General features: G+C 35.2%; 1 protein-coding gene across 1 annotated transcript; it reads left to right on the forward strand.

The window, feature by feature from the left end:
- Window positions 1-1483: 1483 nt before the first annotated feature.
- LOC115212225 lies at window positions 1484-57260 on the forward strand. Its single transcript, XM_036503143.1, has 9 exons — window positions 1484-1616; window positions 4061-5311; window positions 6598-7886; window positions 24359-24503; window positions 26308-27558; window positions 28845-30133; window positions 49046-49190; window positions 53383-54633; window positions 55921-57260. The coding sequence occupies exons 2-9, from the start codon at window positions 4093-4095 to the stop codon at window positions 57198-57200; spliced, it is 7869 nt and encodes a 2622-aa protein (XP_036359036.1). The 5' UTR covers window positions 1484-1616; window positions 4061-4092; the 3' UTR covers window positions 57201-57260.
- The last annotated feature ends 2588 nt before the right edge of the window (window positions 57261-59848 follow it).

Consider the following 59848-nt stretch of genomic DNA (forward strand, 5'->3'; position numbering starts at 1 on the left):
TAATTGCTTCATAGGGTCTTTCAAGCAATTATTTCAAGCAATTATTCCATCTATTCACCTGATTAAGAACCTTAGACAAAACTGTACTTCAGTGTAACTTAATGAAGATCATTGAGTTGACTTTGCTGACCCCAATGCTGAAGACATTGCTTGACTCCTTGTTGCTGCTTGAATCAGCATCAATTTCATGTACTTTCTCAAATTGTTACCTTGAAGACCAGCAGACAAATGTAACATATCAAAAGCAGGAGACTTATCCATATTATGGGTATAATCATGTGACCTTTTCTGACATGCATCCGCTGCCAGGTTGGGTGGTGCTTGATGCCATGGAATAAAATAAACAAAGTTTAGATCAGTTCAAAAATGTTTGAGGCATAATTAGCCTGTAAGACAGCATTTTCACTGTGATTTGCCATGAGGAGAAATTTTTGCTTTAGGCAGCCCCCCCATATATCTTGTTCCAAACTGGCAGCAGATGCATGAGGTAATATCTGCAGATTTTTAAAAGAAAGTGAAGTCTTCCAATCATTTTGGAGTTGGCTTGCTGGGTATCTTATACTGAAGACAGCTAAGAAGATAGAAATGCATCCATAGGGTTCACTCTGAACTGACTTTGGTGTTTCTAACACCTTTTACCAAAAGTGAGAATTTTTTTCCATGGCAAACCGTATTGAAAATGCCTATTTCTCAAACATATGTGAACTGATCTAAACTTTGTTTATTTTACATCAAGGCTTCAAGCAACACCCATATATAATAAACAATAAGTCAACTGAGATTTAAACTATGCAGTGAAAAGCAGAGCTATAAAGCCAACTGGTGAAAGTGAAGGACATATTTCAGTGTTATTAGACCTCCATAGTAAAGCATATTCTACTCAGTTGACAAGAATAAGTGTAATCTATATATATATATATATATATATGTATATATATATATATATATATATATGCATTCTTAGGCTTCCAACACTAACCATTACACAGTCTTTTCTTTTCAAAGTGCTGATCCCCTCGAATTTCATCCCAAGCTGTCAACTTGAAACTTACTCAAGAGAAACATAAATTTTGCTGACCCTTATTGGTCTTAGAGAGACCTGTGAAAGCTATGACCAGAGCTCCTTCCTCATGAGCATGGAAATAAAAGAGATAAAACAAACAAAAAAGGAGTAAAAAAGGACAGGATGTCTTTCATTTGTTTTATAACAGTATTGTTGCAGGAGTTTTGTTTGACAATGTCATGTGACCGAAGTCAGCAGTCTTGGGTTGAAGAGTATTTAAGGAAGCTGCTGCCTTTTCAGGAAAGTCAAGTTTGCTTTGTTTCAATGACAATGTAATAGTGATGCTACTGGCAGGGTTTTGAGAATTTATACAGTCTGATACAGGTGGAAAAGCCAATACTCTATAAATATTTTCTCAATTTTGTTTTGTAATAAGCTGCAGTAGGCTGTTTAATTATTGCTAATACAAACTGTCAAACTAATTACTATGTTAATTGGTGGAATTATATTCTAATATAATTCACTACTCACAAATGGAATAACATCCTGCAAAGAAACAAGAGGAGTTAAATATTTCCTATTTCTCAGAAACAGCAGAGTGCCAGAATAAACGGTAAGCAGAAGTGTGGCTGACTAAATTCTTTTCACAACCAAGGAATCCTTTTATTTAAAGGTATGATCTACTCAATAAGCTTATTTTGTTAACTAACAACAAACTTGTCTCAGCTCAGTTTCATCGTTTAAGCTGGAAGATATATGAAACTGATTAATTCTACATTTTACACTGCAGCATTGTAAAAGTTTTGAACACATTTCACAGACACTCCCACTCTCCCACCATATTACCTCTGTTTGCCCCCCCCCCCCACTGTATCTGTTAATCCTAAATTAGGAACAGCGGAACAGCTGCTTTACAGTATTAGTCTTGTTTCTCTGTGCTCTGTGTCCAAAACTCACCAGTGCTACTCTTTCACATTCATGTAGTCAAATCCTGTTTCCTTTATCCCCTAAGGTTAATGATGCATCTGTCAACCCCAACTTTTTCAACTAACAATTTTCACAAACCACACATCTCTAGCTTGATTGAATTATTTCTAGTATTCTTCATCTTTACCTTTCAGCTCTGTGTAAAACTTCTTCCAAGTCCTTCTCTTATCCTGTGTAATTGTTTTCTCTATTGGCATCCCTAGAAGAACGTCATCAGTCACTGAGACAGAGAAATTCCTTCCTTGTCTATTGAAACAGGTAGGTTTGTTTTGCTTTCTCTTGATATTTTCATTGCAAAAAATGTTTTTAATGCAGCAAACCTATTAGCCATATACACAACCACCAACCTGAAAGACTATATATTTTATAATCAGATGAAGCTAATTGAGCCAGATTTCTACAGCTGGATGCCTTCCTTGTCACCGACCCTTACCTGCTTCCAAGCAAGATAATGTTTCCCCATAGCCAGTCATGTTTATGCCAAATATTGGGAATGAATGACATCCATTTATAAACCTCACGTGATGTCAAGACAAGGAAACACATCTGCGCTCACACATAGATTTATATATATATATATGTGTTGGAGGAATAAAGGTAGAATGAGGTATTTTTGCCTCTTGACTGAAACAGTTGTAAGTTATTTTCCCAATTTATATTCCTGTATGTTATATTTTAATAATTACTGGTATCTTTATATAATAATATATTTTTATATGTAAAGCATAATATGTTATACATGTATATTCTTGTAATTGTCATTTTAGTAAATAAATAAGTTGACATAATATGTCTAGAAGTTGACGAACCACCTATTGATCCCCTCCATTTTCTTATTGCTCTCTCTCTCTCTCTCTCTATATATATATATATATATATACACACAAACACATACATACACACCCAACACATGATAGGTTTCTTTCAGTTTCTATCTACCAAGAAGCTAGACAGTGGGACTGAACCCAAAACCATGCCTTGCTTGCAGACAAGCTGGTGACACCATTCTTTGTACTTCCTGGAAGGTATCCCACACATACATACAAAATCTACACACACACACACACATCATCAGACCTTGTGCAGCCTCCTGGCTTGCCAGTCCTCAGTCAGAGTGTCTAACCCATGCCAGCATGGAAAATGATCATTAAACATTGATGATGATGATGTATGTATGTATATAAGCAAATCAAAAACAAGTGAAAAAGATGTACGCAGTGAATGTATTAGGCAAAGAATAGTCTGAGAAAAGCATGTGTGTGGTTACATGGCTGAAGTGACGTATGTGCGTGGCTGTATGGTTGAGAAGTTCATTTCCCAGCCATATGGATTTGGGTTCAATCCTACTGCATAGCTCCTTGGTCAAGTGTTTTCTGTTATAGCCCTGAGCCGACCAAAGCCTTGTGAGTGGATTTGGTAAACAGAAACTGAAAGAAACATGTCATCTCTCCATCTGTCTGTCTGTCTGTCTGTCTCTCTCATTGTGTTTTCTTGTCTTGACATCATGTGATTGTTGTAAATGGATGTCATTCATTTCCAATATTCTGCAAAAACATGCTTGACCATAGAGATATATTATTGCCAATAATATGCATTCCTAATATCTAGGCATAAAAATCTGAATAAAAAAACAATGTATATCGTACATGAATAAATATGGTATACTTGCATCTCAGTAACCCAATCAGTTATATTGCTTGGACACACTGTAAAAACAATTATAACTAATCTCTAAATTAAGTAGAAGGCTACACATTTGAGAGATGGATAAAGACAATCAAATAGACTCACCTCTCCCTCGGTACTCTCCCAGTATTTATTTTATCAATACTGGAAGGATGAAAGGACAAAACAACTATAGCAGTATTTGAACTCAGAACATAAAGATATGCAACTGAACGCTGCAAGGCATTTTGTACAATACTGTAACTATTCATTCCAACTAGCACTCTGTAGGGACACTGTATAATTGGTGGGGGTTTGTATTAATTTTATTTATGCTTCTTAATTTTAAAAATCATTGAATTAAAATAATTAAAAGATTACCATTTCCTATGTTTGTCTTTGCAGAAACAAACATCAAAATAAAGAACATTGTAACCATGAAGCTTTTACTGATAGTTTTTATATGCATTATGTCAATATGCATCGTTAATACTACTTGTCCGGAATCATGCCAGTGCAACAAAGAACAAACAGAAGTTTCATGTGAGAGACAATCTCTAACATCAGTCCCTAAATCATTGCCGACAACTACAGAATCTCTCAAATTGGCTTATAATTTACTACGAGAAATTACAGCAGAGTCTTTCAAAAATTTAGTTAAACTGAAAAAACTGGTTTTAACATCAAACAAAATTTCAGTTATCAGAAAAAATAGTTTTAAATACCAATCCAAACTGGTCTCTCTTTACTTGATCAACAATATCATCCATACCATTGAAAATGGTTCTTTTGTTGGGGCCATTTCTTTAGCTAGTATTTATCTGAGTTCAAATCAACTAAAAGATGTTCCATGTCTTTATGGTTTAATCTCATTGAAACATCTACTCATAAATACCAATCAAATTTCAGAAGTATTCTTTCCTGCTGAATATAGGCAAATAAAAAATCTCACTTATATAAATCTTTCTAATAACAAAATAAACCGTCTTACTGTTAATTCTCTTATAAATTTAAATGAGTCAAATATAAAGAGGATCTCATTTTCAAGAAATCAAATCACAAATATTGAACCAGAAACATTTCGTGTCCTAAGTAACATAAATTCTTTGAATCTTGCAGAAAACCCTTTCACAGCAGATGTCCTTAAAAACTCTCTCTATGCAATGAGAAATTTTAACCTTCGCTCTTTGGATCTTTCTGGATTAAAAAAGATAAATGTTCTTGCAGATAACATATTTGAAGCATTACAAAATACTTCCCTTCAAACACTAATCTTAAGTCATAGTAACATCTCACGTGTCAGCAGCAACACATTCAAACTATTAGATTCTCTTGAAGTTCTGAAGCTAGATTTTTGTCAAATTGCCAGTTTAGAAGAATCTACATTCACAAATTTGACTCATTTAAGAAGGCTCTTTCTGAATGGCAATTACATATCTAAGCTAACAGCAGTTTTCCCATCGAAACTACTTTATTTGTACCTGAACAGTAATAAGATTCAGAAAGTCCCAAGCAAAGTTTTTGATGAGCTGTTTCATTTGATAGAACTTCACCTACAGTACAATAAAATTGTACAGTTCGACAAAGACGCATTTATAGGCCTGGAGAATCTCAAGACTTTGAAGTTACAACACAATCATATTAATGTTATTCCAGGTGAGTAATAAAAGTTATCTTTTAAAGCAGACAAATAGCATTATGCTTTATTGAGTCTCAAGAAAGAGACACAGTTGATTTTGATGGTGGTGTGCCACCCTCCTGGCTGAGGAGTAAAAACAAAATGCCTCAGTAGATATAGTGCTGAACAACTAATCCTTATGTTAAAGTATTCTTCAAGCACTTGTGTATTTAGATACAATGCTTGTTTATTTAGGGAGTGCATTTATGTATTTAGGGAATTATACTTGTCTATTTAGGGATTTTCTTGTCAATTTAGCACTTAATTTTATATGCCTCGGTATTCAGTATCGTCTGAGAATGCTACTTATCAGAAACTATCTTTTCATCTACTTGGGGCCTGAAATATGGAGGGCTGCACCATTTAAGCTCTATGAACAGGCTGTATCAAAGGCATACTGCTATAAAAAGTGACAAGAGTAAGAAAGTTAGATGATTTCCTATAAAAACTTTAATTAGAGGTATTAGTTAGAGTTTGTGAGGAGAGACTACTGCAATGGGTGTAATTTTCTAGATGAAGAAAAACCCTGTTATTTAATATTATAGCATCAGGTCAGTCATGACTGAGCAGAACAATGACTGTTGATGTTCCAGCTTTGAGCAACCTTTCCTTTTAGTGGATATTTCTAGTGCTACATTTGCCAATGCTTCCTTCTTTTTTAAGACTGGGGGCTTGGAATTTTGAGGAAAGTATCATGGTTTGTGAATACATTATACATGAGGGAGTAAAAGAAAGTAGTAAAGTTCCTTCCTGAATCATATAGACTCATAGGGATAGTTTCCATGGCATGAATATATTCCCCACCTAGACAGGACACTAGTCTGTTGCAGGATTACTCATTTTTACCAGCCGAGTGGACTGGAGCAAAATGAAATGAAGTGTTTTGCTCAAGAACACAACGTGTGAGTTGGTCCAGATATCAAAACCACGATTTTACAATTATGAGTCCAACACCCTAACCACTATGCCACATGCCTCCACTATGCATGAGGGAAGTAGAACTAAAATCAAGATAAAATAAGTTATTGAAGGGTAAGATACATATGTTTTGGGTTTATAGAACAACTTATTCTTACATCAATGCATAATTGATATATGAAAGAAGTAAGGTGTGAGGAAAAGGTGCCGCCATCGGTCAAGGCTGCTGCACAACTAATGTGCAATGCCTGGAACTGGGTATGAGGATAATGAAAACATGTACCTGACATTATGATTATAGAACGTTGTGATGTATGATGCAATGTTTATCTATTATTTCTTGCAGGTGGTTTATTTTCTACATTGGCTGGTCTGTCAGATTTACAACTTGGTTCCAATGACATAACTACTATACCTGAAGAAATTTTCATCAGACTAAAATCCCTGAGTTTTCTGGATCTATCCAATAATCATATTTCCAAGATGCCCAAAAGTTTTTCAAAAGAGTTAACTCGAATAAGAAAATTATATTTAGATTCTAACAAACTTGGGAAATTCTTATCTACTGACAAAAAGGGCTTCCTGCTGAGTGGTCTTAAAAATTTGGAAAGAATTGATTTATCTTATAATGAAATTCAAGGCCATTTGTCTAAGAAAATCTTTCAAAACAATAAACATCTGAAATATATCTATTTCAGGGGAAATAAAATTACTGGATGGGAAAACAACACATTTGAGGTAACAAATTTAACACTGATGGAACTTGATGTCAGTAATAACTTCATAATTACTTTTGATAGTGATTCTTTAAAGTATATAAACAGGAAGAAAAAGTTCAACATTACTTTGAACCCATTTGCATGTGACTGCAATCTTCGTTGGTTCAGGGACTGGTTAAATACTACAACAGTAGATATTGTAGACAAAAACGACTTGATGTGCAACAGTCCTCCAGATTGGCAGGGCAAGAAATTACTTGATTTCAGTCGGTCAAAGATAGATTGTACTGACTATACGCTTTACTATATCTTAGCTGGTGGAGGTGGAGGTTTTCTCTTAACTGTTGTCATAGTTATATTTGCATACACTAAACGTTGGTACATCAAATTTAAGATGTTTAAACTTTATCAGTATGTACAGAAATCAGGCAATGAAAAAGAGTATGAAGCTATACCTGGAGATGACATGTATTTCGATGGGTACATCAGTTACTCTGACAAAGATAGTGAATGGGTTGAAAAGTATTTGATGCACACGTTTGATAATGGAGAAAATGGAGAAAATAAGAACAATGGAAACTTTAAACTTTGCTTTCGAAACAGGGACTTTGCTTATGGAAAATATATTATTGGAATGATAGAAAGTTCTCTGGCTGTGAGTAAGAAAATGATAGTGGTTCTAACACCATATTATAAAAAGGACAAGAGATGTGAATTTGAATTGCAACTTGGTATTATGAAGCTTAATATAAGGAATGTGATGCCTATTGTGCTCAAAAACTTACAACCAAATCAGATTCCCAATAGTCTGAAAGAAATCTTTGAAACAAATAAATTTATTGAATGGGACAATAATGAGTATGCTACAAATTTTATAAAACGTAAACTGGAAAATTTCCTTAATGAACAGAACCTCTAAATATATATAGTTCATAACTATTAAGTATGTATGTATATATATATATATATATACTCTTTAAGGGTCAGCTTGTAAATTCATGATGCAATGTAAGCCAGTCACTTCTGTGGTATAAAGACAAATCAAAAGATAACTTAGAGTGAAAACTTTGAAAATCTTGCTGGAAAGAGTGCATTTTTCCAGTTTCCAAATTTCAAATCTCAAAAGGTACTTCATCCAGAGTAGTTACTGGAAAAGAGGAAAAGAATCAAGAAAACAAAAGTCTTCCTGCAAAGCATCATTGTTCACATTGTAATTTTCCATTTGCTGTCTTTTTATTTAATCCTGAAAATATTTTATATGTAAAGCATGTACTCATTAATTTTTTACCCATATACATACATATATATATATATATATATATATATATATATATATATATATATATATATATATATATATGTATATATATATATATATGTATATCTATAGTTCATAGATGAGAATCAGATATTCCCCATATAGAATACACTTAGTAGTGCTCGAGATTTAAACTTGAGCATGTATAGAAGTAAATGTAGAGAGAAGCGAGTTCGACAGATCAATATATAAAGTATATCAAATACATGAAATACAAAAAAATGTTTATATATGTTTACATACAAAAAGGTCCTACTTACAGAGAATACGAATAACATAGAGAATTAAAGGTGTTGAAGAAAACTAATACAAATCCAACAGCTGTTTCTGGGGGCTCAGTGGTTCAAAATAATGTTTGTAGATTAATTCCATTGTAGAATGAGACAAGCCTCCATCTTCAGGGAAGAGATCTTATGTTTGAGGTGTTGGAGGAAAGAAGTTCAAAGATGGAATGATTTTTGTGGAGAGTTAAGTGTATCAGCAGGGAATTGGGGAGGTATTCAGAGAAAGAATAGTAGAAGGAGAAAATAAATTTCATGTAAACATATGTACATTTTGTATTTCATGTATTTAATATACTTTATATATTCATCTGTCTAACTTATCCCTCCATTTACTTCTATATCTGCTCAAGTTTAAATCTTTTGAGTTCTACTAAGTGTATTCTATATGGGACTATCTGATACTCATCTATGAACTGTATATATATATATTTAATTATATATATATATACTCTCTCTCTTTCTCTCTGTACATATATATATATCAACAAGCACATTTCAACTGTTGCATACAGCAAACACACACACATTAGCCTCACATATACACATGTCCATACACATACTCAGACATCCATACACACACACAGTTGCCCACACATACATACTCACAAACTAGCCCCTATTCTACATACACATTCACCCACACCATTATGAGATATACACACGTGCTAGCGCACCTTAGTTTGTTGTGGTCACCATTACTGCTGTTGTTCTTGTTGTTATCATCGTTATCATCATCATCATCATCATCATCATCATCATCATCATCATCATCATCACCATCATCATCATCATCTTCTCCATTCATTCAGTCTCTTTTTTCCAGTTATCTGGAACACACACATGCACACACACACATATATATACACATTTAATGTCTTATTTCCATTCTGATATGGGTTGGATGGTTTGACAGGTGGTGGCTAGGCTTCATATCTGTTTTGACATAGTTTCTAGGCTAGATGCCCATCGTAATGCCAACTACTTTCTAAAGTGTACTGCTTCCATACCTGAAATTTCTTCTCTAGTTCTGCTAGTGATTCAGCAAGGTCATCAGTGTAGATAAGTTCGCAAAGGCAGCCAGTCATAAATTCCTCTGTTATAGCCTGGAGGACTATGATAATCAAGAAGGGACTGAGAACCAATCCCTAGTGAAATCCTACTTGCACTCTAAATTCTTTGCTATACTCATTGGCAACTTTCACTTTTCTGACAAGGTCTCTGTACATGGCTTTTACAGCTCTCACCAACCATTTATCTATCCCTAGCTTCCACATTGCCCTTCGGATAAGAGAACGGGGTACCCTGTCAAAAGCTTCCTCCACGTCAACAAAAGCCAGATACAGAGGTTTATTTTTGGCCAAGTACTCCTGCTATTACCTCACCAGGAAGATGACAGTAGTGCTTCTTCCTGACACAAAACCAAACTGTCTCTTTTAGGCTAACTCTCTTCCTATTAATTGAGCTGTGGTCCACCAGGTCCAGCAATTTGATGCCTCTGTAATATACATACTTGTGTGTATGTGTGTATATATATATTTATATATATATATATTAGGTCTCACCAAGGAAATGACTAGAGACCGAGACCTATGGAAGTATGCTGTGCGTGAGAAGACCCGGCAAGACTAGTGAGGCCATAACCCGTGGCCTCTACCTGGGACGTAGTCAGTCCACCTGTGCATACCTTCCTTCTTGTGACACTTGTGAAGACCTGTTGAGGCAAGTGAAAATCAAACCAAATCAAAATAGATGAACATCAATGGAATTTGTATCTTTGTGGTACCAGTGCCGGTGGCACATAAGAAAACCATCCGAACGTGGCCATAGCCAGTACCGCATTGACTGGCCTCCGTGCTGTTGGCACGTAACAAACACCATCCGATCGTGGCCGTTCGCCAGCCTCGTCTGGCACCTGTGTCGGTGGCACATAAAAAACACCATCCGAGCGTGGCTGTCTGCCAGCCTCGTCTGGCACCTGTGTCGGTGGCACATAAAAACACCCACTACACTCTCGGAGTGGTTGGTGTTAGGAAGGGCATCCAGCTGTAGAAACACTGCCAGATCTGACTGGCCTGGTGCAGCCTTCGGGCTCCCCAGACCCCAGTTGAACCGTCCAACCCATGCTAGCATGGAAAGCGGACGTTAAACGATGATGATGATGATGATGATGATATATATATATATATATATATATATATTTTTGTCTTCAAAGCAAAACTGGATCTCTTCTTGTCAAGGATTCTGGATGAGCCTATCTCATGGCAGAATACACAGATGAGGTCAGAATCGTAAGACTCCCTCCTTCACTAAATGCCTCATATCAAAGGGGGTTTCAAATAGTGAAAATGTTGTAAAACTCGTGGTGGTGTCCCAGCATGACCACAGTTTTTGAGCTGAAATTAGTTAAAGATTTAAAGAGTATATATATATATATATATATATATATATACTCTTTAAATCTTTAACTTTTGCTTTCAACATGTGATCTCTTAAGCACCACCAGCTCAAATATTTTCTCCTCTGTCTTCCCTCCTTGGGATCTTTCCTTCTCCTTGTTTCCGACGAAGAGCTCCGCTCGAAACGTTAAACCCTCCTTCCCTTCTTTCCTGAGCGTCAATAATACTTTAATTGTTCCACGTCCTGCGTTGCTGTGTTTTTTTCTCTTTTTTTTCTCTTTTTTTCTGTGTTTTCTTGTTTGGATTAACTTTATATATATATATATATATATATATATATAGTCTACAGTGTGTTTGGTGTTAGAAGGGGGCATCCAGCCATAAAAACCCTGCCAAAACAGATACTGGAGCCTGGTGCAGTCTTCTGCCTAGCCATCTCCTGTCAAATCATCCAACCCACGTTAGCATGGAAAGCAGATGTTAAGCAAATTTGTTCATGTGTGATGAACCAGTTACAAACACTAATGTCTTTTACTGTCCTCTTGTTAACTTCAGCTATACTGTCCCATTTTTTTTAATTGAATTCCTCCCTTCCTCTAGTTTTTCTGCTCCTTTCTCTTCCAAATCTTTACCTCTTCCTCTTTCTTCTTTATCCTTCTCCCTTATACTGATGCTTATCTTCATTTCCTGCCCCCATACTTGTACTATTCCTTCAGTGTTTTGCCTATCAATGGGCCTAATGAGAAAGCCTATCAATAACGAACCTACTAATGGCTACTGGAAACAGCTGTAAATCAAATTTACTACAATAAAGAAAAATATGTAATGACCATTATTTATGCCTTGTCTTTTATATCATTCTGTGTAAAATCAGTATAACTGGAGCACAAACATGGATTTACAATATACAATAGTGATGAACTATAACCTCAGACCCTGCCACATGATCACACAGGGTTCTTTACTAATCTCAGCAATATTGTTAGCTTAATGTACTAACAGAGTTTATAAAGTATTTTGCCCAAAATGATAATCCCCCCACAAACAATATATATATATATTATTTCAGAGGCAAGGAAAAGTAAATGAACAAAAAAAACATTATGCCCCTTGTTCCATTAGTTGGAACCGAACCAGCACTCCAGTTGTTCAGACAATGGTATTTCCTTTGTCCTGTCAAAGACCACGATTATTAATGGTCGAAGGCAGTGAACTATGGCCCCCACACAGTTATGGAAAGTTTTAAAAAATTGAAATGCTGGGACAACGTTATAAATATGGCTAGCATTAAGTTAGCTGGTCAGTCAGCGAGAAACCATGAGAGGGTCAGTGTGAGCGGAGCGGACAAGGGAATGAGCTAGAGATGGTGGAGTCGGTGAGAGGCAGCCACAAAGATGACAGCCAGGGTCTAGAGAGAGACAGACAGTGAGTGGGCAAGAGACAGGACGAGAGGTAGTAAAGAAGATGACAGTGAAGGGGCAGAGAGAGACATAAAGAAGCCGGACTACTATAGTGGGGGTTGTGATGTTCAGGGAGTGTTGCAGGCGTGGAACATGCGGTAATGTTTTTTATTTGTGTTTTGAATTTCGATGTTCAAATAGAGTCGATGTGTTGTTGTTTTTAGAAAAAAGCAGTAGAAACTTTGAGAACTGTCGTGTAAAAAAAAAAAAAAGCGTGTTGTTGGCTGTTTTTAAGAGAAAAGAAAAGAAAGAAAAAAAAGAACTTGGAAATGTTTTAAAAAGGAGAAGGAAACTTTTTGATTGTGAACTTTGTGTTAAATGTAAAATGATGTGTCTTGGAAAAGAAAATCGAACAGTATTGGGTCAAATGTTAAATGATTTGTTTTTCAAACTCTGTCTTACGTTTAAATGCAATTGATTGTTCTTCAAACTCCGTACATGATTTGTCAACCTTTGTTTTGGAATGCTTTGATTTTGTTTTGAAAAAAAAAGCTAAATTACGCAACTTCCGCTGTGTCTCTCTCTTTTGTTGTGGTTGTGTTGGTTCCTGGCTGTGTTTGCCGCCTTCCCCTCCTTTCCGTGGTGGATTTCCGGTTTACTGAGTGTCGCTGTCGCAACTTAGGACCCATGATGGAATCGGAAGGCCTTGGGCCCTGAGTGGCGGCGTAACAATATATATATAGGTGCAACTTTGGCATGTGGTCTACAAGGGAGATTACTTGGGGTTACTTTTAAATTATTTTGTACATACTTGGCATTGTAAATGTATTTAATCAAATTCTTACTATTTTAATAATAAGAAAATCATATAATAATTAAAATAAGTGTGTAAACCACCCACCAAAGTAAATTTGCTCTTGGAGATAACACGGAAAATAGCACTAGCACAAAGTAAACTAAAAAGTAACCTAAAGTAATCTCCCTTTAAATTGTAGATCCCACGCTTTTTTTTTCTTACTAAATGATGTGAATTTAGTGCTGATTTCTTGTAAAAATGCAACTGCTTTCATCTTGCCATTGATCACATTGTAAAAATCTTTTGCCAAGATCTTACAATCAACCTTGTCCCATTGCATAATTTAGGAGGATCTAAATATCTTAGAAGCCTAAATAGGACCCTTACCTTCATAAAAATTCTACATGGAGGAATTCGTAATTCCAGGTGGCTCAGGAGAATCAAGGAACTTTGTTGGGTAATGGACAGCTTGATTTTCATCAAGGACTGAATCAACTGATTTGCACTCTTTAATGATTGTTGGGATCTTATTTGTTAATCCTTGCAACTGTTTCATTTTTTTGAGCAAGAATTGCCCTTTCACACAACCATTTATGAGAACTACAATTATTACTTAAGTCTGGAAATACCCTGTTCTTCAATTCAGCTAGGGAATTCACCATGATAGCAATATGAGCCAAGCTGATATCACCATTCCTATCAAATGGTACTTTCCCATTTCCTAATTGGAGGAGCCAGGTTGAAAATTGTTCTGCACATTGGTCCCCATGTAATAACGCTCACACATTAGTATTGAAGGAGAATTTTTGTATTTTATTCCATAGGTGCAAAGACTTAATGCATGCTTTTATTTCATCAAATCTTTGTCTTGGAATGTCTGGTAATGTCTCTCTGAAGTCTTCTGATGAAACTCATGTAACTCCCTCCATAGATTTATTGTTGCCTCTGATGTCCTGTAAGATCTTACCAAGAGCTTCCACTGCACCTCTATGTGACATGGTGCATTCATTCCAAATGATAAGGTGGCATTGGCACAACACTTTTAGTGAACTGAATCTTTTCTTATGTTACAAAATGGACTGTCATTTGTGACCTGGTTTAACAGTAATTTAGAAGCAGAATGGGCTGTTCGTCCTCCTGAGAGGAATAGTGGGAGAAAAGCCAAACAATCCTACAGCAACTGCAATTCTTTTTTCTTGCCTTACCTTGGAGAGAAGCAATGTTGTTACAAATGTTTTACCTGTGCCATCAGGAGCATCAAAAAGGAAAATTCCTCTGCTTTTTTCTGGTGATTGTGGAACACCGTATGCACACACATAAACACAGACACATATACATACAGTATCAAACATGAGATGAAATGGACATGTGTGTGTGAGTGATAGAGAGCACGAATGAAGGGGTATGTTGTCATGTATACATAAATAAATAAGCATACATCTTTTTTGTATGTATGTGTGCATGTGAGAGAGCGAATGCCACTTAGACATCACTCACTCTCTCTCTCTCTATCTTATGCACACATACATGCAAAAAAGATGTATGCTTATGTATTCATGTAAGTACACATACATGACAACACATCCCTTCACTCTCTCTCTCTCACACACACACATACATAAATGTATACCAACATACATACAAAAACACGTGTGTGTGTGTGTGTGACTGACTACAAATACAAAGAGCTGAACATCACACACAAAAAGTAAATAAATTTTACGGACATTAATGAAGTGTGCAGGTTCAAGTGAAAGAATGCCCATATTTTTTTTTGGGACGACTCGTGTTGAATTGCAAATTTTAATGTGATATTTGTGTAATAACGAAATCAAACTTGGAGTGTGTGTGTGAGTGAGAAAGAGAGGGGGAGAGAACATTGCAAACAATGAATGAAATAAGCATAAAATGAAAAAAATTGTCTCAATAATAATACATTAAACATATCTTGTACAAAATATTTGAATTTGTGAACTTAGTAAATATTTGTTTCAGTAATTTATTGTAGTTGTTTCGAAAGAGTAAATTAAAATGGAAAATTTCACAGTTGCTATGTCAAAACTGATGATCCTATTACGTATCCAAGTTTAAATTATTCATGCATCCCAAGTTTTCTCAGGAAAAGCGAAAATACATACACGTCTTGATTGTTGGCCTATTTTATGTGTGAGGAAGTTTGACAGCACTGCTCTTATCTGTACCATATTGAGCTGTTGGTTTCAGCCGGTATTGTAAAGAGAAGAGTGTCTAGTTGTTTTTTGAACACATCCACATCCACATCATGTAGGGTTCTTAATTTTTGTAGCAGGGCATTGAAGAGCTGTGGGCTTTCAAACCCTAAGCTATTGCAGTGCCTGGTCCTGAATTTAGATGGAGTGGATGGTATCTTTGGTACAGTATAACAGTATCCAGTTCAGGTATTTGTGTAACACTCAATGCCAAAATTAGGTACTAGTCCATCCAGAATTTTTCATATGTAAATTATTACAGATCTGTCATGTCTTTGTCTCAATGAGTAAAGACATAGTTTTTTCGGCCTCTCCCAGTAGCTCATCTGCTGCACTGTTACAATTTTTCTAGTGTAGTAACATTGGACTGCTGCAAGCTCTGCTGTTAGTTTGGCACTAAGTGGTGACCATAACAGAACAGTAATCCAGGTGGCAAAAAACAAAGATCCTCCACAGGGTCAACATAACTTCTTGAAGGACCTTAGTAACCGTCCTGCTAGCTGACTGCACTTTATTGCCATCTTGGTAATGTGCATATGAAATGCTGCATCATTACACATACTGATCCCCAAGTCATTATATCTCTCTATATATAAACGGCAGTTTGTCTGTCTGTGTGTCTGTCAGGTTGTACCCTCACCCTGACCACGGCTTTCAACTGATTCTGATGAAACTTGACACACACATAGCCCAATGTCATAATTCAAAACTAACGCAGCGAAAATTTTGAAAAGTTACCCCAGTTCTGAAAAAAAACGATAAATTCGACATGGGTCGAGAATCTAAGCTTTTTATATGCAACACATTTTCAATAAACTGTCTAGGGGACGCAACTCGACCTTTTTAACTCTCGGAACACGTGGGGTAAGTATCCTAAAATGTATAAAAATGTACAAAAATGGCAAAAAAGCGGGCAGCAATGTGAGTGACAACAACGAAAAAGTCAAAAGTGACCAAACTGAACAAACGAATGGAAAAGGTTTTTTGGTGCACACGACAAAAGCGGTTTATAATAAATTTAAGGTAAAACGTTTGGGGTGGTAGTTATAAAGAAAGTGTAAACAAAAAAAGTATTTGAATAACTTGCGGCTGCAGCAGCTATTAGCAGAAGTTGGGGGTAAAGTCTCGAATGTAATTTCTTCCTGGTAGGAATTGGTTGGGTTGAATTATCGATAGCTGTTTGATAGTTATTTGGGAGTGAAGAGAAGACATTGCAACCTACACATGCGCCTTCGTTCCCTAGAGGGAAAGGACTAGATTGGGATTAGTCGTTGCCTACTAGGGGCTCTTACATACCCGGGCAACGCCGGGCTATGCTGCTAGTATACTATAAAATGATTATATCAGTGGCCTAGGACTGAAAAATGACCATATAGGCAACATTATTTTTTTTTACATATATAATTATAAAGATTAGCAAGGATATCCAGCGTTGCTCAGGATTAAAATGGCATAGTTTGTGTATAATATATTACAGTTATGTTGAAACAGGTGGTATGGGAAAGTGCAGCATTGACAACAAAACATTTAAGGAGTTTCTAAATCTCTCGTAGAGAGGTGTACGGTGGTGGAGCGATATAATGGTTGTATACTGTCAATCTAACAAGAACGTGACAGTAGGGGGTACACCACAGGATAAAATGTGTCGAAGCTGTCAGGAGGCGTTCGATGCCTCCTAGGGCTATATAACGGTGGTGTACCCCCTACTGTCACGTTCTTGTTAGATTGACAGTATACAACCATTATATCGCTCCACCACCGTACACCTCTCTACGAGAGATTTAGAAACTCAATATTTCTTATTTTGATAATCAGTGAATAGACTTCACTGACTATAGATATATACAAATACAAAGTCGAGACAGATATCGCCAGCTGACCGGTGTCTGCTACTCTAGGCCGATGAAGGACAATGATCCTGAAACACGGTGTCCCTAGATGCAGTTCCGGCGGTTGGGGGTGTTTGTCTCCCCTTCGGATGTGTATATAAGGACACAGGATAAAATGTGTCGAAGCTGTCAGGAGGCGTTCGATGCCTCCTAGGGCTATATAACGGTGGTGTACCCCCTACTGTCACGTTCTTGTTAGATTGACAGTATACAACCATTATATCGCTCCACCACCGTACACCTCTCTACGAGAGATTTAGAAACTCAATATTTCTTATTTTGATAATCAGTGAATAGACTTCACTGACTATAGATATATACAAATACGAAGTCGAGACAGATATCGCCAGCTGACCGGTGTCTGCTACTCTAGGCCGATGAAGGACAATGATCCTGAAACACGGTGTCCCTAGATGCAGTTCCGGCGGTTGGGGGTGTTTGTCTCCCCTTCGTATGTGTATATAAGGACACAGGATAAAATGTGTCGAAGCTGTCAGGAGGCGTTCGATGCCTCCTAGGGCTGTATAACGGTGGTGTACCCCCTACTGTCACGTTCTTGTTAGATTGACAGTATACAACCATTATATCGCTCCACCACCATACACCTCTCTACGAGAGATTTAGAAACTCAATATTTCTTATATATATATATATATATATAATGTATGTATATATATATATATATATATATACACACACACACACACACACACACACACACACACACACACACACACACATACATGCATATATCATCATCATTTAGCGTCCGCTTTCCATGCTAGCATGGGTTGGACGGTTCAACTGGGGTCTGGGAAGCCAGAAGGCTGCACCAGGCCCAATCTTATCTGGCAATGTTTCTACGGCTGGATGGCCTTCCTAACGCCAACCACTCTGTGAGTGTAGTGGGTGCTTTTTACATGCTAGACGAGGCTGGCAAACGACCACAATCGGATGGTGCTTTTTACGTGCCACTGGCACAGAGGCCAGTCGAGGCGGCGCTGGCAACGGCCACGTTCGGATGGTTCTCTTACGTGCCACGGGCACTGGTATCACAGCTTGATTTGATTTGATTTTCACTTGCCTCAACAGGTCTTTGCAAGTAGAGTTTTGTGTCCCAAGAAGGAAAGGTATGAATAAGTGGACTGGCTACATCCCAGGTAGAGGCCACGGGTTATGGTGTCACTTGTCCTGCCGGGTCTTCTCACGCACAGCATACTTCCAAAGGTCTCGGTCTCTAGTCATTTCTTCGGTGAGACTTAAAGTTCGAAGGTTGTGCTTATATATATATATTGGGATTTTTTAAATTTAAACTTTTTAAAAGGTTTAATAAAGAAAAAGAAATAACTAATTAATCAATAATATATCCACCCTTGTTGTTTACAACTTCTTCCCAACGTTCAACAAGATTTTCAATACCTCGTTGGTAGAAATCACCTGATTTCGACTCAAAAAATTGATCCAACCAAGCTCTCAATTCTGCATCAGTATTGAACGAAACTCCATTCATAGCATTTGAAAGAGATCAAAAGAGGTTGAAATCCGTTGGTGCCAAATCAGGAGGGTACGGTGGGTGTGGCAGCACTTCCCAGCCATGCGTTTGAATGGCTTCCTTGGTCATATTGGCAATATGAGGGCGGGCATAATCGTGCAGCATAAGAACTCCATGCTGCCGATTAGGTCTTTTCTCTTGAACAGCCATGTTGAGTCATTCCATCTGTTGAACATAGAGTTCCACGTTGACTGTTTGGTTCCGTTCAAGCAATTCGTAATGAATAATCCCTTCCCAGTCCCACCATATGCACAACATCGTTTTATGCGGATGAAGATCTTGTTTCATGCGTGGTGTCGCTTGTTTACTGGGGCTAAGCCATTCCTTATGCTGCTTCATATTGATGTACAGGCACCATTTTTCTTCGCGAGTAATGATTCAGTAAAGAAATCGCTGCTTGTGTCCACGAGTTGAGTGGTGACAAGCAAGCAAACCAGCAGAGATTGTGGCTCATTGATTTTGTTGTTGTCACTTAAAGCATGCGGAAACCCAGCTCCATACTTCTGAACCATCATTGAGTGAAGATGCTTCTCTATAGCAGTGTGGGAGCATTCCATTTTCTATGCCAGTTCCTTTGTCATTTGACGAGAATTTTCATGCAAAAGTTGGTTTAATAGGTCTTCATCAACAACCACTGGACAGCCAGAACGAGGTGCATCTTTGAGGTCAAAATTTCCCTTTTTGAACTTGGCATACCAATTACAAGCAGTTCTTTCAGCTACAACACCCTCTCCATACACAACACAAATGTCACGAGCAGCTTTTGCGGCCTTAGAACCTTGATTAAAAGCAAAAAGAAGGAGGTGTCGAAAATGCTCATTTTTCTTAACTTGACATTCCATTTTAATGATGTGAAAATAAACAAAATTTAACTGAAATTAACTACAAAAAGACAAAATAGATTCCAAAATGATTCAAAAAAGGATTCTCGAAAAAAATAGATTCCAAAATTTAAAAACGCAATAAATTCCAAAATTTTAAAAAACAGTGGGAACTTGGTTGCCAACCCAATATATATTATATAAGAGTCAATGTCTTTATGTGTGTTTGTGTATTGTGTATAGACTCGAAAACTACTAGACCAGTCCTAATGAAATTTGGAATACAAAATCCAAGCCAAGGGAGAAGGGTAATGCTATATGTTTCATACAATTTTGAGGTGACATAAAGGGAGCAGAACCTCCATGAAAATTCATATATTCAGATTCTGATGAAATTTGAACCATAAGTATTAGAAATAAATTTTAAAATATTCTTAAAATTTCCATTTCTTTGGATGATTCTAAGACCTCTTAACTCCCAAATTTTAGTCATTTTTCATGGACCAAAATTGTTGAATGGATCCTTATGATATTTGGAACTTAGATTCAATGCATAAGGGCAGGTATAATGCAGTATGTTTGGTTTGAATTTGAGGAGGCTTAAAGGGAGCAGAACCCCTCATGAAAATTTATAAATTTCCGATGTTGATGGAACTACAACCATGGGTAATTGGCACAAATCAAGAAGTATTCCCAAAGTTTCCACTTCTCATGAGCATTCTAAGACCTCCTAATGGGGGCCTTAACTCCCAAATTTTAGTCATTTTTTATGATCCAAAACGAGGTCAAAAGGACTGAATGGATCTTTATGAAATTTGGAAATTATATTCTATGCATAAGCATGGATGTAATGCAGTATATGTTTGAAAGTGAGGGGGCATAAATGAGGCCATGAAACTTCATATATTTTTGCTGTTGATGAAATTTTAATCATAGATATTAGACACAAATGAAGTAATATTCCTAAAATTTCAACTTCTTAGGAAGTTAGTAAGACCTCTTAATGGGGGCTTAACCCCAACAATTTAGTCATTTTTCCTAAGCCACTGCGAATACAATTGTAGTTTTGGAAGCTGTACAGTCATCTGAGGATACAAGATAAGCATTATTTGTAATTCAATGGTACAACAGTGTAAGAGTTTTCTTTGAGATAGACTGTGATTTCTGCAATGAGGTGTATAAATTGTAAAGAAGAAGTATCTTTGCCTCCACTGATTCAGTTGCAAAGCGTTAATTTGAGTAAAGTTATTTGGTTGCAGACTTCCTTTGAGTCTTTTTATTATCACTGGGTCAGAGATATTTTCTAGATGGTAACATTGATTTCAAGGCCTTTCCAAGAAAACTGTACAGACTTTTGTTTGTATGACTGGATGCATATGATGTCAAATAATTTTCAACATCGAAGCCATAGGGAGTGCTAAAAATAGCTCTGAAGTGGTAGTCCAATACAACAGCTCTACTAAAAACTAGGAGAAATATATATCAAATTTAGGTTTAATCAATTCATGAATATATATCAATGAATTTATTTATTCTTTCCAGTATCTAGTAAAAAAAATTTTTTGTGTGAAACTTCATTTTCTTTTTTATGAATTTTAACTTTGGGGGGGAAATTGCCTTACTTATAATCATCATTAAAATGTTACCTATCTTCTTAAGTCACTCTAACAATAACTTATGATAGATCTCTGAAACATTATCAGAAGCCAATGTATATTGAATGCATTTCTAGCAAAAACAGTTCTCAGAATATTGATCATTGTTTAAACTGCCAGTCATTAAACCTGATGACTTGTGGCCCACTAGAAAATGCATCAACAAAAATATATCACACACCAACATCAAGAATGTAATCCTAAAACCTATGTCTGTGCATATAACGCTGGCTTTTCTTCAATTAATCAAATATGCTCTGTAACATTTGGTATGTGTTTAACCATTTAATATTTTAAACTGGCCATATCCAGTCCAAATATTCTACTTGTTTTATGCTCAATCCAGTCTGATCTAGTCTCTCACACTTACCATTCAATGTCATTCTAAAAACAAACATCACATCATTGAAATCTCAAAGCTATGAGAGAACTCAGATTTATTAATAATCTGTAGGGACACTGTAATTCATTGAGTTTGTGTATGATTAATGGGCTGGATAGGTACTGATGAAGGAGCAAAAACTGAAATATGTAATATATGCCTATTACTGATTTTTCATCTTCAATCTCATTGTTGTTTACATCAGGTGTCTCAGATATGAAAACATCATAACAAAATCAGTGCTGGCTGTGATTTCTATAAAAAATCTGTAGAGATAACCTTGAAGATGTTCAAAACAATGGGAATAAATATGCTTCACATTTGACAGAGTAATCTGAATGCTAAAGGGTTAAAAAGACAGCATTTAGGGCAAATAGAAACATAATTTTCAACATCATTACAATATTCAGACCACCATACTTCTGGCCACTGTATATATTTCTAGTGACTATAGTACCAAAATGTACAGCTTTTATGAAAATTTGTCACAATACCAAATGAACAACAATGTTCCTATTGCAAATAATCATTGTCAACTGTCAGTGAGTCCTGTGTTTAATTGCTTCATAGGGTCTTTCAATTATCAAGCAATTATTCCATCTATTCACCTGATTAACAACCTTAGACAAAACTGTACTTCAGTGTAACTTAATGAAGATCATTGAGTTGACTTTGCTGACCCCAATGCTGAAGACATTGCTTGACTCCTTGTTGCTGCTTGAATCAGCATCAATTTCATGTACTTTCTCAAATTGTTACCCTGAAGACCAGCAGACAAATGTAACATATCAAAAGCAGGAGACTTATCCATATTATGGGTATAATCATGTGACCCTTTCTGACATGCATCCGCTGCCAGGTTGGGTGGTGCTTGATGCCATGGAATAAAATAAACAAAGTTTAGATCAGTTCAAAAATGTTTGAGGCATAATTAGCCTGTAAGACAGCATTTTCACTGTGATTTGCCATGAGGAGAAATTTTTGCTTTAGGCAGCCCCCCATATATCTTGTTCCAAACTGGCAGCAGATGCATGAGGTAATATCTGCAGATTTTTAAAAGAAAGTGAAGTCTTCCAATCATTTTGGAGTTGGCTTGCTGGGTATCTTATACTGAAGACAGCTAAGAAGATAGAAATGCATCCATAGGGTTCACTCTGAACTGACTTTGGTGTTTCTAACACCTTTTACCAAAAGTGAGAATTTTTTTCCATGGCAAACCGTATTGAAAATGCCTATTTCCCAAACATATGTGAACTGATCTAAACTTTGTTTATTTTACATCAAGGCTTCAAGCAACACCCATATATAATAAACAATAAGTCAACTGAGATTTAAACTATGCAGTGAAAAGCAGAGCTATAAAGCCAACTGGTGAAAGTGGAGGACATATTTCAGTGTTATTAGACCTCCATAGTAAAGCATATTCTACTCAGTTGACAAGAATAAGTGTAATCTATATATATATATATATATATATGTATATATATATATGTATATATGCATTCTTAGGCTTCCAACACTAACCATTACACAGTCTTTTCTTTTCAAAGTGCTGATCCCCTCGAATTTCATCCCAAGCTGTCAACTTGAAACTTACTCAAGAAAAACATAAATTTTGTTGACCTTATTGGTCTTAGAGAGACCTGTGAAAGCTATGACCAGAGCCCCTTCCTCAGGAGCATGGAAATAAAAGAGATAAAACAAACAAAAAAGGAGTAAAAAAGGACAGGATGTCTTTCATTTGTTTTATAACAGTATTGTTGCAGGAGTTTTGTTTGACAATGTCATGTGACCGAAGACAGCAGTCTTGGGTTGAAGAGTATTTAAGGAAGCTGCTGCCTTTTCAGGAAAGTCAAGTTTGCTTTGTTTCAATGACAATGTAATAGTGGTGCTACTGGCAGGGTTTTGAGAATTTATACAGTCTGATACAGATGGAAAAGCCAATACTCTATAAATATTTTCTCAATTTTGTTTCGTAATAAGGTGGAGTAGGCTGTTTAATTATTGCTAATACAAACTGTCAAACTAATTACTATGTTAATTGGTGGAATTATATTCTAATATAATTCACTACTCACAAATGGAATAACATCCTGCAAAGAAACAAGAGGAGTTAAATATTTCCTATTTCTCAGAAACAGCAGAGTGCCAGAATGAACAGTAAGCAGAAGTGTGGCTGACTAAATTCTTTTCACAACCAAGGAATCCTTTTATTTAAAGGTAAGATCTACTCAATAAGCTTATTTTGTTAACTAACAACAAACTTGTCTCAGCTCAGTTTCATCATTTAAGCTGGAAGATATATGAAACTGATTAATTCTACATTTTACACTGCAGCATTGTAAAAGTTTTGAACACATTTCACAGACACTCCCACTCTCCCACCATATTACCTCTGTTTGCCCCCCCCCCCACTGTATCTGTTAATCCTAAATTAGGAACAGCGGAACAGCTGCTTTACAGTATTAGTCTTGTTTCTCTGTGCTCTGTGTCCAAAACTCACCAGTGCTACTCTTTCACATTCATGTAGTCAAATCCTGTTTCCTTTATCCCCTAAGGTTAATGATGCATCTGTCAACCCCAACTTTTTCAACTAACAATTTTCACAAACCACACATCTCTAGCTTGATTGAATTATTTTTAGTATTCTTCATCTTTACCTTTCAGCTCTGTGTAAAACATAGGTCCTCAACATATAACTTCCAAGTCCTTCTCTTATCCTGTGTAATTGTTTTCTCTATTGGCATGCCTAGAAGAACGTCATCAGTCACTGAGACAGAGAAATTCCTTCCTTGTCTATTGAAACAGGTAGGTTTGTTTTGCTTTCCCTTGATATTTTCATTGCAAAAAATGTTTTTAATGCAGCAAACCTATTAGCCATATACACAACCACCAACCTGAAAGACTATATATTTTATAATCAGATGAAGCTAATTGAGCCAGATTTCTACAGCTGGATGCCTTTCTTGTCACCGACCCTTACCTGCTTCCAAGCAAGATAATGTTTCCCCATGGCCAGTCATGTTTATGCCAAATATTGGGAATGACATCCATTTATAAACCTCACGTGATGTCAAGACAAGGAAACACATCTGCGCTCACACATAGATTTATATATATATATATGTGTTGGAGGAATAAAGGTAGAATGAGGTATTTTTGCCTCTTGGCTGAAACAGCTGTAAGTTATTTTCCCAATTTATATTCCTGTATGTTATATTTTAATAATTACTGGTATCTTTATATAATAATATATTTTTATATGTAAAGCATAATATGTTATACATGTATATTCTTGTAATTGTCATTTTAGTAAATAAATAAGTTGACATAATATGTCTAGAAGTTGACGAACCACCTATTGATCCCCTCCATTTTCTTATTGCTCTCTCTCTCTCTCTCTCTATATATATATATATATATATACACACAAACACATACATACACACCCAACACATGATAGGTTTCTTTCAGTTTCTATCTACCAAGAAGCTAGACAGTGGGACTGAACCCAAAACCATGCCTTGCTTGCAGACAAGCTGGTGACACCATTCTTTGTACTTCCTGGAAGGTATCCCACACATACATACAAAATCTACACACACACACACACATCATCAGACCTTGTGCAGCCTCCTGGCTTGCCAGTCCTCAGTCAGAGTGTCTAACCCATGCCAGCATGGAAAATGATCATTAAACATTGATGATGATGATGTATGTATGTATATAAGCAAATCAAAAACAAGTGAAAAAGATGTACGCAGTGAATGTATTAGGCAAAGAATAGTCTGAGAAAAGCATGTGTGTGGTTACATGGCTGAAGTGACGTATGTGCGTGGCTGTATGGTTGAGAAGTTCATTTCCCAGCCATATGGATTTGGGTTCAATCCTACTGCATAGCTCCTTGGTCAAGTGTTTTCTGTTATAGCCCTGAGCCGACCAAAGCCTTGTGAGTGGATTTGGTAAACAGAAACTGAAAGAAACATGTCATCTCTCCATCTGTCTGTCTGTCTGTCTGTCTCTCTCATTGTGTTTTCTTGTCTTGACATCATGTGATTGTTGTAAATGGATGTCATTCATTTCCAATATTCTGCAAAAACATGCTTGACCATAGAGATATATTATTGCCAATAATATGCATTCCTAATATCTAGGCATAAAAATCTGAATAAAAAAACAATGTATATCGTACATGAATAAATATGGTATACTTGCATCTCAGTAACCCAATCAGTTATATTGCTTGGACACACTGTAAAAACAATTATAACTAATCTCTAAATTAAGTAGAAGGCTACACATTTGAGAGATGGATAAAGACAATCAAATAGACTCACCTCTCCCTCGGTACTCTCCCAGTATTTATTTTATCAATACTGGAAAGATGAAAGGACAAAACAACTATAGCAGTATTTGAACTCAGAACATAAAGATATGCAACTGAATACTGTAAGGCATTTTGTACAATACTGTAACTATTCATTCCAACTAGCACTCTGTAGGGACACTGTATAATTGGTGGGGGTTTGTATTAATTTTATTTATGCTTCTTAATTTTAAAAATCATTGAATTAAAATAATTAAAAGATTACCATTTCCTATGTTTGTCTTTGCAGAAACAAACATCAAAATAAAGAACATTGTAACCATGAAGCTTTTACTGATAGTTTTTATATGCATTATGTCAATATGCATCGTTAATACTACTTGTCCGGAATCATGCCAGTGCAACAAAGAACAAACAAAAGTTTCATGTAAGAGACAATCTCTAACATCAGTCCCTAAATCATTGCCGACAACTACAGAAGTTCTCTCATTGGAATATAATTTACTACGAGAAATTACAGCAGAGTCTTTCAAAAATTTAGTTAAACTGAAAGAACTGGTTTTAACATCAAACAAAATTTCAGTTATCAGAAAAAATAGTTTTAAATACCAATCCAAACTGGTCTCTCTTTACTTGATCAACAATATCATCCATACCATTGAAAATGGTTCTTTTGTTGGGGCCATTTCTTTAGCTAGTATTTATCTGAATTCAAATCAACTAAAAGATGTTCCATGTCTTTATGGTTTAATCTCATTGAAACATCTACTCATAAATACCAATCAAATTTCAGAAGTATTCTTTCCTGCTGAATATAGGCAAATAAAAAATCTCACTTATATAAATCTTTCTAATAACAAAATAAACCGTCTTACTGTTAATTCTCTTATGAATTTAAATGAGTCAAATATAAAGAAGATCTCATTTTCAAGAAATCAAATCACAAATATTGAACCAGAAACATTTCGTGTCCTAAGTAACATAAATTCTTTGAATCTTGCAGAAAACCCTTTCACAGCAGATGTCCTTAAAAACTCTCTCTATGCAATGAGAAATTTTAACCTTCGCTCTTTGGATCTTTCTGGATTAAAAAAGATAAATGTTCTTGCAGATAACATATTTGAAGCATTACAAAATACTTCCCTTCAAACACTAATCTTAAGTCATAGTAACATCTCACGTGTCAGCAGCAACACATTCAAACTATTAGATTCTCTTGAAGTTCTGAAGCTAGATTTTTGTCAAATTGCCAGTTTAGAAGAATCTACATTCACAAATTTGACTCATTTAAGAAGGCTCTTTCTGAATGGCAATTACATATCTAAGCTAACAGCAGTTTTCCCATCGAAACTACTTTATTTGTACCTGAACAGTAATAAGATTCAGAAAGTCCCAAGCAAAGTTTTTGATGAGCTGTTTCATTTGATAGAACTTCACCTACAGTACAATAAAATTGTACAGTTCGACAAAGACGCATTTATAGGCCTGGAGAATCTCAAGACTTTGAAGTTACAACACAATCATATTAATGTTATTCCAGGTGAGTAATAAAAGTTATCTTTTAAAGCAGACAAATAGCATTATGCTTTATTGAGTCTCAAGAAAGAGACACAGTTGATTTTGATGGTGGTGTGCCACCCTCCTGGCTGAGGAGTAAAAACAAAATGCCTCAGTAGATATAGTGCTGAACAACTAATCCTTATGTTAAAGTATTCTTCAAGCACTTGTGTATTTAGATACAATGCTTGTTTATTTAGGGAGTGCATTTATGTATTTAGGGAATTATACTTGTCTATTTAGGGATTTTCTTGTCAATTTAGCACTTAATTTTATATGCCTCGGTATTCAGTATCGTCTGAGAATGCTACTTATCAGAAACTATCTTTTCATCTACTTGGGGCCTGAAATATGGAGGGCTGCACCATTTAAGCTCTATGAACAGGCTGTATCAAAGGCATACTGCTATAAAAAGTGACAAGAGTAAGAAAGTTAGATGATTTCCTATAAAAACTTTAATTAGAGGTATTAGTTAGAGTTTGTGAGGAGAGACTACTGCAATGGGTGTAATTTTCTAGATGAAGAAAAACCCTGTTATTTAATATTATAGCATCAGGTCAGTCATGACTGAGCAGAACAATGACTGTTGATGTTCCAGCTTTGAGCAACCTTTCCTTTTAGTGGGTATTTCTAGTGCTACATTTGCCAATGCTTCCTTCTTTTTTAAGACTGAGGGCTTGGAATTTTGAGGAAAGTATCATGGTTTGTGAATACATTATACATGAGGGAGTAAAAGAAAGTAGTAAAGTTCCTTCCTGAATCATATAGACTCATAGGGATAGTTTCCATGGCATGAATATATTCCCCACCTAGACAGGACACTAGTCTGTTGCAGGATTACTCATTTTTACCAGCCGAGTGGACTGGAGCAAAATGAAATGAAGTGTTTTGCTCAAGAACACAACGTGTGAGTTGGTCCAGATATCAAAACCACGATTTTACAATTATGAGTCCAACACCCTAACCACTATGCCACATGCCTCCACTATGCATGAGGGAAGTAGAACTAAAATCAAGATAAAATAAGTTATTGAAGGGTAAGATACATATGTTTTGGGTTTATAGAACAACTTATTCTTACATCAATGCATAATTGATATATGAAAGAAGTAAGGTGTGAGGAAAAGGTGCCGCCATCGGTCAAGGCTGCTGCACAACTAATGTGCAATGCCTGGAACTGGGTATGAGGATAATGAAAACATGTACCTGACATTATGATTATAGAACGTTGTGATGTATGATGCAATGTTTATCTATTATTTCTTGCAGGTGGTTTATTTTCTACATTGGCTGGTCTGTCAGATTTACAACTTGGTTCCAATGACATAACTACTATACCTGAAGAAATTTTCATCAGACTAAAATCCCTGAGTTTTCTGGATCTATCCAATAATCATATTTCCAAGATGCCCAAAAGTTTTTCAAAAGAGTTAACTCGAATAAGAAAATTATATTTAGATTCTAACAAACTTGGGAAATTCTTATCTACTGACAAAAAGGGCTTCCTGCTGAGTGGTCTTAAAAATTTGGAAAGAATTGATTTATCTTATAATGAAATTCAAGGCCATTTGTCTAAGAAAATCTTTCAAAACAATAAACATCTGAAATATATCTATTTCAGGGGAAATAAAATTACTGGATGGGAAAACAACACATTTGAGGTAACAAATTTAACACTGATGGAACTTGATGTCAGTAATAACTTCATAATTACTTTTGATAGTGATTCTTTAAAGTATATAAACAGGAAGAAAAAGTTCAACATTACTTTGAACCCATTTGCATGTGACTGCAATCTTCGTTGGTTCAGGGACTGGTTAAATACTACAACAGTAGATATTGTAGACAAAAACGACTTGATGTGCAACAGTCCTCCAGATTGGCAGGGCAAGAAATTACTTGATTTCAGTCGGTCAAAGATAGATTGTACTGACTATACGCTTTACTATATCTTAGCTGGTGGAGGTGGAGGTTTTCTCTTAACTGTTGTCATAGTTATATTTGCATACACTAAACGTTGGTACATCAAATTTAAGATGTTTAAACTTTATCAGTATGTACAGAAATCAGGCAATGAAAAAGAGTATGAAGCTATACCTGGAGATGACATGTATTTCGATGGGTACATCAGTTACTCTGACAAAGATAGTGAATGGGTTGAAAAGTATTTGATGCACACGTTTGATAATGGAGAAAATGGAGAAAATAAGAACAATGGAAACTTTAAACTTTGCTTTCGAAACAGGGACTTTGCTTATGGAAAATATATTATTGGAATGATAGAAAGTTCTCTGGCTGTGAGTAAGAAAATGATAGTGGTTCTAACACCATATTATAAAAAGGACAAGAGATGTGAATTTGAATTGCAACTTGGTATTATGAAGCTTAATATAAGGAATGTGATGCCTATTGTGCTCAAAAACTTACAACCAAATCAGATTCCCAATAGTCTGAAAGAAATCTTTGAAACAAATAAATTTATTGAATGGGACAATAATGAGTATGCTACAAATTTTATAAAACGTAAACTGGAAAATTTCCTTAATGAACAGAACCTCTAAATATATATAGTTCATAACTATTAAGTATGTATGTATATATATATATATATATATATACTCTTTAAGGGTCAGCTTGTAAATTCATGATGCAATGTAAGCCACAGTCACTTCTGTGGTATAAAGACAAATCAAAAGATAACTTAGAGTGAAAACTTTGAAAATCTTGCTGGAAAGAGTGCATTTTCCAAATTTCAAATCTCAAAAGGTACTTCATCCAGAGTAGTTACTGGAAAAGAGGAAAAGAATCAAGAAAACAAAAGTCTTCCTGCAAAGCATCATTGTTCACATTGTAATTTTCCATTTGCTGTCTTTTTATTTAATCCTGAAAATATTTTATATGTAAAGCATGTACTCATTAATTTTTTACCCATATACATACATATATATATATATATATATATATATATATATATATATATATATATATATATATATATATGTATATATATATATATATGTATATCTATAGTTCATAGATGAGAATCAGATATTCCCCATATAGAATACACTTAGTAGTGCTCGAGATTTAAACTTGAGCATGTATAGAAGTAAATGTAGAGAGAAGCGAGTTCGACAGATCAATATATAAAGTATATCAAATACATGAAATACAAAAAAATGTTTATATATGTTTACATACAAAAAGGTCCTACTTACAGAGAATACGAATAACATAGAGAATTAAAGGTGTTGAAGAAAACTAATACAAATCCAACAGCTGTTTCTGGGGGCTCAGTGGTTCAAAATAATGTTTGTAGATTAATTCCATTGTAGAATGAGACAAGCCTCCATCTTCAGGGAAGAGATCTTATGTTTGAGGTGTTGGAGGAAAGAAGTTCAAAGATGGAATGATTTTTGTGGAGAGTTAAGTGTATCAGCAGGGAATTGGGGAGGTATTCAGAGAAAGAATAGTAGAAGGAGAAAATAAATTTCATGTAAACATATGTACATTTTGTATTTCATGTATTTAATATACTTTATATATTGATCTGTCTAACTTATCCCTACATTTACTTCTATATCTGCTCAAGTTTAAATCTTTTGACCTCTACTAAGTGTATTCTATATGGGACTATCTGATTCTCATCTATGAACTGTATATATATATATTTAATTATATATATATATATATATATATACTCTCTCTCTTTCTCTCTGTGTATATATATATATCAACAAGCACATGTCAACTGCTACATACAGCAAACACACACACATTAGCCTCACATATACACATGTCCATACACATACTCAGACATCCATACACACACACACAGTTGCCCACACATACATACTCACAAACTAGCCCCTATTCTACATACACATTCACACACACCATTATGAGATATACACACGTGCTAGCGCACCTTAGTTTGTTGTGGTCACCATTACTGCTGTTGTTCTTGTTGTTATCATCGTTATCATCATCATCATCATCATCATCATCACCATCATCATCATCATCTCCTCCATTCATTCAGTCTCTTTTTTTCCAGTTATCTGGAACACACACATGCACACACACACACATATATATACACATTTAATGTCTGTTTTCCATTCTGATATGGGTTGGATGGTTTGACAGGTGGTGGCTAGGCTTCATATCTGTTTTGACATAGTTTCTAGGCTAGATGCCCATCGTAATGCCAACTACATTCTAAAGTGTACTGCTTCCATACCTGAAATTTCTTCTCTAGTTCTGCTAGTGACTCAGCAAGGTCATCAGTGTAGATAAGTTCGCAAAGGCAGCCAATCATAAATTCCTCTGTTATAGCCTGGAGGACTATGATAATCAAGAAGGGACTGAGAACCAATCCCTAGTGAAATCCTGCTTGCACTCTAAATTCTTTGCTATACTCATTGGCAACTTTCACTTTTCTGACAAGGTCTCTGTACATGGCTTTTACAGCTCTCACCAACCATTTATCTATCCCTAGCTTCCACATTGCCCTTCGGATAAGAGAACGGGGTACCCTGTCAAAAGCTTCCTCCACGTCAACAAAAGCCAGATACAGAGGTTTATTTTTGGCCAAGTACTCCTGCTATTACCTCACCAGGAAGATGACAGTAGTGCTTCTTCCTGACACAAAACCAAACTGTCTCTTTTAGGCTAACTCTCTTCCTATTAATTGAGCTGTGGTCCACCAGGTCCAGCAATTTGATGCCTCTGTAATATACATACTTGTGTGTATGTGTGTATATATATATATATATATATATATATATTCAACATTAATCAACACATACCAAGAAGGACTCACGAACAAGGAGTATGAATACATCACTAACTTCAAATGCAAATCGAGTTTGTTCTATGGTATCCCTAAGGTACACAAAAGCCAAACCATTAGAGAAACGTGCAAAACATCCACCGACACACTCATCAAAATCCCTTCACCAAATGATTTTAAACTAAGACCGATAATAGCAGGACCAGCATGTGAAACTCACCGCCTCAGCAATTTCTTAGACACACTCCTTAAACCTTTCCTAAAACACATCAAAAGCTACGCAAGAGACGATATAAATATGCTCAACCACCTCCCTAAAACAGTCAATGAGAAAACCCTTCTAGTATCATTCGACGTAGTTAATCTTTATTCTAACATCCCTCACAACCTAGGAATAGAAGCGATCACCTTCTGGCTGAATAACTACCCCCTTGAACTCCCAACTCGCATAAACAAAGACCTTATAATAGAAGGACTTAGATTCATTTTAGAGAACAATTATTTTATTTTTGACAATGATTTCTACAGGCAAAGATCGGGAACAGCGATGGGCACGCGTACTGCACCATCTTTTGCCAACCTAGTGATGGGATACCTCGAGAAAATTCTATACCGGATGACACTCGAGAAATATGGAAACACCTTCGCCACCTATATCCATAACAACTGGAAAAGATACCTCGATGACTGTTTCATCATCTGGGACAAAGGTATAGAGAAACTTGAGGAATTTAAAATACTATTAAATGGAATAAATGACAATATACAATTCACGATGGACCACAACGAAAAAGAATTACCATTTTTAGACATCCTCATTAAGAAAACCGGCAACAAAATAGAGACAGATATCTACTATAAACCGACAGACTCTAAACAGTACCTACCCTTTGATTCATGCCACCCACAACACACTAGAATGAATGTCCCTTTTTGTTTAGCTAGAAGGATTTGCACCATAATATTAGACACAAACACCCGACACACACGTCTCCAGGAACTTAGAACCACACTCGCAAATAGAAACTATCCACAGCCCCTAATAGACAGTGCAATCCAACGGGTACTTAAATTAAGTATAGAAGACCTGAGACAAACAAAACCAAAAAAGAAAGAACAATTAAAAACCCTTCCCTACATTTCTACACACAACCCACTCAACAATGAGGCCTTCAACACCATACTACAAAGCACAGCCCTACTAAAGGGAGACCCAAAGATGAACCGGATCCTCGAAACACACACCATCATTAAAAGTAAACGGCAACCAAAATCCTTGAAAAGGATCTTAACCCAAGCTACACTGCACTCAACATCAACCACAAAACCAGCAGTTAGAAAATGTGGAAGGCCCAACTGCGGAATCTGTGTCATCTTGAAAGAAGGATCAGAATTTATACTGGAACAAGGCCACCAGTTCACCATTAGAACAAACTTCACCTGCGCATCAGAAAACTTAATTTATGTCATAACATGCGCAGGCTGCAATAGGCAGTATATAGGCCATACAAAAAATAGCTTACGTAACAGGATGGCGGTGCATAAATCACAAATTAGAAACCCTGATTACCGCAAAATACCGGTCAGCGGACACATAGATAGATGTGCTGGAAATGTAAATCCGAAATTTACAACTAACCCGCTCTATAAATTCAGTGACAACGCAACCTTCACACAACGCCAAAATAAAGAACTATATTTCATAAAAAAATTTAGACCAAGTTTAAACACCCTGGGCCAGGTATACTAAAACAAAAGATAAGTCCTCCGAAAAGAAGAAGCAAAATTCCACCACGACCGCTACTTCAAACAGACACTCACTCTGACGGAAATATACCCAAGTAAAAAAAAGGGAAAAAAATTCTTTCATGCAAATCTGACCCTGATACATACGATACAGCTATGGGTCAGACCCGATTCTGATTGGTCAACAAGTTGATGACGTCTAGCTCAGCTAGAATGGACAGGATACAAACGGGGGACAGTCATTAGTCAGAATATTGATGACGTCCTTTTCTGCTTGAATAGTCACCTAACAAGTACAGACAGGGTGCAGATCTAATGTAGCTATAAGTCGTGATTGGGCAGAATCTGCATGACGTCCCGTTCTGCTTGACTAACGAAGCGACTGGTCAGGACAGGAAACAAACAAGAGGCAGTTATAATGCAGCGATTGGTCAAAATAATGATGACGTCCCGTTCTACTTGACTAACGAAGCGACTGGTCAAAACAGGAAAACAAACAAGAGGAAGTTATAATGCAGCGATTGGTCAAAATAATGATGACGTCCCGTTAAAGCCACCTAACGAAACGTTGATGACGTTGGTCGAAACGTTGATGACGTCACACTACGCTGAATTGACCACCTAACAGGCATTATAAAACCGAACACTTCACAAAAACTCATTAGAACCACCCAGCGAACATCCACCATGGGTCATCACATTTGCTTAAGGTAAAAATGAATTCCTCGCTCTTTCGGAAACATCAATCTTCTGTATTGACCGCTTTCCATCACTTTGATCTGTTTTTTGTATTGAATACGTATCGCCACCGTGGGCCACTGCATCGAACACTTTGAACATATACTTCAAACTATATATCAACTATACATGAACTATATATCAACTATACATGAACTCTAAGATGTCTGACTCCGTTGTGTATTATAAATGAATTTCTTGTGTTTGACGGCATGAGCTGTCTTTTTTTATATATAACTTTTTTTGATAAAGTTCATTTCAGGAACTGAAACATGTTATAATGTATATATATAAAAATTAAAAATTGTATAATACAGCAGCATTTTCGAACTTCATTTTTTACAAATATATATATATATATATATATATATATATATTAGGTCTCACCAAGGAAATGACTAGAGACCGAGACCTATAGAAGTATGCTGTGCGTGAGAAGACCCGGCAAGACTAGTGAGGCCATAACCCATGGCCTCTACCTGGGACGTAGTCAGTCCACCTGTGCATACCTTCCTTCTTGTGACACTTGTGAAGACGTGTTGAGGCAAGTGAAAATCAAACCAAATCAAAATAGATGAACATCAATGGAATTTGTATCTTTGTGGCACATAAGAAAACCATCCGAACGTGGCCGTAGCCAGTACCGCATCGACTGGCCTCTGTGCTGTGGGCACGTAACAAACACCATCCGATCGTGGCCGTTCGCCAGCCTCGTCTGGCACCTGTGTCGGTGGCACATAAAAAACACCATCCGAGTGTGGCCGTCTGCCAGCCTCGTCTGGCACCTGTGTCGGTGGCACATAAAAACACCCACTACACTCTCGGAGTGGTTGGCGTTAGGAAGGGCATCCAGCTGTAGAAACACTGCCAGATCTGACTGGCCTGGTGCAGCCTTCAGGCTCCCCAGACCCCAGTTGAACCGTCCAACCCATGCTAGCATGGAAAGCGGACGTTAAACGATGATGATATATATATATATATATATATATATATATATATATATATTTTTGTCTTCAAAGCAAAACTGGATCTCTTCCTGTCAAGGATTCTGGATGAGCCTATCTCATGGCAGAATACACAGATGCGGTCAGAATCGTAAGACTCCCTCCTTCACTAAATGCCTCATATCAAAGGGGGTTTCAAATAGTGAAAATGTTGTAAAACTCGTGGTGGTGTCTCAGCATGACCACAGTTTTTGAGCTGAAATTAGTTAAAGATTTAAAGAGTATATATATATATATATATATATATATATACTCTTTAAATCTTTAACTTTTGCTTTCAACATGTGATCTCTTAAGCACCACCAGCTCAAATATTTTCTCCTCTGTCTTCCCTCCTTGGGATCTTTCCTTCTCCTTGTTTCCGACGAAGAGCTCCGCTCGAAACGTTAAACCCTCCTTCCCTTCTTTCCTGAGCGTCAATAATACTTTAATTGTTCCACGTCCTGCGTTGCTGTGTTTTTTTCTCTTTTTTTTCTCTTTTTTTCTGTGTTTTCTTGTTTGGATTAACTTTATATATATATATATATATATATATATATAGTCTACAGTGTGTTTGGTGTTAGAAGGGGGCATCCAGCCATAAAAACCCTGCCAAAACAGATACTGGAGCCTGGTGCAGTCTTCTGCCTAGCCATCTCCTGTCAAATCATCCAACCCACGTTAGCATGGAAAGCAGATGTTAAGCAAATTTGTTCATGTGTGATGAACCAGTTACAAACACTAATGTCTTTTACTGTCCTCTTGTTAACTTCAGCTATACTGTCCCATTTTTTTTAATTGAATTCCTCCCTTCCTCTAGTTTTTCTGCTCCTTTCTCTTCCAAATCTTTACCTCTTCCTCTTTCTTCTTTATCCTTCTCCCTTATACTGATGCTTATCTTCATTTCCTGCCCCCATACTTGTACTATTCCTACAGTGTTTTGCCTATCAATGGGCCTAATGAGAAAGCCTATCAATAACGAACCTACTAATGGCTACTGGAAACAGCTGTAAGTTAAATTTACAACAATAAAGAAAAATATGTAATGACCATTATTTATGCCTTGTCTTTTATATCATTCTGTGTAAAATCAGTATAACTGGAGCACAAACATGGATTTACAATATACAATAGTGATGAACTATAACCTCAGACCCTGCCACAAGATCACACAGAGTTCTTTACTAATCTCAGCAATATTGTTAGCTTAATGTACTAACAGAGTTTATAAAGTATTTTGCCCAAAATGATAATCCCCCCACAAACAATATATATATATATTATTTCAGAGGCAAGGAAAAGTAAATGAACAAAAAAACATTATGCCCCTTGTTCCATTAGTTGGAACCGAACCAGCACTCCAGTTGTTCAGACAATGGTATTTCCTTTGTCCTGTCAAAGACCACGATTATTAATGGTCGAAGGCAGTGAACTATGGCCCCCACACAGTTATGGAAAGTTTTAAAAAATTGAAATGCTGGGACAACGTTATAAATATGGCTAGCATTAAGTTAGTTGGTCAGTCAGCGAGAAACCATGAGAGGGTCAGTGTGAGCGGAGCGGACAAGGGAATGAGCTAGAGATGGTGGAGTCGGTGAGAGGCAGCCACAAAGATGACAGCCAGGATCTAGAGAGAGACAGACAGTGAGTGGGCAAGAGACAGGACGAGAGGTAGTAAGGAAGATGACAGTGAAGGGGCAGAGAGAGACATAAAGAAGCCGGACTACTATAGTGGGGGTTGTGATGTTCAGGGAGTGTTGCAGGCGTGGAACATGCGGTAATGTTTTTTATTTGTGTTTTGAATTTCGATGTTCAAATAGAGTCGATGTGTTGTTGTTTTTAGAAAAAAGCAGTAGAAACTTTGAGAACTGTCGTGTAAAAAAAAAAAAAAGCGTGTTGTTGGCTGTTTTTAAGAGAAAAGAAAAGAAAGAAAAAAAAGAACTTGGAAATGTTTTAAAAAGGAGAAGGAAACTTTTTGATTGTGTTAAATGTAAAATGATGTGTCTTGGAAAAGAAAATCGAACAGTATTGTGTCAAATGTTCAATGATTTGTTTTTCAAACTCTGTCTTACGTTTAAATGCAATTGATTGTTCTTCGAACTCTGTATTATGTTTAAATGCAAATGATTGTTCTTCGAACTCATGTTTAAATGCAAATGATTGTTCTTCGAACTCCGTACATGATTTGTCAACCTTTGTTTTGGAATGCTTTGATTTTGTTTTGAAAAAAAAAAGCTAAATTACGCAACTTCCGCTGTCTCTTTCTTTTGTTGTGGTTGTGTTGGTTCCTGGCTGTGTTTGCCACCTTCCCCTCCTTTCCGTGGTGGATTTCCGGTTTACTGAGTGTCGCTGTCGCAACTTAGGGCTCATGATGGAATCGGAAGGCCCTGGGCCCTTAGTGGCGGTGTAACAATATATATATAGGTGCAACTTTGGCATGTGGTCTACAAGGGAGATTACTTGGGGTTACTTTTAAATTATTTTGTACATACTTGGCATTGTAAATGTATTTAATCAAATTCTTACTATTTTAATAATAAGAAAATCATATAATAATTAAAATAAGTGTGTAAACCACCCACCAAAGTAAATTTGCTCTTGGAGATAACACGGAAAATAGCACTAGCACAAAGTAAACTAAAAAGTAACCTAAAGTAATCTCCCTTTAAATTGTAGATCCCACGCTCAAGTGGCACCTTTTTTTCTCTTACTAAATGATGTGAATTTAGTGCTGATTTCTTGTAAAAATGCAACTGCTTTCATCTTGCCATTGATCACATTGTAAAAATCTTTTGCCAACATCTTACAATCAACATTGTCCCATTGCATAAATATCTTAGAAGCCTAAATAGGACCCTTACCTTCATAAAAATTCTACATGGAGGAATTCGGAATTCCAGGTGGCTCAGGAGAATCAAGGAACTTTGTTGGGTAATGGACAGCTTGATTTTCATCAAGGACTGAATCAACTGATTTGCACTCTTTAATGATTGTTGGGATCTTATTTGTTAATCCTTGCAACTGTTTCATTTTTTTGAGCAAGAATTGCCCTTTCACACAACCATTTATGAGAACTACAATTATTACTTAAGTCTGGAAATACCCTGTTCTTCAATTCAGCTAGGGAATTCACCATGATAGCAATATGAGCCAAGCTGATATCACCATTCCTATCAAATGGTACTTTCCCATTTCCTAATTGGAGGAGCCAGGTTGAAAATTGTTCTACACATTGGTCCCCATGTAATAACGCTCACACATTAGTATTGAAGGAGAATTTTTGTATTTTATTCCATAGGTGCAAAGACTTAATGCATGCTTTTATTTCATCAAATCTTCTTCGCCTTGGAATGTCTGGTAATGTCTCTCTGAAGTCTTAAAATAATAATAATAATAATTGTGTACAGTGCTCAGGTGCACTACAACTCATCTAAAGTGTATATATAATCAGGTGTAGTTTCGGCGGATTTCGGAAAGCATGAGGGCCTTAAAAGATGCAGTGTCATGGCAGTCAACAACTGACGCAGGCAGTTTATTCCATGCTTCAGCAACTCTGAGCGTGAAACAATGTTTCCGAAAGTCATGGGAGCTGTATTGTTTTCTGACTTTGTAGGCATGTCCACGTGTGTTAGACACATGGAGATCAAAAAGGTGTTCAGTGTTGTTGTTGGTGAGGTGGTTGATAACTTTGTGGGTGTTTACCAAGTCCGTCGCCAAACGCCGGAGCTTCAGTGAATCCATGCCCAGGGAAACAAGGCGCTCAGAATATGGTAGGTGTCTGATGGAGGGTATGCGTTTGGTTGCACGTCGAAACTCATGTAACTCCCTCCATAGATTTATTGTTGCCTCTGATGTCCTGTAAGATCTTACCAAGAGCTTCCACTGCACCTCTATGTGACATGGTGCATTCATCCCAAATGATAAGGTGGCATTGGCACAACACTTTTGGTGAACTTGAATCTTTTCTTATGTTACAAAATGGACTGTCATTTGTGACCTGGTTTAGCAGTAATTTAGAAGCAGAATGGGCTGTTCACCCTCCTGAGAGGAATAGTGGCAGAAAAGCCAAACAATCCTACAGCAACTGCAATTCTTTTTTCTTGCCTTACCTTGGAGAGAAGCAATGTTGTTACAAATGTTTTACCTGTGCCATCAGGAGCATCAAAAAGGAAAATTCCTCTGCTTTTTTCTGGTGATTGTGGAACACCGTATGCACACACATAAACACAGACACATATACATACAGTATCAAACATGAGATGAAATGGACATGTGTGTGTGAGTGATAGAGAGCACGAATGAAGGGGTATGTTGTCATGTATACATACATAAATAAGCATACATATTTTTTGTATGTATGTGTGCATGTGAGAGAGCGAATGCCACTTAGACATCACTCACTCTCTCTTATGCACACATACATGAAAAAAAGATGTATGCTTATGTATTCATGTAAGTACACATACATGACAACACATCCCTTCACTCTCTCTCTCTCACACACACACATACATAAATGTATACCAACATACATACGAAAACACGTGTGTGTGTGCGACTGACTACAAATACAAAGAGCTGAACATCACACACAAAAAGTAAATAAATTTTACGGACATTAATGAAGTGTGCAGGTTCAAGTGAAAGAATGCCCATATTTTTTTTTGGGACGACTCGTGTTGAATTGCAAATTTTAATGTGATATTTGTGTAATAATGAAATCAAACCTGGAGTGTGTGTGTGAGTGAGAAAGAGAGGGGGAGAGAACATTGCAAACAATGAATGAAATAAGCATAAAATGAAAAAAATTGTCTCAATAATAATACATTAAAAATCTCTCGTATGAAATATTTGAATTTGTGAACTTAGTAAATATTTGTTTCAGTAATTTATTGTAGTTGTTTCGAAAGAGTAAATTAAAATGGAAAATTTCACAGTTGCTATGTCAAAACTGGAAGTTGACGTTGAGAAACCTTTTTAAAGAAGTGAATCATAAATATAAAGCAATATTTATTTTTAATGGAAAAATAAACTGATGACCCTATTACGTATCCAAGTTTAAATTACTCATGCATCCCAAGTTTTCTCAGGAAAAGCGAAAATACATATACGCCTTGATTGTTGGCCTATTTTGTGTGTGAGGAAGTTTGACAGCACTGCTCTTATCTGTACCATACTGAGCTGTTGGTTTCAGCCGGTATTGTAAAGAGAAGAGTGTCTAGTTGTTTTTTGAACACATCCACATCCACATCATGTAGGGTTCTTAATTTTTGTAGCAGAGCATTGAAGAGCTGTGGGCTTTCAAACCCTAAGCTATTGCAGTGCCTGGTCCTGAATTTAGATGGAGTGGATGGTATCTTTGGTACAGTATAACAGCATCCAGTTCAGGTATTTGTGTAACACTCAATGCCAAAATTAGGTACTAGTCCATCCAGAATTTTTCATATGTAAATTATTACAGATCTGTCATGTCTTTGTCTCAATGAGTAAAGACATAGTTTTTTCGGCCTCTCCCAGTAGCTCATCTGCTGCACTGTTACAATTTTTCTAGTGTAGTAACATTGGACTGCTTCAAGCTCTGCTGTTAGTTTGGCACTAAGTGGTGACCATAACAGAACAGTAATCCAGGTGGCAAAAAACAAAGATCCTCCACAGGGTCAACATAACTTCTTGAAGGACCTTAGTAATCATCCTGCTAGTTGACTGCACTTTATTGCCATCTTGGTAATGTGCATATGAAATGCTGCATCATTACACATACTGATCCCCAAGTCATTATATATACTATAAAATGATTATATCAGTGGCCTAGGACTGAAAAATGACCATATAGGCAACATTATTTTTTTTTTACATATATAATTATAAAGATTAGCAAGGATATCCAGCGTTGCTCGGGATTAAAATGGCATAGTTTGTGTATAATATATTTCAGTTATGTTGAAACAGGTGGTATGGGAAAGTGCAGCATTGACAACAAAATATTTAAGGAGTAAATGATGGGCTAATTCAACTAAGCAGCATGCTATGCATCTGTTTGGAGTATTTCAGGCCCTAACCTGTCATGGAAAATTGGGGGTGGGGGTCATGTAATTTTTGAACGCACCAAAAAGCTGTCAGTGGATATACTGTCTTTTGCAGCAGTTGGCACTGTGTCTAACACGGCCCATCATCTGAAATTTTGACACCTCCTTCAGGTTTGTTGTCCTACATCACTCATTAAGTAAATTTAGAGGAACTGTGGTTGTTCATTTGTGGGTAACAGGGAACCAATGAGGTAATAGACTTGCCCTTGAACTTTGATGCCGGCATAAATTCATGTTTAACTATCTTCTTAGATGCAGTAAACGATGTCATTTGAAATGCAGAGTTATATTGTCTGATATTGTTCAGAAAATACTTTGACTGGATATAAGTGCCTTCTAGAGGATCCATAAAACATTGAGTAGAAGCTGGTAGTGCTGGCAAAGTTACCTGACCGCCTGAGCAGCACATATTTGTTTTATTTGAAAATTTTAAAGCTCTACAGAAACAACAATTTATGTTTAGCATACCAGTTTGGACAGAGTTATCATTTTTATAAGAACAGGGTGGATCATACCTGAAAAGAGCTTCAGGAGTTGTGAAAAACGAATTTGTATGTAGTCTGTTTCTGAGGGCTATTCTATTGGGCCTCTGTCTAATCATTAAAACATTGATTTAATGACCCAGCATTAAGAGCTGCAACATGCATTGGCTGATCTTGAGAACATCTCATTTCACTTCTCTTTTCAGACTCTCATGTAATCTCTTCAGAAACAAGTATAGAGCAAGGAGGATTGTAATCCTCCTTGCTCTATACTTGTTTCTGAAGAGATTACGTCTTCTCTTTGGTGGCATATTTTTTTCAATATTTTAAACAAAAAATTATGAACATAGAAAGAAATTATACATTAATCCCTATTTTGTAAGCAGTTGTATATATATATAGTATGCTTTTATTTTTGTATGCAGTATAAATTAACCAAATAGAAGCCCATGTATGAACCGCTAATTTAACGATAAATGCCACAATAATTATTATAGATAAATTTCTTAATATACATATATATAAATATACATATACATAAAGTATGCACATGTATTAAATGTTAATTTAAGGGTAAATATGTAACTGTAAATACCTTGCAACTGCAGTAATAATTATCAACTGGTAACTGAACGGCATATGAGTATTTTTATATACATTGGACCTGCCATCTCATTGTTTTTGTCAAGAGTTTCACCTCCAGCCATTTGTTATGTCAACACATACACTAACACCATTCTGCTGTGGTGGCTCATTTTGTGTTTTTTCCCGCTCATTCTGTATAACTTTATTTGAAGAGAGCAGAAATTGAAAGAGGAGAAAGCGAAAAGGACTACAAGAAAGAAAGTGAAAGATGTATGTACGTGTATATGAAATGGACGTATGTGTGTGTGTGAGAAAAAGAGAGAGATAGAGTGAGTGAGTGAGTGAAGGTGTGTGTCGTGATGATTGATATCTTTTAAGATACACACACATAGAAAATGTGACATCATATAAAACGTTTATGATAGTTGATTTATGGAAAAGATTATGATGTTAATTTTTGAAATGCAAATATGTGAATGGAAATTAAGTTTAATTTGTAGTACTGAATCTTTTGATACACCATACGTCAAAATCAGTGACACGGTTTTGAAATGCAACAACATTCTTCTTTGTGATCTTCACCAAAATTTGCAAGCAGATGCTCAATAACGTTGAACCTCATAAAACACATGACCATATTTATGAGTGGTAGAGTGGCTTGGTGATGCATTAAAGTGACAAATCTCTTAATAAGGTTTAGTATTAGAAATCTCACATTGCTGTCCAGAGATATTTCTAACAGATGAAAGAATGGAAAATAAATTGTTTATATAACATAGATGTGTATGTGGGCATGCAATAAAAGACCAAGTTTAAAATACATTTTCAAACTGGACCCATTCACTATAGGTATGAGGCATGCTTCTTATACATCTAGTGTCTACTGTAAAATAAAGTCAACTAACAAATTAGGATTACACCAAGACAAACCAATGGATTAAAGAATGAAACAGGATACTAGAAATGGCTTCTGCAGCAGAGATCCTCACAGAGTGAAATAGATGCACAATGTAAAATCTTATTACATTGTAAAATATAGATGAAGAAAAAAATTTTTTCATTTTTCATCTTATAAGATATTTAAAAGAAGTATTTACAAAGATATTCTACTGAATAATTTTAACATTTTTAAAAATTGCTGAAATGAATAAGTTAAAAATAATATTCCTGAAAAAAGGAAAAGGACAAATGAAAAAATGTAACGAAAAGTAATTATTTTTTTCTATTTTTGTTTTCTTTCCCTTCCTTTTTATTAACCTTTTATTTTTTCTGAAATTTATTATGTTAACATGGGAGAAATAGAAAAAAATTCTTTTCCTTTCTCACATGGAATAATTCATTCATATCACATATTTTCTTCTGAATAATTTTAAGGTCATAAATTCTTTGCACGGGTTTTACTTAAATTCTGACAAATTAATTAAAAGTGCACCAACAACTTTATCACCCAGACAACATAGATTTGTATCAATGTCACTTTGAACCAATCATGCAAATATTAGAATGTGTACTATTAATTTTAAACAGAGATATTCTGTGCATCTAAACTCATTTAAATATGAAGAACATAGCAAATCCACATCCCTAGCCAACCACATACACCTTCTGATGAATAGGAAAGTACCATATAGGATATTCTGGGCCATAATAGATTCTAGTGTCCCATACCAAGGCCAGCACTCCACATGTGAACTCTGCCTGAAAGAAGCCCTCTAAATATTAATTTATAATTCACTGCAATTACTCAATAAACAACATGAATCATTTTCTACATGCAAGCATAAGTTCTTTCACAATTTCAGATTCTTCCAAAGGTCAAAATGCAAGCAAAATCAACACACATAACCCTTGCCTATAGATATCCACTGTCATAACAATACAATCCACTAGCTAGCTTTAATTCCTTAAATTTAAATTTTTAAATTTTTAATTTGACTTTTAAATTTTAATTCTTTAATTTGTATCCTTTATCCCTTTAATTGTAGTTTTATCCTATACATACCTCCTTAAGCTAGGCATCTATTTTTAGCTATCCCTACTGACCACTCCACATCTAACCTAGATTTCATCTATTTAATTAATAGATATAAATACCTATTTCTTTATTACCCACAGAGGGCTAAACACAGAGGGGACAAACAAGGACAGACATAGGTATTAAGTCGATTACATCGACCCCAGTGTGTAACTGGTACTTAATTTATCAAATACCTTCCACTTCCACTTCACCAAAACCTTAATACCTGACTGCTCAACCTGAACCAGACACTTACTTACAAGAATAACACTGGAATCTTAGCTGTATCATTTATATTTCTTATTTTTTATTTTTATTTTTCATTTTACATTACTTTTACTCTCATTCATTCTTTTCCCCACACCCATCCCATTCCTGTCTTTTCTCTCTTTCTCCTTCTTCTCTCACTTCTATCCACTCACTCACTACCCACTTCTGTCTTTCTCATTCTATATACCCATGCAGACCATTTACTTACTAGCTAAACACTTCAACATGACCATATCATTCAAAATACTGCCTGGATTTACTTAGGATTATACCTAAGGGCCTATACTTTCATGGAAATACAGACCAACCTCCATACCCTCTGGAAAAAGATGAACTGTGAACCTTATTCTCCTTTCTGTATTCTTCTATCTACTTTTAATTCAAATTCACCTTACCCTAATTAAATTATTATAAATGACATGAGATACTTGTCCTACATTGGTTTTCATTGTCCTTTACCTCTAATATATACCTGCTAACATGGAAACACAATACAGATCCCTAGCTCCAGCCTCAGGTGTGAACTTGGAACCATATAGGTGACCAACTATAGCACTAAATCAGCATACCTATTCACATAGATCACCAGTGAACTAAACCTCTCAGACTGGTAGTTAGTGACTTTAGGATCAGGAGTAGGAGGACAACCAGAAGACGACCAACATGGAGAAGAAGGATCTGGAAGCTTAAAGATCCTGCGATATATATATATTAAAGGTGGCAAGCTGGCAAAATCGTTAGCATGCCGGGCGAAATGCGTAACCGTATTTCGTCTGCCGTTACGTTCTGAGTTCAAATTCCGCCGAGGTCGACTTTGTCTTTCATCCTTTCGGGGCGATAAAATAAAGTACCAGCTACGCACTGGGGTCGATGTAATCGACTTAATCCGTTTGTCTGTCTTTGTTTGTCCTCTCTATGTTTAGCCCCTTGTGGGCAATAAAGAAATACATATAACTATATATACATATGTAACCACGTGTGTACCATTGGCGATTTTTTTTTCCTCCGTCTTCTCTTCCTTAGATCTTTCCTTTTCCTATGTTTCTGACAAAGAGCTCTGCTCAAAACATTAAATCCTTCTTTCTTTCCTTTCCTGAGCATCCAATAACACTAAATTTGTTCCACGTCTTCGCGTTGTTGTGTTTTCTCTTTGTTTTCATGTTTGGATTAACTATATATATATATATATATATATATTATATATATATATATATATATTATATATATATATATATAATAATAATAATAATAATAATAATAATAGTAGTAGTAGTAGTAGTAGTAGTAGTAGTAGTAGTAGTAGTAGTAGGGAATATAATTCCAAACTTACAGGGTAAAATTCAATTTAGCAATTCTAAATCTAATTTCACAATATATATATATATAATTTAGAGAAAAACCTCTATTAAACAACTCAATAGTGAAAGACGTTATTCAGACCATATAGAAAAGATATACTATAAAAACCTTATTCTAATAATCAATAAAGTACATAAACAATAAATAGTAAATAGTAGTAAAAAGACTATATGCGTTTCATGGCTATATTTTCAAATAGATAATAAAACAAACTCAATTCGATCTAAAATTAAATCTATTTAAAAATATAGTCACTCATCAGGTCTAAAATAATAATAATAATAATAGAATAAATGTACGTATCTTAACTCATGCTTATTATCAAATAAATATAGAAAAATATGTGTATTAACTATAAATAATTGAAAAACATTTAACAATATTTCTTAAAATAAAAGCATAACTTATCTTATCAAAGAATTTCTGTTAACTAAAAATTTAAATGAAATACATAGAACTTAGCATTTATAAGAAATATATCACGTGAAAATATGGCATAAATAAAAAATTATAGAATAAAAAGATAGAAATATGTATTTAAGCTATTAAAATTACAAACTGTATTTTAGCTGTGAGAATAAGAAAAAATTAATTGTAATATACCATTTACTCGAAAAACTGTAAAATCTAAATAATTTAAAACTAAAATACATAATATACATAAATTAAGCTAAATTTCTATAATTTAATCTATTTTCATTCATTAATTTATTTATTTTATAAACATCTGAGTTTCATCTTATTCTGATTATGTAATATACACTATATAATCTGGTGCTAATTTATACACATTTTACTACTAAAAATGATAACTACAGCAATTAGTAACATAAAACAGGGTTTATATATATACACAAATTAGCTAAACTTATTATATAAGTAATTTAACTTACGTCTACATTTAATTTTTCGTTTTTTCAATTAAGAAATCATTGACAGATAATATAGGTAAAAGAATATCGTTACTTTCTTCTAATTTTGAGATTTTCCCAAAATGCACACCTTATAATGAAGCCCTGCAGGAAGCAGGATATAGTAGTAATATTAAATTCTTTAATAATTCTAATTCTAATTATAACTATATATATATATATATATATATATATATATATATATATATATATATATGTGTGTGTGTGTGTGTGTGTGTGTATGTATATATGTGTGTATGCATGTATGTATGTATATATTCCTTCTTAGGCTCCCAACACAAACCAGTACACATGGCCTTTTCTTCTCAAAATGTTGATCTTCTGGAATTTCTTCCCTGACTGTTTGTCTTGCAGCTGTCAACTTGCAACTTATTCAAGAGAAATACTGATTTCGTTGACCTTACTGGTCTCAGAGGGACCTGTGAAAGCTATGATCAGAGCCCCTCTCTCAAGAGCAAGGCAACAAAAGAGATAAAACAAAAAAGGAAAAAAGAAAAGACTGGATTCCTATCATTTGTTTTATAACAGTATTGTTGCAGGAGTTTTGTTTGACAGTGTCATGTGACCGAAGTCAGCAGTCTTGGGTTGAAGAGTATTTAACGAAGCTGCTGCCTTTTCAGGAAAGTCAAGTTTGCTTTGTTTCAATGACAATGTAATAATAGTGGTGCTACTGGCAGGGTTTTGAGAATTTATACAGTCTGATACAGATGGAAAAGCCAATACCCTATAAATATTTTCTCAATTTTGTTTTGTAATAAGCTGGAGAAGGCTGCTTAATTATTGCTAATACAAACTGTCAAACTAATTACTATGTTAATAGGTGGAATTATATTCTAATATACTTCCTTAGTGACAAAGGGAATGACATCCTGCAAAGAAACAAGGGGAGTTAAATATTTCCTATTTCTCAGAAACAGCAGAGTGCCAGAATAAACGGTAAGCAGAAGTGTGGCTGACTAAATTCTTTTCACAACCAAGGAATCCTTTTATTTAAAGGTATTTTCTCCTAGACTCAAAGCTTTTGAAAGGTACGATCTACTCAATAAGCTTACTTTGTTAACTAACAACAAACTTGTCTCAGCTCAGTTTCATCGTTTAAGCTGGAAGATATATGAAACTAATTAATTATATGTTTTACACTGCAGCATTGTAAAAGTTTTGAACACATTTCACAGACACTCCCACTCTCCCACCATATTACTTCTGTTTGCCCCCCCCCCCCACTGGTATCTGTTAATCCTAAATTAGGAACAGCGGAACAGCTGCTTTACAGTATTAGTCTTGTTTCTCTGTGCTCTGTGTCCAAAACTCACCAGTGCTACTCTTTCACATTCATGTAGTCAAATCCTGTTTCCTTTATCCCCTAAGGTTAATGATGCATCTGTCAACCCCAACTTTTTCAACTAACAATTTTCACAAACCATACATCTCTAGCTTGATTAAATTATTTCTAGTATTCTTCATCTTTACCTTTCAGCTCTGTGTAAAACATAGGCTCTCAACATATAACTTCCAAGTCCTTCTCTTATCTTGTGTAATTGTTTTCTCTATTGGCATCCCTAGAAGAATGTCATCAGTCACTGAGACAGAGAAATTCCTTCCTTGCCTATTGAAACAGGTAGGTTTGTTTTGCTTTCCCTTGATATTTTCATTGCAAAAAATGTTTTTAATGCAGCAAACCTGTTAGCCATATACACAACCACCAACCTGAAAGACTATATATTTTATGATCAGATGAAGCTAATTGAGCCAGATTTCTACAGCTGGTTGCCTTTCTTGTCACAGACCCTTACCTGCTTCCAAGCAAGATAATGTTTCCCCATAGCCAGTCATGTTTATGCCAAATATTGGGAATGAATGACATCCATTTATAAACCTCACGTGATGTCAAGACAAGGAAACACATCTGCGCTCACACATAGATTTATATATACATATATATATATATATATATATATATATATATGTTGGAGGAATAAAGGTAGAATGAGGTATTTTTGCCTCTTGGCTGAAACAGCTGTAAGTTATTTTCCCAATTTATATTCCTGTATGTTATATTTTAATAATTACTGGTATCTTTATATAATAATATATTTTTATATGTAAAGCATAATATGTTATACATGTATATTCTTGTAATTGTCATTTTAGTAAATAGATAAGTTGACATAATATGTCTAGAAGTTGACAAACCACCTATTGATCCCCTCCGTTTTCTTATTGCTCTCTCTCTCTCTCTCTCTCTCTCTCTCTCTATATATATATATATTATATATATATATATATATATATATATATATATATATATACACACACAAACACATACATACACACCCAACACATACACACCCATGGCCAGTCATGTTTATGCCAAATATTGGGAATGAATGACATCCATTTATAATCCTCACGTGATGTCAAGTCAAAGAAACACAACTGCGCTCACACATAGAATTTATATATATATATATATATATATATATATGCACACACACATATATAAATTTAAAATAATTAGAGGCATAGATTAATGAAATAATACACAAAGCATTCAGTAACAACGATAAACATAAAAAATACACAAAGAAATTAACTCTAAAATATCTCTTGTAGCAATATCTAGTAGTCACTGTTAATTATTGTCTGAGGGTTCAATGAAGATATTTGCTTGTGATCTCGTTTTCCACAACCTCACACATACAAAGAATACTTATTTGTAACTTGCTATTATTTGTTCTAAAACAAATGAAGGTGTCTATCACCTCCTTCACTGAGTTTCAGTGGACTTCTTGTAAAGATGTTGTTGTTGTTGTTTAGTCACAAACTGTTTCTTGGACAACATTATCCATTGTGTCATTCTTTAAAAGTAATAGGATATTTTTTAGGAGTGATTTGGCTGGTACTTCAAGCAAGTAGATCAACCACATTGATGGTCTCTGGCAGAACATTTGCTTCATGGCATGAAACTTTTAGTTATTTATTACTGATAAGATAATCTGTGTAAATATCATTAACTCTCATACACATTAGGTAGCAGGGGGTCCTGAACCTATCAAAAATGAACGATTTACTATCTAGGCTTCTAATATAGAATTACCTGCAGATTCATATGGATGAACATTCCTTATGATTGGCATGTTAATCCTATGTTCAGCTGAAGATTCTAAGGGTCCAATGAAGACAGTAGCACCATGCACATATACCATATCAACTACTCTATAAAGAACATACCTACACTTTGCAATAGCCTATACATGAGAATGCTCCCATGAAAATGCTCCTGGAGAGCATTCTTATGTATATGTTGTTAACAGTTCTAGTTGAACATATGCATTGGATGGCCTTATCTTTTTCTGAAATGACAGCTTCTGTCACTGAACACTACAAAAGACAGACAGGCAAATACCTACCTGTCTTTGTATCTTAGAAACCCAGCACCCTTTGAAGCTGACCTCCTAGATCAAATATCTGTATTTACTTACATAAAATTTCATAAGTACACTAACCTTTTCTGAGTTAAACTAACACTAGAAAATTTAGAAAATCAAAGAAACAGATTTGTCTTTTCTGATAAGACTAAACATGTATAAGTAGTAGAGCGAGATAGATATGATGAATTGTTACATGAGGCTATAGAAAATATAAAAGGTAAACCAGACTTATAATGACATTGATGAAGAGGCAAAATATCTAAGTAAATTATGTCAAATTAACAATATTATAGAATGTTAACCTAAAAGGGAAGCATTTATAGTTTTGAAAGACTTTAGATCTGACTTCACAAAATAATGCACTAGTAGGCTAGTAAACCTTACAAAAATGGATTAGTAGCCCAAAAATACTGTGGAATATAAACAATACTAGGGAAGTTAAGATCATTCAATTTGATATAATGGACTTTCATGCCTTCAAGTCAATCTTCATCACTTTGTCCCAAGTTTTCCTTTTCTCTCTCTTCTTTGGGCTTCATTAACTTGGAGGGCTAAGCACTTTTGTATGCAGCAATAACTTTCCATATGCATCACATGCCCATAGCAGTGCGATCTCCTCTCTTGTATATTACACTTGATTTCTTTTATACTCAGTTTTTTCCTTTAAGCTCAATTATATTCTAGCATTCATGCACATCAACATTACATATCAATCAGATCATACTAGCATAATTTCTTTCTAATTTTTTGCTAGCCTTCAACATTCTTATTACCATTCTTACTACCATGCAATGTAACAGTCCTAACCAGAAGCATCCCACAATGAGCCCTTCACACTGAGGGGAAAGATCCTTGTTGCCACTCGAGGTAGTAGCTTCCTGAACGTTTCCCAACCCATTCTTATCCTGATTAAACTTTCAGAGCAAACACCTCCCTTGCTAATTATGTCTCCTAGGCAACAAAAGCTATCAACTACTTCTAGTGAACCATCTGAGCATTTAAGAATCCTTTTTTCAGTACACCCATAGTACATATTTCTCCAAATCATTCTATGAGTATGCCTTTGATTTTGGTACACCTTTTATATATTCATAGCTTATACTAGGTACAGTGTATTGAGTTTATACTTACTCCTTTACTACATATCAAGCAAAGCTAGTTTCTTGATGATACTGGGATCCTATCTTCTTTCCTATCTAGCAAAACCTTAGTCTTTGTTAAGTTTACTCTGATGTCTCAATTTTAGGTTTGGCTTCCATGCCAGAAATTTCCTCTCTAATTCCACTCTAGATTCAGATTTGAGAACTAGATCTTCAGTATATAGGGTTTCTTATGGACAGAAATTCCTCTGTGATGGCCTGTTGAGCTAAGATAAATAGGAGATGGCTGAGGACCAAGACTTGATGGACATCAAATTTGTCATTGAAATCATTGTTGACTTTCACTTTACTTACTGCATTATTGTACATAGCTTGTAAAGACCTCACAAGCCATTCATCTACCCTTAGTTTCCTCATTGACCACCATTCTACTGAATGTGGTACTTTATCAGATGTCTTCTCCAAGTAGAAGGAGAGAGAAAGTTATCCTCAAAACAAAGACTTAGCTTCAATGTGTGCAACAGAATAAACTCTGCTAAAGTCACCCAAGGATCAGGTGGTAGTGTTGAACTGGGTGAAGGATTAAGTCTATTGCATAGGAAGGCCAAAGTGGGATTTGAATTCAGAATGGAAAGAATTGGGAAAAATACCACAATGCATCCAGACCAGTATTCTTCAATTCAGCTGAGCCAACACCCTAGAATGCTACTTTGATTTTTAACAAAAAGTATGAAAAGCAAAGTTGACCAGCAAGATTTAAATTCAGATCAAAAAGAGTTGGAACTAATGCTGCAAGACATTTTATTTGCTGATCGAGTGATCTTTGCCAATAATATGCATTCCTAATATCTAGGCATAAAAATCTGAATAAAAAAACAATGTATATCGTACATGAATAAATATGGTATACTTGCATCTCAGTAACCCAATCAGTTATATTGCTTGGACACACTGTAAAAACAATTATAACTAATCTCTAAATTAAGTAGAAGGCTTAGACTCACCTCTCCCTCGGTACTCTCCCAGTATTTATTTTATCAATACTGGAAGGATGAAAGGACAAAACAACTATAGCAGTATTTGAACTCAGAACATAAAGATATGCAACTGAATACTGTAAGGCATTTTGTACAATACTGTAACTATTCATTCCAACTAGCACTCTGTAGGGACACTGTATAATTGGTGGGGGTTTGTATTAATTTTATTTATGTTTCTTAATTTTAAAAATCATTGAATTAAAATAATTAAAAGATTACCATTTCCTATGTTTGTCTTTGCAGAAACAAACATCAAAATAAAGAACATTGTAACCATGAAGCTTTTACTGATAGTTTTTATATGCATTATGTCAATATGCATCGTTAATACTACTTGTCCGGAATCATGCCAGTGCAACAAAGAACAAACAGAAGTTTCATGTGAGAGACAATCTCTAACATCAGTCCCTAAATCATTGCCGACAACTACAGAATCTCTCAAATTGGCTTATAATTTACTACGAGAAATTACAGCAGAGTCTTTCAAAAATTTAGTTAAACTGAAAAAACTGGTTTTAACATCAAACAAAATTTCAGTTATCAGAAAAAATAGTTTTAAATACCAATCCAAACTGGTCTCTCTTTACTTGATCAACAATATCATCCATACCATTGAAAATGGTTCTTTTGTTGGGGCCATTTCTTTAGCTAGTATTTATCTGAGTTCAAATCAACTAAAAGATGTTCCATGTCTTTATGGTTTAATCTCATTGAAACATCTACTCATAAATACCAATCAAATTTCAGAAGTATTCTTTCCTGCTGAATATAGGCAAATAAAAAATCTCACTTATATAAATCTTTCTAATAACAAAATAAACCGTCTTACTGTTAATTCTCTTATAAATTTAAATGAGTCAAATATAAAGAGGATCTCATTTTCAAGAAATCAAATCACAAATATTGAACCAGAAACATTTCGTGTCCTAAGTAACATAAATTCTTTGAATCTTGCAGAAAACCCTTTCACAGCAGATGTCCTTAAAAACTCTCTCTATGCAATGAGAAATTTTAACCTTCGCTCTTTGGATCTTTCTGGATTAAAAAAGATAAATGTTCTTGCAGATAACATATTTGAAGCATTACAAAATACTTCCCTTCAAACACTAATCTTAAGTCATAGTAACATCTCACGTGTCAGCAGCAACACATTCAAACTATTAGATTCTCTTGAAGTTCTGAAGCTAGATTTTTGTCAAATTGCCAGTTTAGAAGAATCTACATTCACAAATTTGACTCATTTAAGAAGGCTCTTTCTGAATGGCAATTACATATCTAAGCTAACAGCAGTTTTCCCATCGAAACTACTTTATTTGTACCTGAACAGTAATAAGATTCAGAAAGTCCCAAGCAAAGTTTTTGATGAGCTGTTTCATTTGATAGAACTTCACCTACAGTACAATAAAATTGTACAGTTCGACAAAGACGCATTTATAGGCCTGGAGAATCTCAAGACTTTGAAGTTACAACACAATCATATTAATGTTATTCCAGGTGAGTAATAAAAGTTATCTTTTAAAGCAGACAAATAGCATTATGCTTTATTGAGTCTCAAGAAAGAGACACAGTTGATTTTGATGGTGGTGTGCCACCCTCCTGGCTGAGGAGTAAAAACAAAATGCCTCAGTAGATATAGTGCTGAACAACTAATCCTTATGTTAAAGTATTCTTCAAGCACTTGTGTATTTAGATACAATGCTTGTTTATTTAGGGAGTGCATTTATGTATTTAGGGAATTATACTTGTCTATTTAGGGATTTTCTTGTCAATTTAGCACTTAATTTTATATGCCTCGGTATTCAGTATCGTCTGAGAATGCTACTTATCAGAAACTATCTTTTCATCTACTTGGGGCCTGAAATATGGAGGGCTGCACCATTTAAGCTCTATGAACAGGCTGTATCAAAGGCATACTGCTATAAAAAGTGACAAGAGTAAGAAAGTTAGATGATTTCCTATAAAAACTTTAATTAGAGGTATTAGTTAGAGTTTGTGAGGAGAGACTACTGCAATGGGTGTAATTTTCTAGATGAAGAAAAACCCTGTTATTTAATATTATAGCATCAGGTCAGTCATGACTGAGCAGAACAATGACTGTTGATGTTCCAGCTTTGAGCAACCTTTCCTTTTAGTGGGTATTTCTAGTGCTACATTTGCCAATGCTTCCTTCCTTTTTTAAGACAGAGGGCTTGGAATTTTGAGGAAAGTATCATGGTTTGTGAATACATTATACATGAGGGAATGAAAGAAAGTAGTAAAGTTCCTTCCTGAGTCTTGTAGACTCATAGGGATAGTTTCCATGGCATGAATATATTCCCCACCTAGACAGGACACTAGTCTGTTGCAGGATTACTCATTTTTGCCAGCCGAGTGGACTGGAGCAAAATGAAATGAAGTGTTTTGCTCAAGAACACAACGTGTCAGTTGGTCCAGATATCAAAACCACGATTTTACAATTATGAGTCCAACACCCTAACCACTATGCCACATGCCTCCACTATGCATGAGGGAAGTAGAACTAAAATCAAGATAAAATAAGTTATTGAAGGGTAGGATACATATGTTTTGGGTTTATAGAACAACTTATTCTTACATCAATGCATAATTGATATATGAAAGAAGTAAGGTGTGAGGAAAAGGTGCCGCTATCGGTCAAGGCTGCTGCACAACTAATGTGCAATGCCTGGAACAGGGTATGAGGATAATGAAAACATGTACCTGACATTATGATTATAGAACGTTGTGATGTATGATGCAATGTTTATCTATTATTTCTTGTAGGTGGTTTATTTTCTACATTGGCTGGTCTGTCAGATTTACGACTTGGTTCCAATGACATAACTACTATACCTGAAGAAATTTTCATCAGACTAAAATCCCTGAGTATTCTGGATCTATCCAATAATCATATTTCCAAGATGCCCAAAAGTTTTTCAAAAGAGTTAACTCGAATAAGAGAATTATATTTAGATTCTAACAAACTTGGGAAATTCTTATCTACTGACAAAAAGGGCTTCCTGCTGAGTGGTCTTAAAAATTTGGAAAGAATTGATTTATCTTATAATGAAATTCAAGGCCATTTGTCTAAGAAAATCTTTCAAAACAATAAACATCTGAAATATATCAATTTCAAGGGAAATAAAATTACTGGATGGGAAAACAACACATTTGAGGTAACAAATTTAACACTGATGGAACTTGATGTCAGTAATAACTTCATAATTACTTTTGATAGTGATTCTTTAAAGTATATAAACAGAAAGAAAAAGTTCAACATTACTTTGAACCCATTTGCATGTGACTGCAATCTTCGTTGGTTCAGGGACTGGTTAAATACTACAACAGTAGATATTGTAGACAAAAACGACTTGATGTGCAACAGTCCTCCAGATTGGCAGGGCAAGAAATTACTTGATTTCAGTCGGTCAAAGATAGATTGTACTGACTATACGCTTTACTATATCTTAGCTGGTGGAGGTGGAGGTTTTCTCTTAACTGTTGTCATAGTTATATTTGCATACACTAAACGTTGGTACATCAAATTTAAGATGTTTAAACTTTATCAGTATGTACAGAAATCAGGCAATGAAAATGAGTGTGAAGCTGTACCTGGAGATGACATGTATTTTGATGGGTACATCAGTTACTCTGACAAAGATGGTGAATGGGTTGAAAAGTATTTGATGCACACGTTTGATAATGGAGAAAATGGAGAAAATAAGAACAATGGAAACTTTAAACTTTGCTTCCGAAACAGGGACTTTGCTTATGGAAAATATATTATTGGAATGATAGAAAGTTCTCTGGCTGTGAGTAAGAAAATGATAGTGGTTCTAACACCATATTATAAAAAAGACAAGAGATGTGAATTTGAATTGCAACTTGGTATTATGAAGCTTAATATAAGAAATGTGATGCCTATTGTGCTCAAAAACTTACAACCAAATCAGATTCCCAATAGTCTGAAAGAAATCTTTGAAACAAATAAATTTATTGAATGGGACAATAATGAGTATGCTACAAATTTTATAAAACGTAAACTGGAAAATTTCCTTAATTAACAGAACCTCTAAATATATATAGTTCATAACTATTAAGTATGTATATATATATATATATATATATATATATATATATATACTCTTTAAGAGTCAGCTTGTAAATTCATGATGCAATGTAAGCCAGTTATTTCGGTGGTATAAAGACAAATTAAAAGATAACTTAGAGTGAAAACTTTGAAAATCTTGCTGGAGAGAGTGCATTTTTCCAGTTTCCAAATTTCAAATTTCAAAAGGTACTTCATCCAGAGTAGTTACTGGAAAAGAGGAAAAGAATCAAGAAAACAAAAGTCTTCCTGCAAAGCATCATTGTTCACATTGTAATTTTCCGTTTGTTGTCTTTTTATTTAATCCTGAAAATATTTTATATGTAAAGCAAGTACTCATTAATTTTTTACCTATATATATATATATATAGAAATTCAGGGTGAATACTTGATAAATGTAAGCACCTGTATATGCCAGTTAGTGGCATAGGTGATAGGATATATGTATCAAATGAAATAAATGAAAAACAGGACGCAAAGGATTTAGCGATACATATGTTTTGGGTTTATAGAACAAATTATTCTTACATCAATGCATAATTGATATAATAGATAGATTGTACGCGGCTGAAGAAGGTTTTTGATCTATCTATTATATCAAATTTTTGTTGTTTTTGTAAAATCTCAGAAAATAATTAAAAATTCACATTTTTTATCAAATTATTATGTAAGAATAAGTTGTTCTATAAACCCGAAACATATGTATCGCTAAATCCTTTGCGTCCTGTTTTTCATTTATTTCATTTAATACATATATATATATATATGTATGTATATCTATAGTTCATAGATGAGAATCAGATATTCCCCATATAGAATACACTTAGTAGTGCTCAAGAGATTTAAACTTGAGCAGGTATAGAAATAATTGTAGGGATAAGAAAGTTGAACAGATCAATATATAAAGTATATCAAATACATGAAATACAAAAAAATGTATATATATGTTTACATACAAAAAGGTCCTACTTACAGAGAATACGAATAACATAGAGAATTAAAGGTGTTGAAGAAAACTAATACAAATCCAACAGCTGTTTCTGGGGGCTCAGTGGTTCAAAATAATGTTTGTAGATTAATTCCATTGTAGAATGAGACTAGCCTCCATCTTCAGGGAAAAGATCTTATGTTTGAGGTGTTGGAGGAAAGAAGTTCAAAGATGGAATGATTTTTGTGGAGAGTTAAGTGTATTAGCAGGGAATTGGGGAGGTATTCAGAGAGAGAATAGTAGAAGGAGAAAATAAATTTCATGTAAACATATGTACATTTTTGTATTTCATGTATTTAATATACTTTATATATTGATCTGTCTAATTTATCCCTACATTTACTTCTATACCTGCTCAAGTTTAAATCTTTTGAGCACTACTAAGTATAATCTGATTGTCATCTATGAACTGTATATATATATATATATATATATTATATATATATATAATATATATATATATATATATGTGTGTGTGTATATATATATATATATATACATACACTCTCTCTCTCTCTGTATATATATATATCAACAAGCGCACATCAGCTGCTATATATAGCACACACACACACAGTCGTCCACACATATATACTCACACTTGTCCCCAATCACACATACACATTCACACACACCATTATCAGATACACATGTGCATTTGCGCGCCTTAGTTTGTTGAGGTCACCATTGCTGTTATTATTATTATTATTATTATTATTGTTGTTGTTGTTGTTATTGTTATTGTTGTTATTATATTACCTCCCTTTCATTCAGCCTCTTATTTCCAGTCATCTGGCTATGTTGAATGATTGAACTCTGCATATTTTTCTCTATCTGTTTTTTGTCATTCTCTCTCCATTTTTTTTTTTTTGCCTCTTAATCATTTTCCGAAGAGTGTAGGCACAAAATATAAAATACTTTTCCATTCTCCTGAGCATTAAACCAATATACCTTTTTGATGTTCCTACACCTGTCTTCATCTTTTGTTTTCTGTAAATTTGAACTATATATATATATATATATACGCACACACACACACACATAAATATACATATTTAATGTCTGTTTTCCATGCTGGTATGAGTTGGATGGTTTGACAGGTGGTGGCTAGGCTTCATATCTGTTTGGACATAGTTTCTATGGCTAGATTCCCATCGTAATGCCAACTACTTTCTAAAGTGTACTGCTTCCATACCTGAAATTTCTTCTCTAGTTCTGCTAGTGATTCAGCAAGGTGATCAGTGTAGATAAGTTCGGAAAGGCAGCCAGTCATAAATTCCTCTATTATAGCCTGGAAGACTATGATAAACAAGAAGGGACTGAGAACCAATCCCTAGTGAAATCCTGCTTGCACACTAAATTCCTTGCTTTACTCATTGGCAACTTTCACTTTTCTGACAAAATCCCTGTACATGGCTTTTACAGCTCTCACCAATCATTTGTTTATCCCTAGCTTCCAGATTGTCCTCCAGAAAAGGGAGCGGGGTACCCTGTCAAATGCTTTCTCATGTCAACAAAAGCCAGATACAGAAGTTGATTTTTGGCCAAGTACTCCTGCTATTGCCTCACCAGAAAGATGACAGTAGTGCTTCTTCCTGACACAAAACCAAACTGTC

This window comes from Octopus sinensis, linkage group LG5 (assembly GCF_006345805.1).
Source record: "Octopus sinensis linkage group LG5, ASM634580v1, whole genome shotgun sequence".
Taxonomy (NCBI): Eukaryota; Metazoa; Mollusca; class Cephalopoda; order Octopoda; family Octopodidae; genus Octopus; species Octopus sinensis.

Excerpts from the sequence above, each read along its gene's own strand:
- LOC115212225 (XM_036503143.1), top strand. The coding sequence starts at position 4,093 with ATGAAGCTTTTACTGATAGTTTTTATATGCATTATGTCAATATGCATC. Across the intron at positions 27,559-28,844 it reads TCATATTAATGTTATTCCAG|GTGGTTTATTTTCTACATTG; the intron begins GTGAGTAATAAA and ends TATTTCTTGCAG. Across the intron at positions 30,134-49,045 it reads TCCTTAATGAACAGAACCTC|CTCTGTGTAAAACATAGGCT; the intron begins TAAATATATATA and ends TTTACCTTTCAG.